General features: G+C 45.5%; 1 protein-coding gene and 1 pseudogene across 1 annotated transcript; one reads left to right on the top strand and one right to left on the bottom strand.

Moving 5' to 3' along the window:
- Positions 1–18,090: 18,090 nt before the first annotated feature.
- On the bottom strand, positions 18,091–59,952 carry LOC142664824 (uncharacterized). Its single transcript, XM_075844180.1, has 8 exons — positions 59,661–59,952; positions 48,359–48,513; positions 37,255–37,440; positions 37,049–37,172; positions 31,172–31,323; positions 30,422–30,601; positions 30,214–30,337; positions 18,091–20,660 (listed from the first exon to the last, which is right to left on the bottom strand). The coding sequence occupies exons 2-8, from the start codon at positions 48,479–48,481 to the stop codon at positions 18,187–18,189; spliced, it is 3,363 nt and encodes a 1,120-aa protein (XP_075700295.1). The 5' UTR covers positions 48,482–48,513; positions 59,661–59,952; the 3' UTR covers positions 18,091–18,186.
- On the top strand, positions 22,649–22,733 carry LOC142722400 (U2 spliceosomal RNA; annotated as a pseudogene).
- Positions 59,953–60,944: the final 992 nt, after the last annotated feature.

The following is a 60,944-nucleotide window of genomic DNA, read 5'->3' as shown; positions in this document are numbered from 1 at the left end:
TCAGTATTTCTTTGAAACGGAGTGGTTATATTTTGTGTCTTTTATGTTTTCTTCTTTCAAACAGTCTCTGCCGTTTATTTAAAAAAAAATTGTGATATATAACGAATTAATTAGCTATTTATGTCCGATGGACCTCATCTGAAATAAATTCGTTTTATTAAATTATTATCTCTGTGATTTCATTGAGACCTTCAGGTTTTAAGGTCTTAAGTTTATATATCCAGTAGATTTCTCTTTTACAGAGTGAGTCGAACCTCTCCACTCGGCCTTCGTTTATATGTTCAATGGGTATGATGTTAAAACATTTAAAATCATCATTGTGAAATAAAGTGCAGTGTTTAGAGATACTATGTAGAAGGAATTGTTTTCTACAATTAGAGCGATGCTTATTTAAACGACAATGTAAAGGTTGTGCGGTTCTTCCCACGTATTGGAGGCCACAAATACGGCTAAAAAATATACGATCTAGCCAGTACAAAAGGATTCGAAAAAACTGTACATTAAACAAAGACTTCAATAATCAAAGCCGCATTCTGCAAAAACGGTTTAAAGAAAAAAATTACCCACAGACACTCCTTTCAGATGCATATAAAAAGACAGTAATTTTAAGTCAAGAAGAATGCTTACCTTCTAACGAGACAACATTAAACGGAACTAAAGAGAAGGACACAATGGGTACAAAAAAGGCGAAGGAAAAACAAAAAAATTATTTTTCCTTCAATTTTATAACAAAATACAATGCAGCACATAAAAACATAAAAGATATTATGAATAGACACTGGCACATCCTACGCGTTGACCCCTTTTTAAAAAATAGTTTACCATCGAAACCGATAATAACATTTAAAAGAGCAAAGACTGTCAAAAATATCTTGGCACCTAGCCGGATAAATTTTTCTGGTAAACAAGAAATACCTCAACAAATTACCGTTAATTCATGTTTATATACAAAATGGAGCTCAAAATGTAGAAAAAAGAGATGCTTATGCTGCTCCAGCACACTCTCCAGCACACTCTCCAGCACACTCTCCAGCACACTCTCCAGCATACTCTCCAGCACACTCTCTCCAGCACACTCTCCAGCACACTCTCCAGCATATACTCTCCAGCACACTCTCCAGCACACTCTCCAACATACTCTCCAGCATACTCTCCAGCACACTCTCTCCAGCATACTCTCCAGCACACTCTCTCCAGCATACTCTCTCCAACATACTCTCTCCAGCATACTCTCTCCAGCATATACTCTCCAGCACACTCTCCAGCACACTCTCCAGCATACTCTCCAGCACACTCTCCAGCATACTCTCTCCAGCATATACTCTCCAGCACACTCTCCAGCACACTCTCCAGCATACTCTCCAGCACACTCTCCAGCATACTCTCTCCAGCATATACTCTCCAGCACTCTCTCCAGCACACTCTCCAGCATACTCTCCAGCACACTCTCCAGCATACTCTCCAGCACACTCTCCAGCACACTCTCCAGCACACTCTCCAGCACACTCTCTCCAGCACACTCTCTCCAGCACACTCTCTCCAGCATACTCTCTCCAGCATACTCTCTCCAGCATACTCTCTCCAGCATACTCTCTCCAGCACACTCTCTCCAGCACACTCTCTCCAGCATACTCTCTCCAGCACACTCTCCAGCACACTCTCCAGCACACTCTCCAGCACACTCTCCAGCACACTCTCCAGCATACTCTCTCCAGCATACTCTCCAGCACACTCTCTCCAGCATACTCTCTCCGGCATACTCTCTCCAGCACACTCTCCAGCACACTCTCCAGCATACTCACTACAGACATTTTTCAATCAAATCAAACGAAAAATGAATATCAAATTGAAACACATCTAAACTGTCAGTCAAATGATGTCATATATCTCATCAATTGTATTTGTGGTCTCCAATACGTGGGAAGAACCGCACAACCTTTACAAATAAGCATCGCTCTAACTGTAGAAAACAATTCCTTCTACATAGTATCTCTAAACACTGCACTTTATTTCACAATGATGATTTTAAATGTTTTAACATCATACCCATTGAACATATAAACGAAAGCCGAGTGGAGAGGTTCGACTCACTCTGTAAAAGAGAGATCTACTGGATCTATAAACAGAAGACCTTAAAACCTGAAGGTCTCAATGAAATCACAGAGATAATAATTTAATGAAACAAATTTATTTCAGATGGGGTCCATTAGACATAAATAGCTAATAAATTAGTTATATACCACAAAACTTTTTTTTAATAAACGGCAGAGACTGTTTGAAAGAAGAAAACATACACCTCTCATAACAAGAGACATAAAATATGACCACTCCGTTTCTAAGAAATACTGAAACAGTCTTGAAAGCAAGACTGAGATTAGAAAAGAATTAGTACATCTATTACCATCTGTCACGGAAAAAGCACATTTATAGTGAAAGCGCATATACATATATATATATATGCACATAATATACAAAAAACTATCAAATCACTTTTCTTAACCTAATACCTACGAATCTATATATTCAATTTAAGAACAAAATAAAATGAGCAAAGTGGAATGTAGACTCTAGTACAATCGAAGATATATTTTTATAGATCCTTCTACTAACACACACATTTTTATAGATACTATTTTTTAACCATAATAATAAAATTTTAATTACTATTTATTATATAATAATTGGAAGTCAAATAAATTTGTAAACACCATACAGACACATTTTTATCTAACATTTTTATCTAACTGTTTGTAACTATTTGTAAAATTATTTGTGTTGTTTCATATGTATGCTTATCAGATTTGACATGTATACCTGACCCGGTAGTTCTTACCTCAAACCGACCTTTAACTCGGTTATTTAACCGACACCCCACCCACCTGTTCATTTGTACTCTACCTGAGGAAGAAACCGGTCCGGTTTCGAAACAGTCCGCTGTTAAACAGTCTGCTGTTGTTTTATATACCTGCACCATTAAAACCTTTCAACCACTGACCTTGTCTCCATCCATGAGACATATGGATCGTATTCATCACGGATGACATTCCGACTGGCAGCGCTTGGCACATACCCGTTCTTTCTTCTTTTTATTCCTTCCAAAAGATGAAGGGAGACATATTAAACATTTTAGGTTTCATAACCCGTAATCTACGGGGGGGGGGGGCAAGGATGTTCCTTAAAGTTTGTGATCTTCCCTATGTCATTTTTGGTTAATCTGGTAAAATCCCTTTCAAATGGGGGGTCACCTTTTAAAATGTGCCAATGTTTCCTTAATGTGGTTGTATTCAATTTGCTACCGATGTTAAACGTGGTAATAAAATGATTGGGTCCCTCATTTTGGTCGGCAGTTGATAATAGACAGTCCTCCTGAGTAAGTCTTGTTGCTTTCTTGTTGCTTTCTTGCTAAGCTCTCAAACCGGGTCCTGGGTTGCAACCGAACTTCAATACCACTATACCGTCGAGGTATCTCGGATTCTGCTTCACTGTATGTTATGCTCCCAGCATAACCGCACCAGGTTAGCATCACTTGCACTCTGTTCACACCTGTATACACAGTTTCATGCACTATTGTGCGCTTTGTTGTTGTTTTTTCTGTCATTTTCCCTTCATCTTTTGGATCTTTCCGCTGTAGGCACCCAAGATGTCTATGCTGTGGGAACACTTCTCATAGAGTTACCACGAATACGTCCACAGGAATATTCGAATATTTCACAACCAAGACCTTCTGTGATTGAACGCTTACCCCAACAGAACAGATTCCATCGGATACAGCCAACAGGTTTTCCAGACTTAAACAGCGTGAAAACTTTTGGATATTCAAATTGTCCCGTCTCACTCAGTGGTCTGGCTTTCTGACAGCATGGATGCTATTTTTTGTCCCTCTTCGCCTTCCTCAGCATGGGCAGCTTGAGCCCGTTACCACGATGCCGGCTTGGGCGAAGTTCTTGTGACTATGTGCTGCCGACTCCCGGTTAGTATCTGGGTATGCATCGCTATGTAATTACACTGACCCAACATTCACCACGTCAGGGTCTCTTTCACCTCCCTGATCCGTTGCCGTGTCTGTTCTCCAGCCATTTGACACTATTCTTGCAACATATTGGTCATTTTTATCTACTACTTAGTTTTAAGCTACTGCCCTTGCCTTTTAACACTTCTCCATCATATTGTTTGGACATTTTGTTTGCAATAAAATGATAATTATCTTATGTATACAGGTTGACCCCTTATGACGTCAGAGCTATTCCTCGGACCTTACTTTGGCGTTTTTTGGGGGTTAATTTACACTACCGTTCAAAAGTTTAGGGTCACTTAGAAATTTCCTTATTTTTGAAAGAAAAGCACTGTTTTTTTCAATGAAGATAACATTAAATGAATCAGAAATACACTCTATACATTGTTAATGTGCTAAATGACTATTCTAGCTGCAAACGTCTGGTTTTTAATGCAATATCTACATAGGTGTATAGAGGCCCATTGCCAGCAACCATCACTCCAGTGTTCTAATGGTACATTGTGTTTGCTAACTGTGTTAGAAGGCTAATGGATGATTAGAAAACCCTTGTGCAATTATGTTAGCACCGCTGTAAACAGTTTTGCTGTTTAGAGGAGCTATAAAACTGACCTTCCTTTGAGATAGTTGAAAATCTGGAGCATTACATTTGTGGGTTCGATTAAACTCTCAAAATGGCTAGAAAAAGAGAGCTTTCATGTGAAACTCGACAGTCTATTCTTGTTCTTAGAAATGAAGGCTATTCCACGTGAGAAATTGCCAAGAAACTGAAGATTTCCTACAACGGTGTGTACTACTCCCTTCAAAGGACAGCACAAACAGCCTCTAACCAGAGCAGAAAGAGAAAAGGGAGGCCCCGCTGCACAACTGAGCAACAAGACAAGTACATTAGAGTCTCTAGTTTGAGAAATAGACGGCTCACAGGTCCTCAACCGGCAGATTCATTAAATAGTACACACAAAACGCCAGTGTCAACATCTACAGTGAAGAGGCGACTCCGGGATGCTGGCCTTCAGGGCAGAGTGGCAAAGAAAAATCCATATCTGAGACTGGCTAATAAAAGGAAAAGATTAATATGGGCAAAAGCACACAGACATTGGGCAGAGGAAGATTGAAAAAAGTGTTATGGACAGACGAATGGAAGTTTGAGGTGTTTGGATCACACAGAAGAACATTTGTGAGACGTAGAACAACTGAAAAGATGCTGGAAGAGTGCCTGACGCCATCTGTCAAGCATGGTGGAGGTAATGTAATGGTCTGGGGTTGCTTTAGTGCTGGTAAAGTGGGAGATTTATACAAGGTAAAAGGGATTTTGAATAAGGAAGGCTATCACTCCATTTTGCAACGCCATGCCATACCCTGTGGACAGCGCTTGATTGGAGCCAATTTCATCCTACAACAGGACAATGACCCAAAGCACCTCCAAATTATGCAAGAACTATTTAGGGAAGAAGCAGGTAGCTGGTATTCTATCTGTAATGGAGTGGCCAGCGCAGTCACCAGATCTCAACCCCATAGAGCTGTTGTGGGAGCAGCTTGACCGTAGGGTACGCAAGAAGTGCCCATCAAGCCAATCCAACTTGTGGGAGGGGCTTCTGGAAGCATGGGGTGAAATTTCTCCCGATTACCTCAGCAAATTAACAGCTAGAATGCCAAAGGTCTGCAATGCTGTAATTGCTGCAAATGGAGCATTCTTTGACTAAAGCAAAGTTTGAAGGAGAAAATTATTATTTCAAATAAAAATCATTATTTCCAACCTTGTCAATGTCTTGACTATATTTTCTAGTCATTTTGCAACTCATTTGATAAATATAAGTGTGAGTTTTCATGGAAAACACAAAATTGTCTGGGTGACTCCAAACTTTTGAACGGTAGTGTACATAACTGCTTTTGGAAGATGCTGGTTCAAGATTGAAACGCGTAGCCTTTAATAAATTATTCATGTGTCTTTGGCATCGTTATCTGGAACTTGATTATGTCGGCAGCGCCGCGTTAAAATTCCCTTTTCTTTTTTACCTTAATTGTGCTCCAGAACTGAACTGGTCCCTGAAAAAAACGGCCTTTTAAAATTTTCTTGAAAATGTGAGAAATTGCTGCTAAAGTTCTAAGACTTGTAGAAAAATAAAAGAAAGTTCAAAAAACGATACCGACAAAGTAGAGATATGGGAAACGTAAATTAGTAAATATTTTGTGTGGTATCGCTGTTTTACGAGCCGATACATTTCAATTTAGAAAAATGCTAATTCCAAAGTCATTACCACACAAAGTAACGTCAGATTTACAAAACAACTTCTGCGGCCACAAGAGGTTAAAGATGGAAAATTAGAATCAGGTTCTCCAGACTTGGTACAAATGATTAGATCATTATTAGGTTATATTCACACGCGGCAGATTTGTAGCAGACATTTCTGCAGCTGAAATTCTCTTCTATACATGTGAATGGGGATATTTATGGACTCTGGAAGTCCCATGAAGAGTAACAGACATTTCTGCAATAAAACTGCTGTGTGTGAATATTCCCTTAGAGAGGATCTAGGAGGAACGGGTCTTATTTACACCCCAGACATTTGGTTTTCTACTTATTGTGGAAATTGAAGTGAATGCAAGAAGGTTGCAATGCTGTGAATCACCAATATGATTCACAGTGAGCAAGTAGAAATGAATGGTAAATATGAACAAAGAGAACAAGAGATCTCCAGACTAAAGAGCTCAGTATATATATATATATATATATATATATATATATATATATATATATATATATATATATATATTGTGAGGGTTTAGCATCAGGAGAGGTTGGTACAGCGGTTTCTTTGTAGCCAGAGACAGGGACACCGTGCATTAAAAGTCATAACAGGGCTTTGCCTGTGTTTTTATTCTTGTCAAAGAAACAGCCTCTTGTACAACAAGGCAAAATACAAAATAAATCCTGCTCGTCTGAGCACGAACTAAACAAGATATTATCTAACTATACCGAGTGCCTTCCTACCAGGCACTGGACACAAAGTAGCACAGGTCTTTACTCACATAGCATACATGCTACTCCAGCCTTAGTAGTCTCCAGTCTGAGTCAGGGGTGAGACTCCCACACACTGTCTGCACCTTTTTATACACAGGCTACAGGTGCAGCTAATTGAGCAGCAGCCTTGTCCTACAAACAGAGATGGACTAGGGATTGGGGAACCCGCCCTGCTCTTCTCCAATCCAACTCCAGGCCCTTTTTTCCGGCTTTTCCTTAAGCCGAGATTGAAAAACTAGAGCTTTCTATTGCAAGAACTACTCATTCCCTGGAGCCTAGGATACATATGACAGGATTCTAGGGGAAATATACCTTCCCTCAATGACTTTAACTGTCACTGTCTCACATACCCACTTCCTCTTTTCGAGCCCGTGGGATCGGACACATTTAGCTACAAGGCAGTGTGTCCTAGACAAAGCGTCAGCATTGCCCTGCAGTTTTCCTGCTCTGTGTTCCACAGTATATTTGAAGTTCTGCAAAGTAAGAAACCACCGTGTAACTCTTGCATTTCTCTCTTTAGCTTGACACATCCACGTAAGAGGAGAGTGGTCTGTAACCAACCTAAACCGACGACCCAATAAATAATATCTCAGGGACTCAAGTGCCCACTTAATTGCCAAGCACTCCCGTTCAACTATGCTATAGTTTTTCTCAGCCGGGGTAAGTTTTCTGCTCAAATAGGTCACAGGATGTTCCTCACCACCCACCTCTTGTGACAGAACTGCTCCGAGCCCCACATTAGAAGCATCAGTTTGGACAACAAACTCCTTTTTGAAGTCAGGAGTGACTAAGACTGGTTGGTTACACAGGGCCAGTTTCAACTCTTGAAAGGCGCTTTCAGCCTTCGTGTCCCACTTGACCATGACAGACTTACTTCCCTTGGTAAGATCTGTCAGGGGCGCTGCTGTGCTGGCAAAGTTTGGAATGAACCTGCGGTAATAACCTACAATTCCTAGAAAAGCTCTGACCTGCTTTTTGGTTGAGGGCTGGGGCCAATTTTGGATAGCCTCAACTTTGTTGACCTGTGGCTTTATCACCCCTCTCCCAATTATGTACCCCAGATACCGTGCTTCCTCCAAGCCTAAGGAACATTTCTTTGGGTTTGCTGTTAACCCCGCGGCTCTGAGGGAGTTTAGTACTGCTTGTACTTTTGGTAAGTGGCTTTCCCAGTCATCACTAAAGATTATAATGTTGTCCAGATATGCCGAAGCATACCGACGATGGGGTTTGAGGACTATGTCCATTGAAAGGTCGCTGGAGCCCCATGTAGCCCAAATGGTAAACAAATATATTGAAACAGACCATCCGGGGTGATGAACGCAGTTTTCTCTTTGGCGCCCTCCGTGAGGGGTACTTGCCAATAGCCTTTGGTTAAATCAAGTGTTGAAAAATACCTTGAATGGCCCAGTCTCTCTATTAACTCGTCAACTCTTGGCATTGGGTATGCGTCAAACTTTGACATCTCATTTAACTTGCGGAAGTCGTTACAGAAACGCAATGACCCATCTGGTTTCGGAATCAATACAATGGGACTTGACCATTCACTTTTTGACTCTTCAATAATCCCAAGGTCTAGCATTTTCTTGACCTCCTCAGATATGGCTTGTCTACGAGCTTCAGGGACTCTGTAGGGTTTCAAGTGGACCCGAACCTGAGGCTCGGTCACAATGTCATGTTTTATTATACTGGTCTGTCCTGGCAGTTCTGAAAACACGTCTGTGTTTCTCTGCACAAACTCTTTTGTCTCCTGTTTCTGTGGCTTTGCGAGGGATTCTGACACATACACATCTGGGTTAGGACTATAGGGGGTCCTTACTGCCACGAGGGTTTCTCTTTCTTTCCATGGCTTAAAGGGAACCTGTCACCAGCATTTTAGCTATAAAGCTAGCAATACCTGGTGAAAGTGGGTGAAAAATCATTGTCATCCAAGCTATAAATATGTTCTAAGTAAGCTCTGTAGCTTTAGTATTCCGTTTTTCAGTGGTCCCATGCTGTATGCAAATGAGCAGAAAAGAGTCAAATCTTCATCTGAAAAGAGTCAGGTTTTCATTCCTCCAGCATCTCAGAGTGGACTCCACCTCCTTCTTTTTGATTGACAGCTCCTTAGCCAGTCAGGGCCGGACAGGTGGTGGCAGTGGGCGTGGTTAAGTTGCAACCCAGAGGGAAAAATAATTACCATAAAAGGCGGGAAAAGTTTAAACGACTATATTTACTGACAGAGGAGGACTTCAGGAAAGAAGAGAACAGGAACGAACTCTGGACAGCTGCGGCCATTGAGGGGTCAGGCGAGTTTAACATGTAAGATGTTGATGACAGGATCCTTTTAATTAAGTTTACATGGTATAACTGCACTGTCTTCCTTTTACCTGGTTGGTAAACTTTATAATTTACATCCCCCACCTTTTCAATTATCTCATACGGCCCTTGCCATCTAGCAAGAAATTTGCTTTCTACGGTTGGCACTAAGACCAACACTCGATCACCAGAGTTAAAATTTCTAACTTTAGCCGTTCGGTTATACACCCTGCTCTGAGCATCCTGAGCTTGCTCGAAGTGTTCTTTAACTATCGGCATGACTGCAGCGATTCGGTCTTGCATCAACGTGACATGCTCAATTACACCCCTATAAGGTGTGGACTCTTGCTCCCAGGTTTCCTTGGCTATGTCCAGGAGGCCACGGGGTTGTCTGCCGTATACAAGTTCGAAAGGAGAAAACCCTGTGGATGATTGAGGAACTTCACGTACAGCGAACATCAAATAGGGCAGAAGACAGTCCCAATCCTTCCCATCCTTACTAACCACCCTCCTCAACATGCCTTTTAATGTCTTATTGAATCTTTCGACAAGACCATCAGTTTGAGGGTGATATATAGAGGTACGCAGGTGTTTAATTTTCAGCAGTTTACATAATTCCTTGGTGATTTTGGACATAAAGGGAGTTCCCTGATCGGTAAGGATTTCCTTAGGTAAACCAGTACGGGAAAACATGTAAAACAACTGTCTTGCAATGGCTTTTGAAGAGGAATTTCGCAAAGGGACTGCCTCAGGGTAACGTGTGGCATAGTCCAACACCACTAGGATATATTGATGTCCTCTAGAGGATTTGACTAAAGGGCCGACCAGATCCATTTAATACCTTAGTATTTTCCCTGGCTTTTACCAATGTGGGATCGCTAAGTTGAGCGGTCCCAAAATTGTTACGTGATACATTTAACTCTGGTATCTCAGAAATTTCCTCCTGCTCATCTGTTTCACCAGCAAAAACAGACAGAGAAAATTTATCAGGCTCAGTGGTCACCCCTACTGCTGGCACCTCAGCATCTTCGTTAAAGGGTTCTGGGCTAATCACAGCGCACACATTAATACCATCATTAACATTTACAGTGGAGGTTACATCTTTCTTCCTCCACAAGTCCCAGAACACTGGGAAGTCTCTCCCCAGGATCACACAGTGCATCAGGGACTTGACCACACCCACTTCATGGCAAGCGGTTCCACAGGAAGTCTCTAGAGTGACCAAAGCGGTGGGGTATTCTTTAGTGTCCCCATGTATGCACAGGACCCCTATACTATGTCCGCTAAATGTTCCAGGGTCTATCAGGCTGGCATGCACCAGGGTAACCAGACTCCCAGAATCCAGCAAGGCACTCACAGTACACCCTTCCACTTTTACGACACACATTTGTTGCTCAGTCTCGTAAACAGTCTCAGCAGAACAAACAGGACGTGCAAACAAGGATATTCGCCTTGCTGCATCACAGTCCATTGGCTCAGTAGTCAGGGGACAATTGGCAGCAATATGCCCAGGTCCATAACACCGCCAGCACTGTATGCGGCCCCGGTCTCCAACTTGAGACCCTGGTCTGGCCTTCAGTGTCTCTCTGGGATTTCTTTCCTCCATCTGCTCCCCTTCTGAGCCACCTCCCTTAAAGACATTTCTCACCCCTCTAGTAGATGGAACAGTCTTACCGGGTGCTCCGCACGATTTGCTGTTCCTGGGGTTAGAACATCCAGGCGGTAGTTCTTGGAGTAGATCCTGAGTAGCTCTGTACCTTTCAATCAGGTTCACCAGCTGTTCCGCATCTGTAGGATCTCCTTGACCGACCCAAAGCTGAACCTTCGGTGGTAAGGAGCGGATGTATTTGTCAAGCACCACTCTCTCCACGATCTCTGTAGGGGTTGATTCCTCTGGCTGTAGCCATTTCCTTGCAAGATGGACAAGATCATACATTTGTGATCGCGCAGGTAGGTGTTCCACAAAAGTCCAGTTGTGCACCCGTCGAGCACGCACATTCATTTTAACACCCAGACGGGCAAGGATCTCACCCTTCAGCTTGGAGTAATCCTTGGCATCCTGCTCATTGAGATCAAAGTACGCCTTTTGCGGCTCTCCGGTTAGGAAAGGTGCCACCACTGCTGCCCACTGATCTGAAGGTAACTTCTCTCGTTCTGCCACTCGCTCAAACACCATGAGATAGGCCTCAACGTCGTCGGTGGATGTCATCTTCTACAGAGATGTCTGTACCGCTGCACGAGTGGTTTGGCGCAAACCATGAGGCCCCGCTGACCTCTCCACTGAGGCCTGAATTTGGTCTTGCAAATAGCGATTACTTTGCTGCTGTTCTTTTAAGGCCAGTCTGTGGGCTTCACCCAGCAGTATATTGGTTTCAGCCTGTGCACGCATGGCTTCCTCATGCACCATTCGCTGAGTCGCGCTGGCTTCTTGCAGAGCTGTGCTTATCTTCCCCTGGTTGATATTAGCCTGAATCAGCTGTTTAAGTATTTCATCCATTTTAAGAGTCTCTTTTAGCCCTGTTGCCGCCTTCACCCAAGACATACACTTCCAAGCACTCTCGGGGAGAAAAAATTGTGTTGTTGCCCCTAGCAACGATTTTCCACTTGGAGCAGCAAAAGGTCTTTTAAATAGGTGTATGTCTCTTTAAGACCGTGCCCGCATCTGCCACCATATGTGAGGGTTTAGCATCAGGAGAGGTTGGTACAGCGTTTTCTTTGTAGCCAGAGACAGGGACACCGTGCATTAAAAGTCATAACAGGGCTTTGCCTGTGTTTTTATTCTTGTCAAAGAAACAGCCTCTTGTACAACAAGGCAAAATACAAAATAAATCCTGCTCGTCTGAGCACTAACTAAACAAGATATTATCTAACTATACCGAGTGCCTTCCTACCAGGCACTGGACACAAAGTAACACAGGTCTTTACTCACATAGCATACAGGCTACTCCAGCCTTAGTAGTCTCCAGTCTGAGTCAGGGGTGAGACTCCCACACACTGTGTCTGCACCTTTTTATACACAGGCTACAGGTGCAGCTAATTGAGCAGCAGCCTTGTCCTACAAACAGAGATGGACTAGGGATTGGGGAACCCGCCCTGCTCTTCTCCAATCCAACTCCAGGCCCTTTTTCCGGCTTTTCCTTAAGCCGAGATCGGAAAACTAGAGCTTTCTATTGCAAGAACTACTCATTCCCTGGAGCCTAGGATACATATGACAGGATTCTAGGGGAAATATACCTTCCCTCAATGACTTTACCTGACACTGTCGCACAAATATATATATATATATATATATACACTACCGTTCAAAAGTTTAGGGTCACTTAGAAATTTCCTTATTTTTGCAAGAAAAGCACAGTTTTTTTTCAATGAAGAAAACATTAATCAGAAATCCACTCTATACATTGTTAATGTGCTAAATGACTATTCTAGCTGCAAACGTCTGGTTGTTAATGCAATATCTACATAGGTGTATAGAGGCCCATTTCCAGCAACCACCACTCCAGTGTTCTAATGGTACATTGTGTTTGCTAACTGTGTTAGAAGGCTAATGGATGAATAGAAAACACTTGAAAACCCTTGTGCAACTATGTTAGCACTGCTGTAAACAGTTTTGCTGTTTAGAGGATCTATAAAACTGACCTTCCTTTGAGCTAGTTGAGAATCTGGAGCATTACATTTGTGGGTTCGATTAAACTCTCAAAATGGCTAGAAAAAGAGAGCTTTCATGTGAAACTCGACAGTCTATTCTTGTTCTTAGAAATGAAGGCTATTCCATGCGAGAAATTGCCAAGAAACTGAAGATTTCCTACAACGGTGTGTACTACTCCCTTCAGAGGACAGCACACACAGGCTCTAACCAGAGTAGAAAGAGAAGTGGGAGGCCCCGCTGCACAACTGAGCAACAAGACAAGTACATTAGAGTCTCTAGTTTGAGAAATAGACGCCTCACAGGTCCTCAACTGGCAGCTTCATTAAATAGTACCCGCAAAACGCCAGTGTCAACGTCTACAGTGAAGAGGCGACTCCGGGATGCTGGCCTTCAGGGCAGAGTGGCAAAGAAAAAGCCATATCTGAGACTGGCTAATAAAAGGAAAAAATTAATATGGACAAAAGCACACAGACATTGGACAGAGGAAGATTGGAAAAAAGTGTTATGGACAGACGAATCGAAGTTTGAGGTGTTTGGATCACACAGAAGAACATTTGTGAGACGCAGAGCAACTGAAAAGATGCTGGAAGAGTGCCTGACGCCATCTGTCAAGCATGGTGGAGGTAATGTGATGGTCTGGGGTAGATTTGGTGCTGGTAAAGTGGGAGATTTGTACAAGATAAAAGGGATTTTGAATAAGGAAGGCTATCACTCCATTTTGCAATGCCATGCCATACCCTGTGGACAGCGCTTGATTGGAGCCAATTTCATCCTACAACAGGACAATGACCCAAAGCACCTCCAAATGATGCAAGAACTATTTAGGGAAGAAGCAGGCAGCTGGTATTCTATCTGTAATGGAGTGGCCAGCGCAGTCACCAGATCTCAACACCATAGAGCTGTTGTGGGAGCAGCTTGACCGTATGGTACGCAAGAAGTGCCCATCAAGCCAATCCAACTTGTGGGAGGGCCTTCTGGAAGCATGGGGTGAAATTTCTCCCGATTACCTCAGCAAATTAACAGCTAGAATGCCAAAGGTCTGCAATGCTGTAATTGCTACAAATGGAGCATTCTTTGACGAAAGCAAAGCTTGAAGGAGAAAATTATTATTTGAAATAAAAATCATTATTTCTAACCTTGTCAATGTCTTGACTATATTTTCTAGTCATTTTGCAACTCATTGGATAAATATATGTGTGAGTTTTCACGGAAAACACAAAATTGTCTGGGTGACCCCAAACTTTTGAACGGTAGTGTATATTACGGTGCCAACCAGGAAATTTAAATTTAGAGAAAACAAACTGCCTTTTCCCTGTGCTGGGAGGTTCTAGTGGACGGCATGGAGTGAATGGACTTAGCCTGCTGTTATCTCATGCTGAAGTCTTGAAAGGATACGAGAATCCTGCTGGCTCACGGAATAAACTTCACTTAAAGAGGCTCTGTCACCACATTATAAGTGCCCTGTCTCCTACATAAGGAGATGGGCGCTGTAATGTAGGTGTCAGTAATGCTTTTTATTTTAAAAAACGATCTATTTTCATAACGTTAGGAGCGATTTTGGTTTATGCTAATGAGCTTTCTTAATACCCAAGTGGGCGTATTTTTACTTTCGACCAAGTGGGCGTTGTACAGAGGAGTGTATGACGCTAACCTATCGGCATCATGCACTCCGCTCCATTTATTTACACTGCACTAGCGATATAGTTATATCACTATGTGCAGCTACATACACAAACCCTAACATTACTACAGTGTCCTGATAATGAATACACATGACCATCCAGCCTGGACGTCATGTGTACTCAGAATCCTGACACTTCTGAATCTTTTCTGTGAGATTCCAGCAACGGAAACGAAATCTCGCGAGATTACGGAGCCAAACGAGAAAGCTCATTAGCATAAACCAAAATCGCTCCTAACGTTGTGAAAATAGATCGTTTTTTTAAATAAAAAGCATTGCTGTCACCTACATTATAGCGCCGATCTCCTTATGTAGGAGATAGGGCACTTATAATGTGGTGACAGAGCCTCTTTAAGGAGACCCTCCATGGACTTCCTGATAAACATAACTTACTGATAAGTATACCTCCTGCAGATATTTCATGTCTCACGGGTTTACTATATGCACACTATAACCAGCAGCTTATTATTACTCACCGCTGTTTGACCTGCATGAGTGTTCAGGTCTGTGCATGATACGGAATCTGACATTACTTTAGTCAGCATTTTACCTCTAGTTTATGGTATTATACCTGATTGATCATTTTTGTGTGGCTCTATTTTGAAGTAATTTATTACTCTACACTATTTTGTTATATGGCTACCTTAAATGGGATTTCCTGTTAAATTCAATTAACCATGTCATGTATTACCCGGCCGGGTTTGTGATGTCCAATTGTGGTTATTTGTGCAAGATTGCATAATTTTAAATTCTTTTTATATAATAAAATAAAAATTTTGAAAACTAATTTTGTGACATATACTGAGCCGAGTGCCTCTTTTTTACCAGGATGTTCTTTTTCTTTCCTCTAGAAATTAATGGTAAGCCGTGCTCGTACGAGCACTGCCCCACCTTCAAAACAGCTGATCGGTGGAGTTCCCCGACCTATCAGCTAAATTTTAAAGGAACTAAAAAAAAAAAAAAAAAAAATCGGAATTAAAAATCCCCCTATGGAACTAAAAAAAAAAAAGTAAATGTTAAATGAAAAAAAAATTGTAAAAAGACAAAAAAAAAAAAGAAATACACATTGTCACGAACACCACTCCCGGCACACATGACTTGGATGCTACTGTAAAGGGGAACTCCACTTGTCCAGTCTCACTCTTACACCTATCGCAACAGGCTAGCATAGCATTCAACCGGTTATGCTTTTCCTCTTCGAGGTTGTGGGTGTTTAGAGCAGGAACGAACAAGCTTATTCATTTTAAGGTTTAATATATGAAATTACAGTGCTTATAAAATATTATACAATAAAAAACGACATATAAGCAAAACGGTTACAAGATAAAAGGGAATAAAGCAAAGAATGACAGACCTCTTACGTATTTGATAGGTTAGAGATCCTGCTGAGAACAGCTTGACGGTTGACAGAACTGCAACGTGGTCGCATCTCCTGTGGTCTAACGCCGTGTATTTCTTGGTATGCCATTATAAAAGGGTCCAAACAAGACCCCTCACCCCTCCTCCTGGTCAGGTGGAAGGAGGATGGCTAATTACATGCAAACCAGGGAAAGACCATTCTAATCAGTCATAACTCCTTATATGAATCTCGTAACGAGATACTATGTCCGACGAGTGCCCTGGCATATATTTACCAACCTTGGCATACCAAACATGACTATGAAATATTAATAATTATAACCAACATTCAGTTCTGGGGTTTCTCATGGCCCAGAATCCCTGCGCTTGAGACCCCAGAAGCGTGAGTTCCTGGATCATGTACACCTAGCTGGGTTATATACAAGATGAATTAGGACGGGGGGGGGGCTTTGAAGGATTCTATTTCTTTTATCATACAGACATTTCTGTAGACATGTGGGTACTGGAGTCGGGCTGTCTGGCTTCCAAAGTATTGACTATGTTAGCACCCAGGTGTGATGGGAGCCAAGTTGGGCCTTGTGTTGACATACAAGCTAATTTGATTATGTACATCCTGATTATCCCCCACAGTCAGGGAGATTTACCTGATGCATGGGCTTTAAAACAGAACTCATGACACCTCACACTTTTATAGCTGGCATGGGAGATTGATTCAGAACCTGAAAATTAAGAATATTACATCCCCCAAAGACGGGGTTATCACACACATTTTTTTTTACAAATAATAATCTTTACAAAATAGAAGTCGGAAAACATGAAATAACAGCCATATTTTGTATCGCCACGACCGTAACAACTTGTACAACAAATGTATAACATAGTTTATGATGATCGGCGGATGGTGTAAAAAAATAAACTGACTTTCTCTCTGGATTTTTGCAAAAATTTAAAATTTATGTAAATTAAACGATAATGTAAATGTACCAAAAAAAGCCACCTACATAAAGTACAACTGGTCCCGCAAAAAACAAAGTCTCCTACAGCAACATTGACCAAAAAAATAAAGAAGTTAGGAGCATCGGGATGCAAAGAGGAAAATATAAAAAAAATTGCTCTCGCAAGGCCAAAATTGGCCGTGTCCTTAAGGGGCTAATCCTGGACACAGTTCACCTCAAGTAAATTATAATCTGGGTGCTTGGCCGATCCAGACTAATTTCATCCAAAAAATAAACATTATTGGTGACTGTTTAAAGGGAGTCCGTCAGCAGGTGCAGCTCTCCCCGCCATACTGTGCATAGTAAAAAAAAAACAAAGCTGTCCATCAGCAGCAGGAGGACGGGGAAGCCACAGATCAGGAATACGTGCTGAAGGAGAATAACTGGGATTTTATGAAAACTACAGATTACTGCAAATTAAGTGACCCAGCGCTGGAATCAGGGTCTCCGGTACTACTTTGTTACCCTCGGATAGGGCAGCATTAACCTGGAGCCAGTTTCTCTCTAATGGCTGCAAATAATCTGATGTCTTAAAAATATTTTTTTGCTCTTATTCCATTTCCCACATTTCAAACAAGAATATGGTTTCGTCTCCATGTAAAATCTTTGATGAGTTTTAAAGGGGTGTTCCAGCTTCTGACAACTGATGACCTATCGACCGGATAGGTCAACAGTACATAATAAGTGGGGGCCGGCCCCCATACAGACCCTGCACAGATCAGCTGGTCCGGTGCCTCCATGCACTGGACGATCAAGCCGGAAGTAGATAGCTCCGGCCACAGAATAGTGGCCAAGCTGCAGTACTGTATTCCAGTGAAAAGGAACAGACCTGCAGTTCTGCAGCACGGCCGCTATGCTATGTATGGAGACAACTGCTTCGGGGCTCCGTACATAGCATTACACAACATCCGGTGCCCAAGGGCCACCGGTGCAGCATATCGGTGCGGGATCCGGGCTTCAGACCCCCACCAACTACATACTGATGACCTATCCGGTGGATGGGTCATCAGTTGTCAAAAGATGGGCAACCCCTTTAACATTAGATTTTATTGCAAAACATTTTCCACACATAGAATATTAAAATGCCTTCTCCCCTGTGTGACTTCTCTCATGCATAACAAGATAAGATTTTCTTGTAAAACATTTCCCACATTCTGAACATGAATATGGCTTCTACCTTGTGTGACTTCTCTGATGAGTCCTAAGTTTGGCGTTAGTAATAAAACATTTCCCACAGACTGGACATGAATATGGCTTCTCCCCTGTGTGACTTCTCTCATGTATAACAAGCTGTGGTTTAGTAATAAAACATTTCCCACATTCTGAGCAGGAATACGGCTTCTCCCCTGTGTGACTTCTCTCATGTGTAACAAGACCAGATTTTCTAGTAAAACATTTGTCACATTCTCTACATGAATATGGTTTCTCTCCTGTGTGAATTCTCTGATGTGGAACAAGACTACATTTTTTTGTAAAACATTTCCCACATAAGGAACATGAAAATGGTTTCTCTCCGGTGTGAATCTTCTCATGCTTGACAAGACTTGATTTATTTGTAAAACATTTCCCACATACTGAACATAAGTATGGCTTCTCCCCTGTGTGATTTCTCTGATGAGTCCTAAGTTGGACGTTAGTAACAAAACATTTCCCACATTCTGAACATGTATATGGTTTCTCCCCTGTGTGACTTCTCTCATGTATAATGAGACAAAATTTCAATGCAAAACCTTTCCCACATTCTGAACAGGAGTACGGCTTCTCTCCTGTGTGACTTCTCTTGTGTATAACAAGATTTGCGTTTGATGTAAAACATTTCCCACATACTGTACAGGAATACGGTTTCTCCCCTGTGTGACTTCTCTGATGTTTAACAAGATAAGATTTCAATGTAAACAATTTCCCACATTCTAAACATGGATATGGCTTATCTCCTGTGTGAGTTCTCTTGTGTGTAATAAGATCGGATTTATTTGTAAAACATTTCCCACATTCTGAACATAAATATGGCTTCTCACCTGTGTGACTTCTCTTATGTATAGCAAGTTCTGATTTATTTCTGAAACATTTTTTACATTCGGAACATGAATATGGTTTCTCCCCTGTGTGAATCTTCTCATGTGTAACAAGACCAGATTTTTGGGTAAAGCATTTCCCACAGACTGGACATGAATATGGTTTCTCCCCTGTGTGACTTCTCTGATGAGTCTTAAGGTTGGCGTTAGTAATAAAACCTTTCCCACATTCTGAACAGGAGTATGGCTTCTCCCCTGTGTGACTCCTCTCATGTATAACAAGATACGATTTCAATGTAAAACATTTCCCACATTCTGAACATGGATATGGCTTCTCTCCTGTGTGAGTTCTCTTGTGTTTAACAAGACTTGATTTATTTGTAAAGCATTTCTCACATTCTGAACACGAATATGGCTTCTCCCCTGTGTGACTTCTCTTATGTACAACAAGTTCTGATTTATTTGTGAAACATTTTTTACATTCCGAACATGAATATGGTTTCTCCCCTGTGTGAATCTTCTCATGTGGAACAAGACTAGATTTTTGGGTAAAGCATTTCCCACATTCTGAACATGAATATGGTTGCTCCCCTGTGTGATTTCTCTTGTGTATAACAAGATTTGCGTCTGATGTAAAACATTTCCCACATTCTGAACATGCATATGGCTTCTCCCCTGTGTGACTCCTCTCATGTATAAGAAGATAAGATTTCAATGTAAAATATTTCCCACATTCTGAACAGGAGTATGGCTTCTCTCCTGTGTGAATTCTCTTGTGTTTAATAAGATCCGATTTATTTCCAAAGTTTTTCCCACATTCTGAACATGAATATGGTTTCTCCCCTGTGTGACTTCTCTGATGAGTCCTAAGTTTGGCGCTCGTAATAAAACATTTCTCACATTCTGAACATGAATACGGCTTCACCCCTGTGTGTCTTCCCTGATGAGCCCTAAGTTTGGCGTTCGTAATAAAACATTTCCCACATTCTGAACATGGAAAGGGTTTCTCCCCTGTGTGACTTCTTTCATGTTTAACAAGATCTGATTTCATCATAAAACTTTTCCCACATTCCAAACATGAATATGGCTTCTCTCCTGTGTGACTTCGCTCATGTGTAAGACGATGTGACTTTTGGGTAAAACATTTCCCACATTCTGAACAGGAATACGGCTTCTCCCCTGTGTGACTTCTCTGATGTTTAACAAGATATGATTTCAATGTAAACAATTTCCCACATTCTGAACATGGATATGGCTTCTCTCCTGTGTGAGTTCTCTTGTGTGTAATAAAATCGGATTTATTTGTAAAACATTTCCCACATTCTGAACAGGAGTATGGCTTCTCCATTGTGTGAATTCTCTGTGTATAAAGACCTGAGCTTTTTGTAAACTGTTTTCTACATTCACTACCTTGAAACCTTTTACCCCTTTTCTGACCTCTACGTGTGGTAAAAATTTGTGTTTGGTCAGCAGAAGGTTCCTTATGATTAGTGGGATTATATGATAGATCTGTGCTGTGAAGTCCTGGATGTACATTAAGGGTGAGGATGTTTTCTCCTGAAGACTGCTGCATGAGATCTTCATCTTCTACTTTATAATTTAGCGATAACATGAAGTTCTTACTGGGCTTTCCTGTAAGGATTAAAAATGTTTTGGGCTTTTAAAAGTCGCAAACTAGACAAATTTAAATCATTCAAATTAGACTGAAAACACACAAGCCATTTTTAATGCAGTTGGAGGTGTAGTTTTTATGTAGTTTTTTTCAAAGCCAGAATTGGATCTAGCAGGAAGGAGAAGTCCTTCATTTATATTTTCCATTCCTTTTGAATCCACTCATGGCTTTGGCTATAAAAAGTGCACAAAGAACTGTATGAGTAATTCCAGCTTTCTATAACACTTTACACAGTAATAATGACAAAGTCCAGGATTCTGGTCTACACTCAGAGACCACATGTATTATATAAGCCTAGACTCGATAAAATTGTAAAATCTGAACAGCACGACCTTGTCTGGCAATCACGCTTGTCCCTTGTCCACACATTTGGCCCTCCACTACCCATTGGGCATCACTTTAATACAACAATTTCATATTGTTATGGACAATTTCATGATCACCGCAGTCTACCTTATACAAGACAATGTGCCATGTAACAAAGCTCACATCTCAAGTTAATCACATCCTTAATGCCACTTCAAAAGCTTCTGAAAGACCCCTAACCTCTTCCCATCCCATGACATAATAGTATGCCACGGGGAGTGGGTCGTTTCTGTGAACTGACTAACCGTTATGTCATGGTGATGGCACAGAGACAAGAGTTGTGCCAGGGCTATCACCAGTGGGTGCACGTTACAGCCAATATTCTGCTTTAGCAATCAGGACTAGAGAGAACTCAGATTCCGTACTTTTAACACCTTTGATGTCATGGTCAATAGCGACCATTGTACTTATCTCCTTCAGGATGCAGCCTGTTTTGGCCTTGTGGACACAGATGATTTTTTTAAAATCGGACTTTAATTTATGTGGTGATAACTTTGTAATGCTTTTACCTATCAAAGAGATTCGGAGATTGGTTTTCTTTTGATACATTGTACTTTGTGTTAATGGTAAAATTTGGTCAATCCATGCAGTGTTTATGTTGTGAAAAACACCAAAATGTAGAGAAAATTTGCAAAAACTTGCATTTTTCTAAATTGGAATGTATCTCATAGATACTAATACGACAAAAAAATAGTGGCTAATTAACATTCCGCATAGGTCTACTTTATGTCGGCATAGTTTTTTGAAACGTTACAAGGCTTAGAACTTTAGCAGCAAATTCAAGAAAATGTCCAAAACATGTTTTTTATGGACCAGTTCAGTTGTGAAGTGTCTTTGAGTGCCTTATATATTAGAAACTCCTCATAAGTCACCCTATTTTATAAACTGCACTATCCAAAGTATTCAAAACAGACTTTAGAAATTTTCTTAACCCTTTAGGCGTTTCACAGGAATTAAAGCCAAGTAGAAGTTAAATTTACAAATTATTCTTTTTTTCCCGAAATTCATTTGTAATTAATTTTTTTCTGTTACAGAATTTTTTCCTAGAGAAACGCAACTCTACTTATAGCCCAGATTCTGAAGTTTTTAGAAATATCCCACATGTAGCCCTAGTGTGGTAATGGACTGAAGCACCGGCCTCAGAATCCAAGAAGCACCTAGTGGATTTTGGGAACTGCGCCGGCAATGGACCACTGCTATTCGTCAATTGTCGCACATGTAGGACAATGGGCAGCGGCGGGACATTACAAGTACTGGGAACGGTTTTAGACGTAAACACAATGTGATCGGTGGATCTGTACAGATGCACCGATCACATCGATCCCGGCATTGGACCGCCATGATGGGTACATTTCCGGTGACAGGGGAGTGTCAGCTGTCGGGGACAGCTGAGTTCCCGGTTTCCGGACCCTGTCCGTTAGGAAATTGAGCACTGGGAGCGGTTCAGTAACTGTATGTCCTGGTGCGGGTGGTGACCTCTCCCAAGGATGTACAGTTACTGACCAGTGCTGGTAGTGGTTATGAAGTTTAACAGGAGGAGGATCCATCTGTCACCTCATCGGCGCCCTCGCGATGGGTTGTCATTGCTTCTCGGCCTTTTGGCTAAGATCAAGCGTTTTACCTGTTCTTATCAGTCCTTATAAGGGTCTAAACTCTGAGCACTACTAGGGGCTAGATTCACTTAGCTCAGCGTTAAAAGAGTGTTCCAGAGGAAGCCGGCAACGAACTGTGGAGAAGAACCATCGACGACAACTATCCAGAAGGAAGACGTCATCGGGGAAGAAGCTCGGAGAGATTGCTGCCGGGAAAGAAGGAAAACTGCAACAGAGACTTCGGAGAGTAATCGCCGCTGAAGGGGGATCTTCCAGGAAGCTGTGCCGCAGAGGAAGAAGAGCTTGACATGGACCTGCGGCAGAAGAAAACTCCATGGAAGAAACTTGGCCAGCAAGGAGATTTGCATAGACCCACCCCCTTCCGGAAAAGAGCTAGGGAAGACCCTCCCCCAAGAACAGCTGGAAGAAGCCGTGGCCTCAACCAGCAACCTTGCCACCCAGAAGAAGGCTGATGGGCCAGGCCAGCAGACCCAGGCCAAGACATCTCCTCCTGAAAACTCCTCAAGCCAACAGACCACCAGGAAGCCGAATCAGGCCACCCCAACCCTGGAGCCCTGGATGAAGGAAGTGGATGGGAGAAGTTTTGCCAGCAGATGCTCTTGGATTACGGCGTCGCTAACCCTGAAACCATGAGCATTCAAGCCTTCATGATGGAGATCTTCTTTGCAACCTTTGCATCTATCAACATTTGCAGAAGGTACTGGGAGATGGTGAAAGCGGCGAGACCAGTATCCCCTTTCTCTTGCTTTGTGGGCAACTGCACTGTCCAAAGAGAGGAAAGGCGGGTGACTGTTTCAATGCGGAACCGACACACCCCCGGCAAAGGCACCGCCACCCTCCTGAGGCGGTTCTGCACTGGTGAGGGAACCCGTCCACATCCTGAACAGACGGCTTTTGGACTGGCAAGTGGTCGGTGATCGTCCGACTGAACAAGGACTCAAGCTCGGAAGATGGCCTCTAGCACCTGCCCCAGTCATTCTCGTTGCGCAACTCCTAAGGCCTCATCTTCTACCCAGACATGCTGCAGGTATGCAGGAGATGCAGCAAGAACGATCACTCGATTAAGGACTGCAAGGGGGGTGCCTGCAAGAACTGCCGTGTAACAGGACACGAGACCAAAGACTGCCCTAAACAGACCATGTTTAACCTCTGCGGACAAGACCATTCCTAGGACTACCAGAAGAGGGAAAGATCCTGAGCATCTTTAGCATCGAAAGCTCCGGCTTGAGGGAACTCCGCCCCAGCCAAACCTCCAGCAGCATAGAAGACCGGGAAGAGGAAGGATGGTAAGACGACCGTTCCTTCCCCCCTCGCCCTGCCTGCCCTACCCTTCCCATCACCCACACTTAGGCTCTCACCTTCTCCTACCCACCTACCTCAGTGGTCCTGTCACCTGCCCCCCTCCCAACCCAGCCTCCTTTGTCCCCAGCTCCAACAGCATTAATATCTTCCCCTCCAGCTGCTGGATTCCTTTCCTTGGAGGATTTTCCCCCTCTTGTCTCTTCAAGTGCCCTCCAGAGGAAGAGAGATGTGAGGAACAGCCCAGCTGCTGACACCTCAAAGAGAAAGGTCGTGCAAATCTGTGAAGATCCCCTTGCACAGCAGGAGGAAATGGAGCAGATGGTGGAGGAGCTTGTGGCTGATCCGGAGGTCATCGACTTCACGACAGACATCCAAGTGACTGCAATCTTGGAACAGTTCATGGCAGAGAGCCTGCAGGATCTTCTGACCTGCCAGGCTCCAGCGAGGAGGACCCGCTCGACAGGAGTGGTAACTAAGGTGTATTGTTTGCACTAACCTTCTTTATTCTCCTTCATGGCTGCTAAACTTAACATCTTTAGCCTCAATGTGCAGAGTGTTAGATGTCAGATGGTGCTATCCTTTTTTTCCAAACAGTCGAGTGATGTTTTTATGCTGCAGGAATGTACTCTCCCCTCTTCCAGGTCATACAACCATCTGGCCAGGCAGTGGACACATGGCCCACGCTATTGGTCTGGTGGGGGAGACTAAGTCTGCAGGGGCTGCCATCCTGATTAGGGGAAGCATGTTCACAGTTGACTCTGTCCAGGAGCTCGTCTGCGGCCGCTTGTTGGTCATAGACTGTTCATGGGCAGGAGAGCTGATTAGGTTAATCAACTTGTACGCTCCCCCTATGAAGGCCGAGTGCCTGGAGCTATTCTGGACCCTGCGGACCCAGCTCGCCACTACTAGGGCAGTGGTAATGGCCGGGGACTTCAACTGCCCAATCGAAGAGCATGGAAAAAGTTCCGGCACGTCAAGCAAACTGTATGTCAGATCCAAACTGCTTATCGAGATGGTGACAGAAGCATCCTTGCAGGATGTTGTGGGCTCCATGGGGAACGGCACTGTAAACTATTCATGGAGCCGGCCCGATGGTTCACTTCGGTTTCAGAATGACTGTGTTCACCTCCCGGGCAGTTAAGCAGCATGGGCACTCTACGCTACTTCTTCTCTGACCACAGGGCCATGCTCTTCCAATGTGCCATCTTTCACGGTTTCCCCACTGGCCTTGGCTCTTGGAAGCTGAATTGCGCCCAGCTGGAAAGAGAGGAAGTACTAGCGGAACTTAGGAACGCCTATATTGTTTTTTCGGAATGACAAAGATTTAGTTAACCAAACCTGTGACTGGTGGGAATACGTTAAAAATGCTGTTTCTTTCAGGCAAAAAGTCGTCAACAAGCGTGTGAGAGGAAGAGAGACTTCAGGGAGATGCAGAATCAGTTTCGATCCCTGCAAGACCTCCTTCAATGTGGCTGGAATGTCAGGGAGGAGCTGGAGGAGGCCAAAAAGAACCTAAAAATGCACTTTGAGGAGGAATCCAAGCAAATTGTCTTTCGTTCCAAATGGAGAACTTGGAGAAGGGTGAGAAAAGTAACTCGTTCTTTTCCAGGAAACTCCATACCGGCCACACACCCCTGAAGGAACTCCGAGATGAGACCAGAAATCTGCATTCTGGGAAGAAGGTGGCGATGGGGTCGTCACAGACTACTACTACAGCTTCTACTCCCCGAAGCGGACAATAAATTCCTGTCAGGTATCATTAACCATCTTGATCTTGCAGGTACGGAGGCTATGGATGTCCCTCTGACGGTGGAGGAGCCGCTCTCTGCTGCTAAATCCTTCAGACCCGGCAGGACGCCGGGCAATGTCTGTCTCCCAGCAGAGCTCTATGTAGCGCTGGGAGACCTGATCTGTCTCGACCTGCTGGCGCTCCATGGGGAGATGGTGGAGGGCAGAATGCCCCCATCATTGAGGGGAGGCATGATCACGATCTTGTATAAGTGACAGGGGGAGAGAAGTGACCTGAAAAACTGGCGTCCCATCTCTCTCCTGAACATGAACTACAAGCTAACAGACTGAAGGTGGTCATCGGACGGATCATCGGATCGGACCAAACCTGCAGCATTCCTTGCCATAGGGTGGCCGACACTCTTGCCCTCTTGAGAGATACGGTGCATTACATGCATAGCCGCCGTACACACGTGGCCCTGGTCAGTCTTGATTAGGAGAAGGCTTTTGACCGGGTCTCTCACAAATTCATGGGCAGGGCTCTGCGTAGGCTGGGGCTTGGCAGGATGTTCTGTTTGTATGTTAAACTGATGTATTCTGATATTTATAGCACGGTGTTGGTGAACGGCTGGAAGACTGACATGTTTCCTGTCCTGTCGGGGGTTAGACAAGACTATCCTCTTTCACCTCTCCTATTTGTTTGTGTTATAGAGCTCTTCGCAGAGTCTATCTGGCAGAATGGAGAGATCAGAGGGATCACCACACCAGGTCGAGGACTCTTTGAGGCCAAGTGCTCGCTGTACATGGATGATGTGACAGTCACCTGCGCTGACCAGCGCTCGGGGACTGCACTCGTCCGGACCTGCGAGGAGTTCGGACAGGCTTCAGGGGCAAAGGTCAACTGTGGGAAGTCAGAAGATATGCTCTTTGGGAACTGGAACCGGTCTTCTGCCCCCTTCATATTTACCATCAAGCCGGACTTCATCAAAATTCTAGAAGTCTGTTTCGGGAAGGAAGGTGCAGCCTTAAAGTTCTGAGAAGAATGCTTGGCCAAAGTCAATCAGAGAATCGGACTGTGGAGGCTCAGACAACTCACTACTGAGGGAAAAGCACTGGTCCTGCGTAACGAAGTCTTGCCCGTGCTACAATACACTGCGCAGGCATGGCCCCCTCTATCCACTGTCTCGAGGGCAATTACCAGGACTGTTTTTCACTTCATCTGGGGCTCGAAAATGAACAAAGTAAAGTGGACTGTTATGTACAAGGAGCCCTGCAAAGGTGGGAAGGGTATACCCAACATCCCCACTCTGCTACAGATTGCCTTTGCTGTCCTTAGAATCCTACGAACACAGTCACATACAAACGGATCTGCGTGAAAGCCCATGTCCCGTTGTTTTCTCCTTCTCCTCTTGCCAGGTTTTGGCTGGGACAAGTGGGACAGCTCCTTCCCTTACAACTGGCACGCTCCCTGGTTCTATGGAGATGTTGTCCGGTTTGTGAGGGAGCATCAACTGGAGGGTCTTAACCCCTTAATGACCAGCCTATTTTAAACCTTAATGACCAAGCCATTTTTTACGTTTTTCCATCGTCGCATTCCAAGAGCTATAACTCTTTTATTTTTGCGTCGACATAGCTGTATAAGGTCTTGTTTTTTGCGGGACAAGTTGTATTTTTTAATAGCACCATTTTGAGGTACATATTATTTATGGATTAACTTTTATTAACTTTTTTTTGGGGGGGGAATAGAAAAAACCCTGAAATTTCGCCACGCTTTTTCGCGTCTTAAATCTACGCCATTTACCGTGTGATATAAATGACACAATAAGTTTATTGAGCGGGTTGTTACGATTGCAACGATACCAAATTTGTATAGATTTTGTATGTTTTACTACTTTTACACAGGAAAAACGCTTTTTTTTCAAAATTATTTGTTTTTTTGTCTCCATGTTTGAAGAGCTGTAACGTTTTTTTTTTTCTCGCCGATGCAGTTGTAAGAGGGCTTTTTTTTTGCGGGAAGACTTGTAGTTTTTATTGCTACCATTTTGGAGTAGATGCGACTTTTTGATCACTTTTTATAACATTTTTTTTAAGTCAGGATTCACAGAAAACAGCAATTTTTCCATAGTTTTTTATTAATTTTTTTACGGCGTTCACCGTGCGGGTTAAATAATGTAATACATTTATAGTGGGGGTCGTTACGGACGCGGCGATACCAAATATGCGTGACTTTTTAAATTTATTTTGGTTTTTTAATAGTAAAGCAGTTTGTAAGGGGAAAAGCTGGGTTTTTCATTTTTTTTCCATTTTTTTTTTTTAATTAACTTTATTTAACTTTTTTTTTACTAGTCCCACTAGGGGACTTCACTATGCGATTCTCCGATCGCTATTGTAATACACTGTAATACTTTTGTATTGCAGTGTATTACTGCCTGTCCATTTAAAACAGACAGGCATCTGCTAGGTCATGCCAGAGGCATGATCTAGCAGGCATTCATGACAGGCAGACCTGGGGGCCTTTATTAGGCCCCCGGCTGCCATAGAAGACACTGACACTCGGCGATCGTATCGCCGGGTGTCGGTGGGAGAGGGAGCTCCCTCCCCCTCTCCAAAACCACTCAGATGCGGTGCTCGCTATTGCGCACCGCATCTGAGGGGTTAAACATGTGAGATCGATACTAATATCGATCTCACACGGCAGAGCAGGGACGCCCCCAGTCCTCAGCTGCCTCTGGCAGCCGAGAGCAGGGAGATTTGATGGCTCCCTGCTCTGTTTACTCATCCTGAGGCAGTGCCGTAAAAAGGCATATGCATCAAAATAAAGCCAGCTAGTGGCCGCCGTTAAAAGGCGTATTGGCGGTCACTAACAGGTTAAGCCCGACTTGTGGAAACCTAAGACGATCCACAAGCAAATCAGAGCAAAGGACTTGCCAGAATCTGTTGCAGGGCTTCATGCCGACACGTCAGAGACTGTTTGGACTAACGTGTCACCTGGCAGGTTGACCAACGGGCACAAGGACATTTCATGGATAGCCATCCAGGGAGGATTGCCTCTTAGGCCATTCATGCATGCCCACAACCTGTGCAAGAGCCAGTAATGCCCCAGGTACCCCTTCACAGAGGAAACATCTTTGCACATTTCATGGCAGTGCCCCTTTGCACAGGTTCTGTTGAAAAGCTCGGAACACAAACTAGACTACTCAGTTCCCAGAAACAGACTGTCGTACCACTCTGTACTTTATGGACTATTTCCTGGGGTTAACACTGTTGGAGCAATCCAGGAGGCCTGGCGTCTTATGAACTGTTTAAATGACTCTATATGTTTTCAAGGAATCACCTAAACCTGCAAAGAGAGAGTCTGTCCGTCCAGGACTTCCACAGGCTGATCCACTGCCTTCTGAGCGACTACTCCACCTGGGACAGCACGGATGTCGATGAGTAAGATGACGGATACTCCCCGGCTAGAGCGATAGCAATACTCTGGCCAGGGATTCTGCTCCTAGAGGGAGCCCCTGACGTCACTGTCCATATATGGACACTAGGGACTTTGAGATGCCAAAATACCTAGCCAGAGCGTCGGAAATGCATCGTCCCGGGATTCTGCTCGTGGAGGTCAGGGGGCTTCTCTGGGAGTGGAATCCTTGGCCAGATTGTCGGCAATGCTCTGGCCGGGAAATCCACTCTAAAAGGGAGTCCCTAGAGGCGCTATTTACAGGGGTTGTGGTGTGTGGCACTGTATACATGGACACTTTATATGTGGGCACTGCGGTACTATGTACATGGGCACTGTGGTGTTTTCAGGGGGTTGGGAAAAAAGATCCTGACAAATGAAGTTTATCCATTTTATAAACGGCTGTCAAAAACGGATGGCAAACAGATGCCCAATGGTCATTATAAATGGTCAGATGGCTGGAAACCAGATGAGAATTCGGGGACACACTAATGCAAAACAGCCATGAAAATCTGACAGTTGATCAGTTTTTAACTGCCTTTTTTTTTTATCACGGTCATGTGAACATAACCTCACTAAGGCCATATGGGAAGAAACGTAGGAAGCAAGGACTAAGTCGCTGGGTGCCGTCATTGCACAGCGCGAAGTCACTCGTTACCGGAAGCATGTCGTCACGAGTCCGGAAAAGCGCCATAGGCAACCGGAACGGACGTTGCATGCGCTCCACATGGAACACATGCCGGAGGAGCTGTTGGAAGGAAGACATCCTCTCTCCAGCTAGCAACACGTTCCCGTAATGCCGGAGTCGGGGGGGGGGGAGGAGCAAAGCCAGGTAATAGGGAAGAACCAAAGCTAACACCTGATGTCTCACCTTACCAAAAGCGCAGGAGACCAAAGGCAGGATTAGTGATCCGGGAGACAGCAGAACCGGGCAGAGGAGGGGGGGGGGGTGCTATTTAACCTCCTGTCAGTTCATATCCCTATTAGAGGCGGAGCACCAACCTCCTGTGTTGCGGTCATGGAGCCTAAAGTGAGAAATTTACATACATCGTTTACCTCGTGATGTGAGAGGTCGGTAGTTTTCCATCATGACCTCCTTGTACAGATCTTTGTGTCCTTCTACATACTCCCACTCCTCCATGGAGAAATAGACAGCGACGTCCTGACACCTTATAGGCACCTGACACACACAATGATACAGTCATTACCCAGACTCCTCCAGTGCCAATACTGTATAATTTCCCAGCATTCCCAGTAGTGTCACCTCTCCAGTCAGCAGCTCAGTCATCTTGTGGAGAAGTTGTAGGTTCTCCTGCTTATTGTTCTTCTCATGTATCCGGGAGTGAGGAGGGGGCTCTATGATGGGGCTCCGGCTCCATCCTCCTAACTCATGACTGCTGGGGGCCACAGAGTCACCCCATGTCTTCTTCACTATTGTGTAATCCTGTGTATGGGGTGAGACACTTATATAACTTCATTTCTATAACAAAGGAAAATGGGACGTGATGCAAAACTTTATATATTACAGGAGGAAAGAAAAAAACACGAGGGCACAATCTGACATTAATGTGGGGGAAGATCACAAATGTAAACCTGCCCGATGTAATCCTAAATCTATCCTAAGAGAAAAATAAGAAGGAAATAATATAAATGTCAACTAGATGGACCATGTGTTCTCCTCCTGCCGTCATCTTCTATGTTTCTATATAGATGTCAGACTAGTGGTAGAAATCCCCATCTCCAGGACAGACTCAGGCCATGTGATTCTTCCTGGTTCCTGTGGTTCTTCTCCTCCTGGTCCTTCTCCTCCTGGTTACAACGTGACTACTTACCATTCTCATTACTCTACATTACTATCACCATGACACATAACTGACCATATTGCTGGCTGATCTTCACTTCTTCCCGTCACTTGGAGGGTCTCGTAGATGGTATACAGGATACTGGCTTCTTTCTCTTATGTGTGACTTGTTACATAATACAATAAAGAACATAGAAATATAGAAACGTTTACCTCTCCGCTCAGCAGGTAGATGATCTCCAGGGTGAAGTTTAATATTCTTGTGGTCATTACATTGCTGTCCTTGTCCATCGTTGTTGTATCATTCAGGAGGAATGTTCTGGATGAGAACATGGATCCACTGGAGGTTGTAGTACTGCAGGTGTCTTTATGAGAAGAGGAGAGAATCATACAAGGGTTCGAAGTCATGTGTGAAATACAGAACCTCACTTCTCACTGAGAGAAACTGGTTCTCCGAGCCTCCCCCACATGGAATAAAGGGGCATGACCAGCACCGACATGTATCATAAATGTCTGGTTGAAGAGTGGTACGGGTCCCAGAGGGGTGACCAGTACCTTTGTGGACGAGGGGTGACCCGTACCTATGTGGACGAGGGGGGACCAGTACCTATGTGGACGAGGGGGGACCCATACCTATGTGAATGAGGGGGCTGCTGGTGACCGGTCCAGGCAGAGAATAAATAAAGAGGTGGTCACACATGTACGACTCGTTCTATTCACTTCTATGGGTGTAAAAGAAACAGACGAGCGTGGCCCCCTCTACATTCTACATTCATTCTCTGCTAGGATTCAGCAACCACCTCACCAGGCAGGACGGGGCCCCCATCTTCTCTATATTAGATGTGGTTCCCATAGGAGGCATCTATCAGACATGTATGGAATATCCTGTTATGATATAAATGTGATGAAAATACCGCTCTACAACCGTGGTGGAACAAACAGAATGACACTTCCTAGTAATTTATTTTTCTGTGAACCTCCATCAGGGCACGGACAGAAAACAACATGGAAGCAGAAAATATAAGTCCTCTCCCCTTTACCTGATCTTGTAAGTGACAGAGGACATTGATTTCAATTATTATTTTTGGGCATTTTTTTCAATCAAATTAGGCCAAAAAAGCAAATGTGTGGGAAAACCTGCGTCATTGGTGATTTTCTATGTGCGAGGAGGAGGGGGAATAATTGTAATTCATTAGTATTGGAGTAGATCATGAAAGCGCACAATAAAAACTGTTAAAGGGATTCTGTCCCCAGAAATTGCCCTATAAAAGCAGCAGCGCAGTAAGACAGTGGAGCCTCACCTGAATATAGAAGTTTATTTGTAATATGTAAATGAGCAGTTTGGAGCAATGAGAGCGTCACCTCCTCATCTTACTGTTCTCCTGCTTTCATAGGGCAATTTCTGGTGACATAATCCCTTAATAAATATATATATAATTTATATTCATTCATTAAAAAAAAAAAACACAAAACCTTTTCCCGTTTTCCCCAGAAGCGATGTAAAAAAAACCCAACAAAATGAACATAAAACTGGTCCAAACTAAAGTCCTCAACATTGATATTGTAACGCCAAGAAGGAAACGTTTTGGAATTGTGGAAAGCACAGAAGATAGATAGATATGTAAATGACATGTTCATTATATGTAAATAAGAAAATGGAAACTTTTTCCAAACATCTTGATTTAACCAGTATGGCGTATGAGAGCCATGCACAGAAATCCCCGCACTTCCACCCCTTGGCATGCGATTAAGGTTATTAACCCCTTCACGCCTGCCATGCGGCTATATACGTTCCAACTGCTGATGCCCCGTGAAGTTGTCACATATATAAACGTTGGCAGCCTGGAATGGGGTTTAATGAGTGCAGTGTTGCTTCCTTGTGAGCAGAGCTGCAATCATGTTTGCTGGGGCTATAAGAGCCCCAGAATACACCCCCCACTGTAGATAGCGCCACCTAAGCTCCCTTTAGGAGCGTAATCCCCAGCTAGCACTCTAATCAAGGAGTCCCCTCCTAGAGATAGCCCCCGACGGCTCTCCATCCCAGCTGTAAATAGTGCCCCCCCTGTAGATAGCATCGAACCCCTCTTCCCTCTGTAGATAGCGCCACATAAGCTCCCATCAGGAACGGAATCCCCGGTGTCTGATCGCATTGTGCCAGGGATTCCACTTCTAGGGAGAGCCGTTGAAGTCACTGTCCATTTGGATACGGACATCAGGGGCTCTCTCTAGGAGTGGAATCCCTGGCACAGAGCGATGTGACACCGGGGATTCAGCTCCTAGGGAGCCGCTGACGTCACTGTCCATATATGGATAGTGACGCCAGGGGCGTCGCAATCCATATATGGACAGTGACATCAGAAGCTACTCCTGGAGCGGAATCCCCAGCCACAGCGTTGCCAACGCTCAGGCAGGGGATTCCGCTTTTAGAGTTAACCCATAGTGTCACGGTCTATATATGGACAGAGACCCCCGGGGCTCCCTCTAGGAGTGGAATCCATCTGGCTGGGGAGCTACAGTGGTGCTATTTACAGGAAGGGGAGGCATTTATAGGGGGTGTGCTGCTATCTAAGGGGGGAGTGGCACTATCTATAGGGGAAGTGGCGTTATCTGAAAGGGGAAGTGCTATCTGCAGAGGGTGGCGCTATCTGCTGGGAGGATGGTGCTATCTGCTGGGGGTGGCACTATCTACAGGGGGTGTGGTGCTACCTATAGGGGTGCTATATACAGGGGGTGTGGTACTACATACTTGGGCACTATGGCATTATATGGGCACTACCTACAGGGGACACTGTGGCGCTATCGACATGGGAACTGTGTGTGGCACTATGTGGGCACTATCTACAGTGGGAACTGTGGCACTATTTACAGTGGGCACTATCTATTCAGGCACTGGCACTATCTACAGTGGGCAATGTAGTTATCTACAGCAGTATTGCGTCACTATCTACATGGTTACTGTGGCGTTTTCAGGTGGCTGGGACAAAAAAAAACCCCTAACGAATTAAATTCAGCCATCCGCCGGATAACAAATGGCGGTGAAAAATGGTCAGACGGCCGGGAAATGGATTCAAATTTTGAGACACATTGATGCAAAACACAGTCATGAAAAACTGACAGTTGATCAGTTACCGGACCTTTTTTTCATGTTGTGTGAATATAGTCTTATAGTCCTCTTATCCGCTCACAGCGATACAGGGTGACGGAACGAGAAGACTAATTGTTACAGAGCTGTACAGTGTATATAGATATACCTAGTGGGGAAAAAGAAGCGTCCGCCTCCTATTGAAATGAATGGGAAGCCGAATTGTGAACATACCCGAAGAGATCTACACAGGTTTCATCTGTAGGGAAGGAATCAATTTCCATTTCTCCATTTTAATTGTCATAGGGGCAGTCGATATTTATAATGTCTCGGGGCCTACAGGAGGACAGTGTGGACCCATTATATCAACAAGAGATTTGACGTTGGACTAATTCAGGGAGCAGAGTCTAAGGGACATCTAGTACGGACATGTGGACTTATTGGTGTGGTAAAGATGGCGGCTTTATCGTCATGGGCAATGCACAGTCTGGCCGGGAAAGTCATTGAGTAGGTATTCTGCAGTAACATCACGTTTCTAAATGTTTACTTATTATGCTTTAATCTTCTGCAGAGCAATCACAGAAAATGGACATAGCGGACATCTGATGTCATCTCACTCATGTTTTGCCGCTTGTTAAACTATGTCTTGGTTTCTGCTGCTAAGTGAACGGGACAGTAGAAGGTCAGATGTGCATCCGAAGTTGGTGGATAGGCCGGGACCCTATGGGCCCTTTCAAAAACATAGACCGCAGACAAGGCCGAATCAGGGAGCATGTCCCTAATCCGGTGTGCAATGAAGGTACAGGGTTCTCTATCTTCCCTCCGCTCTAGTAGGCCAAAGATGTAGATAATATTGCCAAGCCGATTTTCTAGGTCATCAGGCTTTTGGGGCCACATATCGGCAGTTTTTTCCAAGAGGTAATCTTTCCAGGAACTGGCGCGGCTACGTCTTCTATATCCGATATTCTTATTCAAGCAAACTCATTAAAGAAGCACCTCCAAAAAATTCGTTTTCTCTGGCCCATTGGAGAGACACATTATGTAAATTGTGGTGAAGGTAATTTTCTTACCTGTGGAGGGAGACCAAGTGGCCACAGTATAAGATTGATTTTAGATCTATACTGCAAGCTCTCCAACTCCTATAACCAGCTGTACTCTGTACTGTTTGATGGGAGATGTTTTTCTCAATCCAAATTGACATTTTGTGTCTCTACTGAACTAATTGAACTGTTAGATATTTTAGAGAGTATGTAAAAAGCCCTAGAACACTGCATTCAAGTACTAGGTTGCGTAAATAGGCTGGCTTTTTAACATACTTTATGTAGAAGGTTTAAATAACTGAAGTCAGCTGTGGAGAGTCGGGTTTTAGAATTAGAAATATAGTAAGTTTGTTTTTTTAGCATTTTGTCTTGCGGAGACTCGTAGTGCTACAAGAATGGGTCTGAGAGGAGGGAGTTTGTGAAAAACAAGAGGCAGCTGATTACAGTATGTGAGAGTGTCAGAAGGAGTGTGATATTCTATAAAGACAACGCTAACTGTGTATTATCTCCACACTGCTGTTTTTAGTGCCGCCCTCTTTAACACACTATACTAAGAGAAGCTCTCCCTTGTGACTCAAGGACAAAGATATTGATATGGTCCTCAACCATGATCTGATCATCACGGTCCCACACGTGGATAAAGGAATATTACAACAAGCTCAGACCAATTTTTTGGGCATAAAAGATAGACTACAAATGTGGACTGAAGAAATGTAGCGCAAGGAATGTGGTGTCTTCACCATTGGCGGCACTAGACTAAACTCACTGAGTATGAACTCCTTACATTTTCACATGTTATTATCTAACATTGTAGTGTCTTGATCCCAGTTATATAACCTCCCTCTACTGTATAATGTTCTCCATACTGCTTCCAGTAAATGCTCTCTCTCACCCCAGTGCTGGGAGTCACAGCTACACTGCTCATCACTGCTGTATAATGTCCTCCATGCTGCTTCCAGTAAGTGCTCTCCCACCCCAGTGCTGGGAGTCATAGCTACACTGCTCATCACTGCTGGATAACGTCTTCCATGCTGCTTCCAGTAAGTGTTCTCTCTCCCACCAGTGCTGGGAGTCACAGCTACACTGCTCATCACTGCTGTATTATGTCCTCCATGCTGCTTCCAAATATTGTTCTCTCACCCCAGTGCTGGGAGTGACAGCTACACTGCTCATCAGCGATGTAGAATGTCCTCCATGCGGCTTCCAGTAAGTGCTTTCTCTCTCTCACCCCAGTGCTGGGAGTCACAGCTAGACTGCTCATCACTACTGTATAATGTCCTCCATGCTGCTTCCATTGAGAGTTCTCTTTCACCCAGGCCTGGGAGTCACAGCTACACTGCTGTATAATGTCCTTCATGCTGCTTCCAGTAAGTGCTTTCTCTCTCTCACCCCAGTGCTGGAGTTACAGCTACACTGCTCATTACTGCTGTATTATGTCCTCCATGCTGCTTCCATTGAGAGTTCTTTCACCCAGTCCTGGGAGTCACAGCTACACTGCTCAGTACTGCTGTATAATGTCCTCCATGCTGCTTCCAGTAAGTGTTCTCTCTCACTCCAGTGCTGGGAGTCACAGCTACACTGCTCATTACTTCTGTATAATGTACTACATGCTGATACTTCTCCTACCAAAGTTTTATTATCTTCACCCGGTGCTAGAGTCACAGCTACACTATATCCTCCGTGCTGCTTCTGAGGGTGTGCTACTAACAGAAGTGCAGGATCTCCCCTTCCCTGTATGCACTGTGTAAGGGAGACATAACAGCTAGTGAGCGCCCCCTCTAGAGTTCAGGGACAAACGACAATTAGAAATAGAGATAGCAGCGGGGAAATCGGATAAATGAAATTCAGAAGTCATATAATAGCCAGAAATAGTGTTATTACTCATGTATACACATAGTAGATTATTCTGTAAAGTCACCTCAAATTACAGGTATTATTTAATTGGTTAAAATATATATAAAGTTTTACCTTGTGATGTGCGTGGCCGGTGGTCCTCCATCAAGACCTCCTTGTACAGATCCTTCTGTCCTTCTACATACTCCCACTCCTCCATGGAGAAATAGACAGCGACGTCCTGACACCTTATAGGAACCTGACACACACAATGATCATCATTACCCAGACTCCTCCAGTGCTGATACTGTATAATTTCCCAGCATTCCCAGCAGTGTCACCTCTCCAGTCAGCAGCTCAGTCATCTTGTGGAGAAGTTCTAGGATCTTCTGCTTAATGTTTTTCTCATGTATCCAGGAGTGAGGAGGGGGCTCTATGATGGGGGTCCGGCTCCTGCTCCGCCCTCCTGACTCATGACTGCTGGGGGCCACACAGTCACCCCATGTCTTCTTCACGATTGTGTAATCCTGTGTAAGGAGAGAAACTTAAGGAACTAAATTTGTATAACAAAGGAAAATGGAACACGATGGAAAACTTTATATATGTTACAGGAGGAAAGAAACGACAACACGAGGGCACAATCTGACATTAATGTGGGGGAAGATCAGAAATGTAAACCTGCCCGGTGTAATCCTAGATCTATCTTAAGAGATACACTACCGTTCAAAAGTTTGGGGTCACGTAGACAATTTTGTGTTTTCCATGAAAACTCACACTTCTATTTATCAAATGAGTTGCAAAATGACTAGAAAATATAGTCCAGACATTGACAAGGTTAGAAATAATGATTTTTATTTGAAATAATTTTCTCCTTCAGACTTTGCTTTCGTCGCTCCATTTGCAGCAATTCCAGCATTGCAGACCTTTGGCATTCTAGCTGTTAATTTGCTGAGGTAATCGGGAGAAATTTCACCCCATGCTTCCAGAAGGCCCTCCCACAAGTTGGATCGGCTTGATGGGCACTTCTTGCGTACCATACGGTCAAGCTGCTCCCACAACTGCTCTATGGGGTTGAGATCTGGTGACTGTGCTGGCCACTCCATTACAGATAGAATACCAGCTACCTGCTTCTTCCCTAAACAGTTCTTGCATAATTTGGAGGTGCTTTGGGTCATTGTCCTGTTGTAGGATGAAATTGGCTCCAATCAAGCGCTGTCCACAGGGTATGGCATGGCGTTGCAAAATGGAGTGATAGCCTTCCTTATTCAAAATCCCTTTTACCTTGTATAAATCTCCCACTTTACCAGCACTAAAATACCCCAGACCATTACATTACCTCCACCATGCTTGACAGATGGCGTCAGGCACTCTTCCAGCATCTTTTCAGTTGTTCTACGTCTCACAAATGTTCTTCTGTGTGATCCAAACACCTCAAACTTCGATTCGTCTGTCCATAACACTTTTTTCCAATCTTCCTCTGTCCAATGTCTGAGCTTTTGCCCATATTAATCTTTTCCTTTTATTAGCCAGTCTCAGATATGGCTTTTTCTTTGCCTCTCTGCCCTGAAGGCCAGCATCCCGGAGTCGCCTCTTCACTGTAGACGTTGACACTGGCGTTTTGCGGGTACTATTTAATGAAGCTGCCAGTTGAGGACCTGTGAGGCGTCTATTTCTCAAACTAGAGACTCTAATGTACTTGTCTTGTTGCTCAGTTGTGCAGCGGGGCCTCCCACTTCTCTTTCTACTCTGGTTAGAGCCTGTGTGTGCCGTCCTCTGAAGGGAGTAGTACACACCGTTATAGGAAATCTTCAGTTTCTTGGCAATTTCTGGCATGGAATAGCCTTCATTTCTAAGAACAAGAATAGACTGTCGAGTTTCACATGAAAGCTCTCTTTTTCTAGCCATTTGGAGAGTTTAATCGAACCCACAAATGTAATGCTCCAGATTCTCAACTAGCAAAAAGGAAGGTCAGTTTTATAGCTCCTCTAAACAGCAAAAATGTTTACAGCGGTGCTAACATAATTGCACAAGGGTTTTCTAATCATCCATTAGCCTTCTAACACAGTTAGCAAACACAATGTACCATTAGAACACTAGAGTAATGGTTGCTGGAAATGGACCTCTATGCACCTATGTAGATATTGCATTAAAGAGGCTCTGTCACCAGATTCTCAAATCCCTATCTCCTATTGCATGTAGATAACAGTAACGTTTTGTTTTTTTAAAAACGTTTATTTTTGGCCAAGTTATGAGCTGTTTTATATATATATATATATATATATATATATATATATATATATATATATATATATATATATATATATATATGAAATTAGGTTTGAAATGGACAACTGGGCGTGTATTGTGTTTTTAACTGGGCGTGTTTACGTGTATGATGCTGACCAATCACTGACCAGTCAGCATCATACACATCTCCATTGATTTACACAGCAGCGATGTGCAGCCACATAAACAGAGATTAATGTTAATCAAGTGTCCTGATAATGAATACATATGAAATCCAGCCTGGACGTCATGTGTACTCAGAATCCTGACACTTCTGACTCTTTTCTGTGAGATTTCTAGCAAGGGAAACGATATCTCGCGAGATTACGAAGGTAAACGAGATTCTGTTTCTCTTGCTGCAAATCTCACAGAAAAGAGTCAGAAGTGTCAGGATTCTGAATACACATGACGTCCTGGCTGGATTTCATATGTATTCATTATCAGGACACTTGATTAACGTTAATTTCTGTTTATGTGGCTGCACATCGCTGCTGTGTAAATCAATGGAGATGTGTATGATGCTAACTGGTCACCGATTGGTCAGCGTCATACACGTAAACACGCCCAGTTAAAAACACAATACACGCCCAGTTGAACATAAAGAGAAAAAAAAATGCCCAGTTGTCCATTTAAAACCTCATTTGCATAAATATAAAATCGGTCATAACTTGGCCAAAAATGTTTAAAAAAAACAAAACGTTACTGTTCTCTACATTGCAGCGCCGATCACATGCAATAGGAGATAGGGATTTGAGAATCTGGTGACAGAGCATCTTTAACCCCTTAACGCACCAGGACGCACCGATACGTCCTGCATTGAAGTGCTTTAAGGCACAGGGACGTTCCGGCGCGTCCTGGCTAAAAACTGCCACCCTGTCAAAGGACAAGGTGACAGAACTGTGCCGTCACCTGTTTATGACAGTTGACCGGCACAGTAAGACGGCAGGGGACCATTCACAGCGGTCCCCTGCCGTCGATCGCTGTGATTGGTCAGTCAAAGCAGACTGACCAATCACAGCTTTATGACGTGTGTATGTGATGAGAAGCTGAGCCAGCGTTATCACCGCCGGGAAATCACAGTCCGACGCCCCTCTGCAACGGCCAGGACCGGAGCTAGGCTCCGATCCAGCCGATTAACCCCTTCAATGCATCGATCAACGTGATCGATGCATCGAAGTGGCTTGTAGCCTGTCGGCAACCACTATGGTTGCCACGGGCGCGGGTGTCAGCTGTTTGTCACAGCTGACATCGTGCCCTAACGGCCAGGACCGGAGCAAGGCTCCGATCCGGCCGATTAACCCCTTAGATGCAGCTATCGCTGCATCTAAGTGATTAGATCGTACCCTATGGTTGCTAATAACAACCATCGGCACCCTCGAGTGTTCAGATGGTTGCTATGGCAACCATAGCCTAACAATCGCTTCCTAGTACGGAAGCCTATTAGGCCCCGCCGGGAGGCGAAGCCTAATAGGCTTGCTGTCAGTGAATAGCTGACAGCTCTAATACACTGCACTATGTAGGTAGTGCAGTGTATTAGAATAGCGATCAGGGCTTCATGCCTTCAAGTTCCCTAGTGGGACAAAAAAAAAAAAGTTAAAACAAGTTAATAAAAATGTTGTAAAAAAGTAAAAAAAAATAAGTTTCATGTTAAAAAACACTATAACAGCCTTTTTTCCTATAATAAGTCTTTTATTATAGGAAAAACAAAAAAACATGAAAAAAAAAAGTACACATATGTGGTATCCCCGCGTCCGTAACGACCCAAACTATAAAAATATCACGCTATTTTACCCGTACGGTGAACACCGTAAAAAATTTTAATAAAAAACTATTCCAGAATCGCTGTTTGTTAGTCACTACCCCTTGCAAAACAGAATAAAAAAAAGGGATCTAAAAGTTGCATGTACCCCAAAATTATACCATTAAAAAACGCAGCCCGTCCCGCAAAAAACAAGCCCTCCCGCAGCTTTTTTGACGGAAAAATAAAAAAGTTATGGCTCTCAGAAAATGGTGACACCAAAAATAAATTATTTGAAACAAAAGTGATTTTATCGTGCAGACGCTGCAAAACATAAGAAACACTATATACATCTGGTATCGCCGTAATCGTACCGACCCGCAGAATAGCGTAAAATTGTCATTCATAGCGCATGGCGAACGCCGTAAAAAAATAAATAATAAAAAACATCAGAATTGCAGGTTTTTGGTCACCTTGCTTGCCAAAAAAATGAAATACAAAGTGATCAAAAAATCGCATGTACCCCAAAACTGTGCCAATGAAATCTACAGATTGTCCCGCAACAAATAAGCCCTCACACGGCTCCGGTGGAGAAAAAATAAAGACGTTTTGGCTCTCAGAATATGGCGATGCAAAATGTGCAAAGTGTCCAAAAGCGGATAATATCGGGCGCCATATATCAGTGCGACACCGGCCCCACATCTGTGGATAATTATTTATTTACCCCATTATTATACTCTCTTATTATACCCCTGATGTTCTCCGCACAGCTTACATACGCCCCCACATCATAACTGAAATACCAGCAAAACCCCAAACAAATCAACTAGCGAGCAAAATCCACGCTCCAAAAGCCAAATGGCGCGCCCTGCAGCGCGCCCAAGCAGCAGTGTACGTCCACATATATGGCATCGCCATACCCGGGAGAACCCGCTTAACAGTTTGAGGTATTTGTCTTCAGTGGCACGAACTGGGCACAAAATATTGTGCACTAAAATGGCACATACCTGTGGAAATTTGCAATTTTCACGTTGCACCATCCACTGAGCATTCATTTCTAATAGAAAAAAAAAACCTGTGTGGTCAAAATGCCTTGAGGGGTGCAGTTTCCAAAATGGGGGTCACTACTTGGGGGTTTGTTTTACTATTTGACCTCAGAGCCCTGCCGTTGTGGGCTAATGCTGCAAAAATCACCAAAATAGGTCTCACATGCGCCTGTCACACCTAAGCTCTGTCATATGTCCAGGCAAATGATAGATGCCTTGAGGGGTGTAGTTTACAAAATGGGGTCACTTCTCATGGTTTTACACTCTACTCTGGTACCTAAGAATGCTCTGCAAATGCGACATGGCACCCCTACACCAGTCCAGCAAAATCGGTGCTCTAAAAGCCACATGGCACTCCTTCCATTTTGAGCTCTGCCATGTGCCCAAACAGCAGTTTAGGGCCACACATGGGGTATTGCCGTACTCGGGAGAAATTGGGTAATAAATTATGTGTTGTTTTTTCTCCTATTACCCCTTGTGGGAAAAAAAATTGGGTGCAAAACTACATATTTGTGGGAAAAAAAATAATTTTTCATTTTTACTGCCTCATTCTAATACAATCTATGAAACACCTGTGGGATCAAAATGCTCAGTACACCCCTAGATGATTACCCTGAGGGGTAAAGTTTCCAAAATGGAGTCACTTCTCAGGGGTTTCTACTGTACGGGTACCTCAGGGGCTCTGCAAATGCGACATGGCGCCCAAAAAACAATCAACCAAAATCTACATGCCAAGTAGCACTCCTACCATTCTGAGCCCTGCGGTGTATCCAAGCAGCAGTTTATAACCACATATGGGGTATTGCCGTACTCGGCAGAAATTGCTTTACAATTGTTGGGGCGCTTTTTCTCCTTTATTCCTTGTGAAAATGAAAACAATTCAACATTTTAGTGGAAAGAATGTAGATTTTATTTTCACTGCATAATCCCAATAATTCAGCAAAAAAACTGTGGGGTCAAAATTCTCACTATACCGCTAGATAAATTCCACGAGGGGTATAGTTTCCCAAATGGGGTCACTTTTGCCGGGTTTGCACTATTTTGGCCCCTCAGTGGCTTTGCAAATGTAACATGGGGCCGCAAACCATTCCAGCAAAACTTGAGCTCCAAAAGTCAAATGGCGCTCCGTCCTTTCTAACTTCCGCCATGTGTCCAAACAGCAGTTTATTACCACATATGGGGTTTTGCTGTGCTCAGAAGAGTTTGCTTTACAAATATTGGGGTGTTTTTTCTCCTTTATCTGTTGTAAAAATTAAAAAATCTAAGCTAAAACTACATTTTATTAGAAAAAATTTAGATTTTCAATTTTACGGCATAAATTCCCATGAATTCAGCAAAAACCGTGTAGGGTCAAAATGCACACTATACCCCTAGAAAAATTCCTTGAGTGGTGTAGTTTCCAAAATGGGGTCACTTTGGGGAGTTTCCACTGTTATGGTCCCTCCAGGGCTTTGCAAACACGACATGGCACCGAAAACCAATGCAGCAAAATCTGCGCTCCAAAATCCAAATGGCCCTCGTTCCCTTCTGAGCCCTGCCGTGGGTTCAAACAGCAGTTTATTACCACATATGGGGTATTGCCGTAATCGGGAGACATTGCTTTACAAATGTTGGGGTGCTTTTTCTCCTTTATTCCTTGTAAAATCTAAAACATCGTATGTTTTTTCAGAAAAAAAGTAGATTTTCATTTTCACAGACCAGTTCCAATAAATTTAGCAAAAAAACTGTGGGCTAATAATGCTAACTATACCTCTTAAAAAATTCCTTGAGGGGTGTAGTTTCCAAAATGGGGTCACTTTTCGGGGGTTTCCACTGTTTTGGCACCTCAACACCTCTTCAAACCTGACATGGTGCCTAAAATATATTCTAATAAAATAGAGGCCCCAAAATCCACCAGATGCTCCTTTGCTTCTGAGGCCGGTGCTTCAGTCCATTACCACACTAGGGCCACATGTGGGATATTTCTAAAAATTGCAGAATCTGGGCAATAAATATTGAGTTGCATTTCTCTGGTAAAACCTTCTGTGTTACAGAAAAAACTGTATTACAAATGAATTTCGTAAAAAAAATTGAAATTTGTAAATTTCACCTCTACTTTGCTTTATTTCCTGTGAAACGCCTAAAGGGTTAAAATAATTTCTGAATGTGGTTTTGAATACTTTGAGGGGTGCAGTTTTTAAAATGGGGTGTTTTATAGGGGGTTTCTAATATATAAGGCCCTCAAAGCCACTTCAGAACTGAACTGGTCACTGAAAAAATAGCCTTTTGAAATTTTCTTGAAAATGCGAGAAACTGCAGCTAAAGTTCTAAACCTTGTAACGGCCTAGAAAAATAAAAGCACGTTCAAAAAACGATGCAAACATAAAGTAGACATATGGGAAATGTGAACTAGTAACTATTGTGTGTGGTATTACTATCTGTTTTACAAGCGGATACATTACAATTTAGAAAAATGCAGATTTTTGCAAATTTTCTCTACATTTTGGTGTTTTTTACAAATAAATATTGAATTTAACGACAAAATTTTTTCAGTATCATAAAGTACAACATGTCACAAGAAAACATTCTCAGAATCGCTTGGATAGGCAAAAGCATTCTGGAGTTATTACCACATAAAGTGACACGTCAGATTTGCAAAAATAGGCTGGGTCCTTAAGGCCAAAACAGGTTCAGTCCTTAAGGGGTTAAAAACCAGACGTTTGCAGCTAGAATAGTCATTTACCACATTAACAATGTATAGAGTGGATTTCTGATTAATTTAATATTATCTTCATTAAAAAAAACTGGGCTTTTCTTTCAAAAATAAGGGACATTTCTAAGTGACCCTAAACTTTTGAACGGTAGTGTGTAAGAAGGAAATAATATAAATGTCAACTAGATGGACCATGTGTTCTCCTCCTGCCGTCATCTTCTATGTTTCTATATAGAGGTCAGACTAGTGGTAGAAATCCTCATCTCCAGGACAGACTCCAGCCATGTGATTCTCCTCCTGCCGTCATCTTCTATGTTTCTATATAGATGTCAGACTAGTGGTAGAAATCCTCATCTCCAGGACAGACTCCGGCCATGTGATTCTCCTCCTGCCGTCATCTTCTATGTTTCTATATAGATGTCAGACTAGTGGTAGAAATCCTCATCTCCAGGACAGACTCCGGCCATGTGATTCTCCTCCTGGCGTCATCTTCTATGTTTCTATATAGATGTCAGACTAGTGGTAGAAATCCTGATCTCCAGGACAGACTCCGGCCATGTGATTCTCCTCCTGCCGTCATCTTCTATGTTTCTATATAGATGTCAGACTAGTGGTAGAAATCCTCATCTCCAGGACAGACTCCGGCCATGTGATTCTCCTCCTGCCGTCATCTTCTATGTTTCTATATAGATGTCAGACTAGTGGTAGAAATCCTCATCTCCAGGACAGACTCCGGCCATGTGATTCTCCTCCTGGCGTCATCTTCTATGTTTCTATATAGATGTCAGACTAGTGGTAGAAATCCTGATCTCCAGGACAGACTCCGGCCATGTGATTCTCCTCCTGCCGTCATCTTCTATGTTTCTATATAGAGGTCAGACTAGTGGTAGAAATCCTCATCTCCAGGACAGACTCCAGCCATGTGATTCTCCTCCTGCCGTCATCTTCTATGTTTCTATATAGATGTCAGACTAGTGGTAGAAATCCTCGTCTCCAGGACAGACTCCGGCCATGTGATTCTCCTCCTGCCGTCATCTTCTATGTTTCTATATAGAGGTCAGACTAGTGGTAGAAATCCTCATCTCCAGGACAGACTCCGGCCATGTGATTCTCCTCCTGCCGTCATCTTCTATGTTTCTATATAGAGGTCAGACTAGTGGTAGAAATCCTCGTCTCCAGGACAGACTCCGGCCATGTGATTCTCCTCCTGCCGTCATCTTCTATGTTTCTATATAGAGGTCAGACTAGTGGTAGAAATCCTCATCTTCAGGACAGACTCCGGCCATGTGATTCTCCTCCTGCCGTCATCTTCTATGTTTCTATATAGAGGTCAGACTAGTGGTAGAAATCCTCGTCTCCAGGACAGACTCCGGCCATGTGATTCTCCTCCTGCCGTCATCTTCTATGTTTCTATATAGATGTCAGACTAGTGGTAGAAATCCTCGTCTCCAGGACAGACTCCGGCCATGTGATTATCCTCCTGCCGTCATCTTCTATGTTTCTATATAGAGGTCAGACTAGTGGCAGAAATCCTCATCTCCAGGACAGACTCCGGCCATGTGATTCTCCTGCCGCCATCTTCTATGTTTCTATATAGAGGTCAGACTAGTGGTAGAAATCCTCATCCCCAGGACAGACTCTGGCCATGTGATTCTCCTCCCGCCGTCATCTTCTATGTATCTATATAGATGTCAGACTAGTGGTAGAAATCCTCATCTCCAGGACAGACTCCGGCCATGTGATTCTCCTCCTGCCGTCATCTTCTATGTTTCTATATAGATGTCAGACTAGTGGTAGAAATCCTCATCTCCAGGACAGACTCCGGCCATGTGATTCTCCTGGTTCCTGCCGTCATCTTCTATGTTTCTATATAGAGGTCAGACTAGTGGTAGAAATCCTCGTCTCCAGGACAGACTCCGGCCATGTGATTCTCCTCCTGCCGTCATCTTCTATACAGATGTCAGACTAGTGGCAGAAATCCTCATCTCCAAGACAGACTCCGGCCATGTGATTCTCCTGCCGCCATCTTCTATGTTTCTATATAGAGGTCAGACTAGTGGTAGAAATCCTCATCCCCAGGACAGACTCTGGCCATGTGATTCTCCTCCCGCCGTCATCTTCTATGTTTCTATATAGATGTCAGACTAGTGGAAGAAATCCTCGTCTCCAGGACAGACTCCGGCCATGTGATTCTCCTCCTGCGTCATCTTCTATGTTTCTATATAGAGGTCAGACTAGTGGTAGAAATCCTCATCTCCAGGACAGACTCCAGCAATGTGATTCTCCTCCTGCCGCCATCTTCTATGTTTCTATATAGAGGTCAGACTAGTGGTAGAAATCCTCATCTCCAGGACAGACTCCGGCCATGTGATTCTCCTGCCGTCATCTTCTATGTTTCTATATAGATGTCAGACTAGTGGTAGAAATCCTCATCTCCAGGACAGACTCCAGGTCCATGTGATTCTCCTCCTGCCGTCATCTTCTATGTTTCTATATAGATGTCAGACTGGTGGTAGAAATCCTCGTCTCCAGGACAGACTCCGGCCATGTGATTCTCCTGCCGTCATCTTCTATGTTTCTATATAGAGGTCAGACTAGTGGTAGAAATCCTCGTCTCCAGGACAGACTCCGGCCATGTGATTCTCCTGGTTCCTGCCGTCATCTTCTATGTTTCTATATAGAGGTCAGACTAGTGGTAGAAATCCTCATCTCCAGGACAGACTCCGGCCATGTGATTCTCCTCCTGCCGTCATCTTCTATGTTTCTATATAGAGGTCAGACTAGTGGTAGAAATCCTCATCTCCAGGACAGACTCCGGCCATGTGATTCTCCTCCTGCCGTCATCTTCTATGTTTCTATATAGAGGTCAGACTAGTGGTAGAAATCCTCATCTCCAGGACAGACTCCGGCCATGTGATTCTCCTCCTGCCGTCATCTTCTATGTTTCTATATAGAGGTCAGACTAGAGGTAGAAATCCTCATCTCCAGGACAGACTCCAGCAATGTGATTCTCCTCCTGGTTCCTCTGGTCCTTCTCCTCCTGGTCCCTGTGGTGGTCCTCCTCCTCCTGGTCCCTGTGGTGGTCCTCCTGGTCCCTGTGGTGGTCCTCCTGGTCCCTGTGGTGGTCCTCCTGGTCCCTGTGGTGGTCCTCCTCCTGGTCCCTGTGGTGGTCCTCCTCCTGGTCCCTGTGGTGGTCCTCCTCCTGGTCCCTGTGGTGGTCCTCCTCCTGGTCCCTGTGGTGGTCCTCCTCCTGGTCCCTGTGGTGGTCCTCCTCCTGGTCCCTGTGGTGGTCCTCCTCCTGGTCCCTGTGGTCCTCCTCCTCCTGGTCCCTGTGGTCCTCCTCCTGGTCCCTGTGGTCCTCCTCCTGGTCCCTGTGGTCCTCCTCCTGGTCCCTGTGGTCCTCCTCCTGGTCCCTGTGGTCCTCCTCCTCCTCCTGGTCCCTGTGGTCCTCCTCCTGGTCCCTGTGGTCCTTCTCCTCCTGGTTACAATGTGACTCCTTACTATTCTCATTACTCTACATTACTATTACCATGACACATAACGGACCATATTGCTGGCTGATCTTCACTTCTTCCCGTCACTTGGAAGGTCTCGTAGATGGTATACAGGACACCGGCTTCTTCCTCTTATGTGTGACTTGTTACATAATACAATAAAGAACATAGAAATATAGAAACGTTTACCTCTCCGCTCAGCAGGTAGATGATCTCCAGGGTGAAGTTTAATATTCTTGTGGTCATCTCATTGCTGTCCTTGTCCATCGTTGGTGGGTCATTCAGGAGAAGGAACGTTCTGGATGAGAACATGGATCCACTGGAGGTTGTAGTACTGCAGGCGACTTTATGAGAAGAGGAAAGAATTATACAGGGGACGACGTCATGTGGGAAATACAGAACCTCACTTATTGAGAGGAACCGGTTCTCCGAGCCTCCACCATATGGAATAAAGGGGCATGATCGGGACCGACAGTTATCTACAGGATATATCATAAATGTCTGATTGATGAGAGGCCCGGGTAATAGAGGGGTGAATGTACCTATGTGGACAGGGGGGAACCCGTAGCTACGTGGACGAGGGGGGGACCCGTACCTAGGTGGACGAGGGGGGGACCCGTACCTACGTGGACGAGGGGGGACCCGTACCTACGTGGACGAGGGGGGACCCGTACCTACGTGGACGAGGGGGGACCCGTACCTACGTGGACGAGGGGGGACCCGTACCTACGTGGACGAGGGGGGGCTGCTGGTGACTGATCCAGGCAGAGAATGAATAAATAGGTGGTCACACATGTCCGACTATTCACTTCTACGCGGCCCACTCTACATTCATTCTTCTCCTAGACATAGCGACCACCTCACCAGGTAGGTCAGGGGACCCCTCTTCTCTACATAGAGGGGACCCATAGGAGGGACCCGCATCTACCAGACATTTATGGAATATACTGTTAAAGGGACACTCCAGCCTAAACAAAACTCTCCCATGTGCTTTATTCTGGTTTTCCATGTGTCCCTCACCTGTTATTTATCTCTATATATATATAAGACTGGGGCGGTTGCTTAGCAGCAGTGTGGATCGGGCTCGGTGACGCGCGCTCTCTCTACTTGAGTGTATGGAGATCTATGTGTCACCCATCAGCAGTTCCTGGACGACACACGTTCTGTACGGGGGGGGGGGGGGGGACGACGACTTCTATGTCCATTCCGAAAAAAAGTCCCTGCAACATCGAAAACAGCGACAAATACGAAAAAGACCCACTAGTGAGCAATGATGTTTGTGCTTCTCCTGGCGATGTGTTTCATCCCAGGATTTCTGTATCGACCATACAACACGAGTCATGTCCCCGGCAGCCTCTCTCCTCACACATAACACGTCACCGGCAGCCTCTCTCCTCACATATAATACGTGTCATGTCACCGGCAGCCTCTCTCCTCACATATAACATGTCACCGGCAGCCTCTCTCCTCACATATAACACGTCACCGGCAGCCTCTCTCCTCACATATAACACGTCACCGGCAGCCTCTCTCCTCACATATAACACGTCACCGGCAGCCTCTCTCCTCACATATAACATGTCCCCGGCAGCCTCTCTCCTCACATATAACACGTCACCGGCAACCTCTCTCCTCACATATAACAATCACCGGCAGCCTCTCTCCTCACATATAATACGTGTCATGTCACCGGCAGCCTCTCTGCTCACATATAACACGTCACCGGCAACCTCTCTCCTCACATATAACACGTCACAGGCAGCCTCTCTCCTCACATATAATACGTGTCATGTCACCGGCAGCCTCTCTCCTCACATATAATACGTGTCATGTCACCGGCAGCCTCTCTCCTCACATATAACACGTCACCGGCGGCCTCTCTCCTCACATATAACATGTCACCGGCAGCCTCTCTCCTCACATATAACATGTCACCGGCAGCCTCTCTCCTCACATATAACATGTCACCGGCAGCCTCTCTCCTCACATATAACATGTCACCGGCAGCCTCTCTCCTCACATATAACACGTCACCGGCAGCCTCTCTCCTCACATATAACATAACACCGGCAGCCTCTCTCCTCACATATAACACAACACCGGCAGCCTCTCTCCTCACATATAACACGTCACCGGCAGCCTCTCTCCTCACATATAACATGTCACCGGCAGCCTCTCTCCTCACATATAACACGTGTCACGTCACCGGCAGCCTCTCTCCTCACATATAACACGTCACCGGCAGCCTCTCTCCTCACATATAACATGTCCCCGGCAGCCTCTCTCCTCACACATAACACGTCACCGGCAGCCTCTCTCCTCACATATAATACGTGTCATGTCACCGGCAGCCTCTCTCCTCACATATAACATGTCACCGGCAGCCTCTCTCCTCACATATAACACGTCACCGGCAGCCTCTCTCCTCACATATAACATGTCACCGGCAGCCTCTCTCCTCACATATAACACGTCACCGGCAACCTCTCTCCTCACATATAACACGTCACCGGCAGCCTCTCTCCTCACATATAATACGTGTCATGTCACCGGCAGCCTCTCTCCTCACATATAACATGTCCCCGGCAGCCTCTCTCCTCACATATAACACGTCACCGGCAACCTCTCTCCTCACATATAACACGTCACCGGCAGCCTCTCTCCTCACATATAATACGTGTCATGTCACCGGCAGCCTCTCTCCTCACATATAACATGTCACCGGCAGCCTCTCTCCTCACATATAACACGTCACCGGCAGCCTCTCTCCTCACATATAACACGTCACCGGCGGCCTCTCTCCTCACATATAACATGTCACCGGCAGCCTCTCTCCTCACATATAACATGTCACCGGCAGCCTCTCTCCTCACATATAACACGTCACCGGCAGCCTCTCTCCTCACATATAACACGTCACCGGCAGCCTCTCTCCTCACATATAACATAACACCGGCAGCCTCTCTCCTCACATATAACATAACACCGGCAGCCTCTCTCCTCACATATAACACGTGTCACGTCACCGGCAGCCTCTCTCCTCACATATAACACGTCACCGGCAGCCTCTCTCCTCACATATAACACGTCACCGGCAGCCTCTCTCCTCACAAATAACACGTCACCGGCAGCCTCTCTCCTCACATATAACGTGTCACCGGCAGCCTCTCTCCTCACATATAACACGTCACCGGCAGCCTCTCTCCTCACATATAACACGTCACCGGCAGCCTCTCTCCTCACATATAACACGTCACCGGCAGCCTCTCTCCTCACATATAACACGTCACCGGCAGCCTCTCTCCTCACATATAACACGTCACCGGCAGCCTCTCTCCTCACATATAACACGTCACCGGCAGCCTCTCTCCTCACATATAACACGTCACCGGCAGCCTCTCTCCTCACATATAACACGTCACCGGCAGCCTCTCTCCTCACATATAACACGTCACCGGCAGCCTCTCTCCTCACATATAACATGTCACCGGCAGCCTCTCTCCTCACATATAACATGTGACCGGCAGCCTCTCTCCTCACATATAACATGTCACCGGCAGCCTCTCTCCTCACATATAACATGTCACCGGCAGCCTCTCTCCTCACATATAACATGTCACCGGCAGCCTCTCTCCTCACATATAACACGTCACCGGCAGCCTCTCTCCTCACATAAAACACGTCACCGGCAGCCTCTCTCCTCACATATAACACGTCACCGGCAGCCTCTCTCCTCACATATAACACGTGTCATGTCACCGGCAGCCTCTCTCCTCACATATAACACGTCACCGGCAGCCTCTCTCCTCACATATAACACGTCACCGGCAGCCTCTCTCCTCACATATAACACGTCACCGGCAGCCTCTCTCCTCACATATAACACGTCACCGGCAGCCTCTCTCCTCACATATAACACGTCACCGGCAGCCTCTCTCCTCACATATAACACGTCACCGGCAGCCTCTCTCCTCACATATAACACGTCACCGGCAGCCTCTCTCCTCACATATAACACGTGTCATGTCACCGGCAGCCTCTCTCCTCACATATAACATGTCACCGGCAGCCTCTCTCCTCACATATAACACGTCACCGGCAGCCTCTCTCCTCACATATAACACGTCACCGGCAGCCTCTCTCCTCAAATATAACGCGTGTCATGTCACCGGCAGCCTCTCTCCTCACATATAACACGTCACCGGCAGCCTCTCTCCTCACATATAACACGTCACCGGCAGCCTCTCTCCTCACATATAACACGTCACCGGCAGCCTCTCTCCTCACATATAACACGTCACCGGCAGCCTCTCTCCTCACATATAACACGTCACCGGCAGCCTCTCTCCTCACATATAACACGTCACCGGCAGCCTCTCTCCTCACATATAACACGTCACCGGCAGCCTCTCTCCTCACATATAACACGTCACCGGCAGCCTCTCTCCTCACATATAACACGTCACCGGCAGCCTCTCTCCTCACATATAACACGTGTCATGTCACCGGCAGCCTCTCTCCTCACATATAACATGTCACCGGCAGCCTCTCTCCTCACATATAACACGTCACCGGCAGCCTCTCTCCTCACATATAACACGTCACCGGCAGCCTCTCTCCTCAAATATAACGCGTGTCATGTCACCGGCAGCCTCTCTCCTCACATATAACACGTCACCGGCAGCCTCTCTCCTCACATATAACATGTCACCGGCAGCCTCTCTCCTCACATATAACACGTCACCGGCAGCTTCTCTCCTCACATATAACACGTCACCGGCAGCCTCTCTCCTCACATATAACACGTCACCGGCAGCCTCTCTCCTCACATATAACATGTCACAGGCAGCCTCTCCTCACATATAACATGTCACCGGCAGCCTCTCTCCTCACATATAACATGTCACCGGCAGCCTCTCTCCTCACATATAACATGTCACCGGCAGCCTCTCTCCTCACATATAACATGTCACCGGCAGCCTCTCTCCTCACATATAACACGTCACCGGCAGCCTCTCTCCTCACATATAACACGTCACCGGCAGCCTCTCTCCTCACATATAACACGTCACCGGCAGCCTCTCTCCTCACATATAACACGTCACCGACAGCCTCTCTCCTCACATATAACATGTCACCGGCAGCCTCTCTCCTCACATATAACACGTCACCGGCAGCCTCTCTCCTCACATATAACACGTCACCGGCAGCCTCTCTCCTCACATATAACACGTCACCGGCAGCCTCTCTCCTCACATATAACACGTCACCGGCAGCCTCTCTCCTCACATATAACACGTCACCGGCAGCCTCTCTCCTCACATATAACACGTGTCATGTCACCGGCAGCCTCTCTCCTCACATATAACACGTCACCGGCAGCCTCTCTCCTCACATATAACACGTCACCGGCAGCCTCTCTCCTCACATATAACACGTCACCGGCAGCCTCTCTCCTCACATATAACACGTCACCGGCAGCCTCTCTCCTCACATATAACACGTCACCGGCAGCCTCTCTCCTCACATATAACACGTCACCGGCAGCCTCTCTCCTCACATATAACACGTCACCGGCAGCCTCTCTCCTCACATATAACACGTCACCGGCAGCCTCTCTCCTCACATATAACACGTGTCACCGGCAGCTTCTCTCCTCACATATAACATGTCACCGGCATCCTCTCTCCTCACATATAACACGTCACCGGCATCCTCTCTCCTCACATATAACACGTCACCGGCAGCCTCTCTCCTCACATATAACACGTCACCGGCAGCCTCTCTCCTCACATATAACATGTCACCGGCAGCCTCTCTCCTCACATATAACATGTGACCGGCAGCCTCTCTCCTCACATATAACATGTCACCGGCAGCCTCTCTCCTCACATATAACATGTCACCGGCAGCCTCTCTCCTCACATATAACACGTCACCGGCAGCCTCTCTCCTCACATATAACACGTCACCGGCAGCCTCTCTCCTCACATAAAACACGTCACCGGCAGCCTCTCTCCTCACATATAACACGTCACCGGCAGCCTCTCTCCTCACATATAACACGTGTCATGTCACCGGCAGCCTCTCTCCTCACATATAACACGTCACCGGCAGCCTCTCTCCTCACATATAACACGTCACCGGCAGCCTCTCTCCTCACATATAACACGTGTCACCGGCAGCTTCTCTCCTCACATATAACATGTCACCGGCATCCTCTCTCCTCACATATAACACGTCACCGGCAGCCTCTCTCCTCACATATAACACGTCACCGGCAGCCTCTCTCCTCACATATAACATGTCACCGGCAGCCTCTCTCCTCACATATAACATGTCACCGGCAGCCTCTCTCCTCACATATAACATGTGACCGGCAGCCTCTCTCCTCACATATAACACGTCACCGGCAGCCTCTCTCCTCACATAAAACACGTCACCGGCAGCCTCTCTCCTCACATATAACACGTCACCGGCAGCCTCTCTCCTCACATATAACACGTGTCATGTCACCGGCAGCCTCTCTCCTCACATATAACACGTCACCGGCAGCCTCTCTCCTCACATATAACACGTCACCGGCAGCCTCTCTCCTCACATATAACACGTCACCGGCAGCCTCTCTCCTCACATATAACACGTCACCGGCAGCCTCTCTCCTCACATATAACACGTCACCGGCAGCCTCTCTCCTCACATATAACACGTCACCGGCAGCCTCTCTCCTCACATATAACACGTCACCGGCAGCCTCTCTCCTCACATATAACACGTCACCGACAGCCTCTCTCCTCACATATAACATGTCACCGGCAGCCTCTCTCCTCACATATAACACGTCACCGGCAGCCTCTCTCCTCACATATAACATGTCACCGGCAGCCTCTCTCCTCACATATAACACGTCACCGGCAGCCTCTCTCCTCACATATAACGCGTCACCCGCAGCCTCTCTCCTCACATATAACACGGTCACCGGCAGCCTCTCTCCTCACATATAACATGTCACCGGCAGCCTCTCTCCTCACATATAACCGGCAGCCTCTCTCCTCACATATAATACGTGTCATGTCACCGGCAGCCTCTCTCCTCACATATAACACGTCACCGGCAGCGTCTCTCCTCACATATAACATGTCACCGGCAGCCTCTCTCCTCACATATAACATGTCACCGGCAGCCTCTCTCCTCACATATAACACGGTCACCGGCAGCCTCTCTCCTCACATATAACACGGTCACCGGCAGCCTCTCTCCTCACATATAACATGTCACCGGCAGCCTCTCTCCTCACATATAACACGTGTCACGTCACCGGCAGCCTCTCTCCTCACATATAACATGTCACCGGCAGCCTCTCTCCTCACATGTCACCGGCAGCCTCTCTCCTCACATATAACACGTCACCGGCAGCCTCTCTCCTCACATATAACACGTCACCGGCAGCCTCTCTCCTCACATATAACACGTCACCGGCAGCCTCTCTCCTCACATATAACACGTCACCGGCAGCCTCTCTCCTCACATATAACACGTCACCGGCAGCCTCTCTCCTCACATATAACACGTGTCATGTCACCGGCAGCCTCTCTCCTCACATATAACACGTCACCGGCAGCCTCTCCTCACATATAACACATCACCGGCAGCCTCTCTCCTCACATATAACATGTCACCGGCAGCCTCTCTCCTCACATATAACACGTCACCGGCAGCCTCTCTCCTCACATATAACACGTCACCGGCAGCCTCTCTCCTCACATATAACATGTCACCGGCAGCCTCTCTCCTCACATATAACATGTCACCGGCAGCCTCTCTCCTCACATATAACACGTCACCGGCAGCCACTCTCCTCACATATAACATGTCACCGGCAGCCTCTCTCCTCACATATAACACGTCACCGGCAGCCTCTCTCCTCACATATAACACGTCACCGGCAGCCTCTCTCCTCACATATAACATGTCACCGGCAGCCTCTCTCCTCACATATAACACGTCACCGGCAGCCTCTCTCCTCACATATAACACGTGTCATGTCACCGGCAGCCTCTCTCCTCACATATAACACGTCACCGGCAGCCTCTCCTCACATATAACACATCACCGGCAGCCTCTCACCTCACATATAACATGTCACCGGCAGCCTCTCTCCTCACATATAACACGTCACCGGCAGCCTCTCTCCTCACATATAACACGTGTCATGTCACCGGCAGCCTCTCTCCTCACATATAACACGTCACCGGCAGCCTCTCTCCTCACATATAACACGTCACCGGCAGCCTCTCTCCTCACATATAACACGTCACCGGCAGCCTCTCTCCTCACATATAACACGTCACCGGCAGCCTCTCTCCTCACATATAACACGTCACCGGCAGCCTCTCTCCTCACATATAACACGTGTCATGTCACCGGCAGCCTCTCTCCTCACATATAACACGTCACCGGCAGCCTCTCCTCACATATAACACATCACCGGCAGCCTCTCTCCTCACATATAACATGTCACCGGCAGCCTCTCTCCTCACATATAACACGTCACCGGCAGCCTCTCTCCTCACATATAACACGTGTCATGTCACCGGCAGCCTCTCTCCTCACATATAACACGTCACCGGCAGCCTCTCCTCACATATAACACGTCACCGGCAGCCTCTCTCCTCACATATAACACGTCACCGGCAGCCTCTCTCCTCACATATAACATGTCACCGGCAGCCTCTCTCCTCACATATAACACGTGTCATGTCACCGGCAGCCTCTCTCCTCACATATAACACGTCACCGGCAGCCTCTCTCCTCACATATAACACGTCACCGGCAGCCTCTCCTCACATATAACATGTCACCGGCAGCCTCTCTCCTCACATATAACACGTCAGCGGCAGCCTCTCTCCTCACATATAACACGTCACCGGCAGCCTCTCTCCTCACATATAACACGTCACCGGCAGCCTCTCTCCTCACATATAACACGTCACCGGCAGCCTCTCTCCTCACATATAACACGTCACCGGCAGCCTCTCTCCTCACATATAACACGTCACCGGCAGCCTCTCTCCTCACATATAACACGTCACCGGCAGCCTCTCTCCTCACATATAACATGTCACCGGCAGCCTCTCTCCTCACATATAACACGTCACCGGCAGCCTCTCTCCTCACATAAAACACGTCACCGGCAGCCTCTCTCCTCACATATAACACGTCACCGGCAGCCTCTCTCCTCACATATAACACGTGTCATGTCACCGGCAGCCTCTCTCCTCACATATAACACGTCACCGGCAGCCTCTCTCCTCACATATAACACGTCACCGGCAGCCTCTCTCCTCACATATAACACGTCACCGGCAGCCTCTCTCCTCACATATAACACGTCACCGGCAGCCTCTCTCCTCACATATAACACGTCACCGGCAGCCTCTCTCCTCACATATAACACGTCACCGGCAGCCTCTCTCCTCACATATAACACGTCACCGGCAGCCTCTCTCCTCACATATAACACGTGTCACCGGCAGCTTCTCTCCTCACATATAACACGTCACCGGCAGCCTCTCTCCTCACATATAACACGTCACCGGCAGCCTCTCTCCTCACATATAACATGTCACCGGCAGCCTCTCTCCTCACATATAACACGTCACCGGCAGCCTCTCTCCTCACATATAACATGTCACCGGCAGCCTCTCTCCTCACATATAACACGTCACCGGCAGCCTCTCTCCTCACATATAACACGTCACCGGCAGCCTCTCTCCTCACATATAACATGTCACCGGCAGCCTCTCTCCTCACATATAACACGTCACCGGCAGCCTCTCTCCTCACATATAACACGTCACCGGCAGCCTCTCTCCTCACATATAACATGTCACCGGCAGCCTCTCTCCTCACATATAACACGTCACCGGCAGCCTCTCTCCTCACATATAACACGTCACCGGCAGCCTCTCTCCTCACATATAACACGTGTCACGTCACCGGCAGCCTCTGCTCACATATATCACGTCACCGGCAGCCTCTCTCCTCACACGTAACACGTCACCGGCAGCCTCTCTCCTCACATATAACATGTCACCGGCAGCCTCTCTCCTCACATATAACATGTCACCGGCAGCCTCTCTCCTCACATATAACACGTGTCATGTCACCGGCAGCCTCTCTCCTCACACGTAACACGTCACCGGCAGCCTCTCTCCTCACATATAACATGTCACCGGCAGCCTCTCTCCTCACATATAACACGTCACCGGCAGCCTCTCTCCTCACATATAACACGTCACCGGCAGCCTCTCTCCTCACATATAACATGTCACCGGCAGCCTCTCTCCTCACATATAACATGTCACCGGCAGCCTCTCTCCTCACATATAACATGTCACCGGCAGCCTCTCTCCTCACATATAACATGTCACCGGCGGCCTCTCTCCTCACATATAACATGTCACCGGCGGCCTCTCTCCTCACATATAACATGTCACCGGCAGCCTCTCTCCTCACATATAACATGTCACCGGCGGCCTCTCTCCTCACATATAACACGTCACCGGCAGCCTCTCTCCTCACATATAACATGTCACCGGCAGCCTCTCTCCTCACATATAACATGTCACCGGCAGCCTCTCTCCTCACATATAACACGTCACCGGCAGCCTCTCTCCTCACATATAACATGTCACCGGCAGCCTCTCTCCTCACATATAACACGTCACCGGCAGCCTCTCTCCTCACATATAACACGTCACCGGCAGCCTCTCTCCTCACATATAACACGTGTCACGTCACCGGCAGCCTCTCTCCTCACATATAACACGTCACCGGCAGCCTCTCTCCTCACATATAACACGTGTCACGTCACCGGCAGCCTCTCTCCTCACATATAACGCGTCACCGGCAGCCTCTCTCCTCACATATAACATGTCACCGGCAGCCTCTCTCCTCACATATAACATGTCACCGGCAGCCTCTCTCCTCACATATAACACGTCACCGGCAGCCTCTCTCCTCACATATAACACGTCACCGGCAGCCTCTCTCCTCACATATAACACGTCACCGGCAGCCTCTCTCCTCACATATAACACGTCACCGGCAGCCTCTCTCCTCACATATAACATGTCACCGGCGGCCTCTCTCCTCACATGTAACACGTGTCACCGGCAGCCTCTCTCCTCACATATAACATGTCACCGGCAGCCTCTCTCCTCACATATAACACGTCACCGGCAGCCTCTCTCCTCACATATAACACGTCACCGGCAGCCTCTCTCCTCACATATAACACGTGTCATGTCACCGGCAGCCTCTCTCCTCACATATAACACGTCACCGGCAGCCTCTCTCCTCACATATAACATGTCACCGGCAGCCTCTCTCCTCACATATAACATGTCACCGGCAGCCTCTCTCCTCACATATAACACGTCACCGGCAGCCTCTCTCCTCACATATAACGCGTGTGACGTCATCTTACCTTACACTGCAGTCACACGCCGCGTCTTCTTCTACTAATAATGTAAGACAGGGGAGAATGCAGCTTAGTAGCAGGTAATATATATATATCCTCTGTATACACCGCTGTGAATCATGGGAAATCTACTACTGACTGATAACAGAGAGAACACAACAGCAGTGACTACCAGTCCTCCACCGACCAGGACCTGCTACGTATCTGTAATAGGACTCTGTCTGAAGGACCTGTGATGACGTCACAATCATGTGATAGAAATCACGTGACATGAGGGAGCGGAGCTCAGCTGTACAGACGAGTAGACAATGGGGGAGGCGGAGAATGCAGTAATGCAGCGGAGAAGTAGACAAAGGAGCTGTGATGACGTCACTATCATGTGAGCTGTAAAGTAGAATTGTCGGATGAAAGACCTGACAAAATAATCACGTGATATGAGGGGGCGGAGTTTAGCATAGGGGAGTTAGTACCGGACCTGTAAAGATGATCACGTGAGGGGCGGGGCTTTTCAACTGTGTAAAGACGAAATGACCTATATAATGGGCGGGGCTATGCCAGGGGCGGGGTTACGGATGGATTCTATAGGTTGTCAGCAATTGTGTAAGAGGCGGAGCCAGAGGAATGCTGGGAGTTGTAGTTCTCTCATCTTATCTCCTCCTGTAATGTCCTCTGATATCACATAATAACAGTCTGGACATGCTGGGAGTTGTAGTTCTCTCCTCTTATATCTCCTCCTGTAATGTCCTCCGATATCACATAATAACAGACTGGACATGCTGGGAGTTGTAGTTCTCTCCTCTTATATCTCCTCCTGTAATGTCCTCTGATATCACATAATAACAAACTGGACATGCTGGGAGTTGTAGTTCTCTCCTCCTATACCTCCTCCTGTAATGTCCTCTGATATCACATAATAACAGTCTGGACATGCTGGGAGTTGTTGTTCTCTCCTCTTATATCTCCTCCCTGTAATGTCCTCTGATATCCCATAATAACAGTCTGGACATGCTGGGAGTTGTAGTTCTCTCCTCTTATATCTCCTCCTGTAATGTCCTCTGATATCACATAATAACAGTCTGGACATGCTGGGAGTTGTAGTTCTCTCCTCTTATATCTCCTCCTGTAATGTCCTCTGATATCACATAATAACAGTCTGGACATGCTGGGAGTTGTAGTTCTCTCCTCTTATACCTCCTCCTATAATGTCCTCTTATATCACATAATAACAGCCTGGACATGCTGGGAGTTGTAGTTCTCTCTTATATCTCCTCCTCTAATGTCCTCTGATAT

Source organism: Rhinoderma darwinii, chromosome 1 (assembly GCF_050947455.1).
Source record: "Rhinoderma darwinii isolate aRhiDar2 chromosome 1, aRhiDar2.hap1, whole genome shotgun sequence".
Classification (NCBI taxonomy): Eukaryota; Metazoa; Chordata; class Amphibia; order Anura; family Rhinodermatidae; genus Rhinoderma; species Rhinoderma darwinii.
The sequence above is the reverse complement of the archived record's forward strand: the minus strand, read 5'-3'. Positions and strand labels throughout refer to the sequence as shown.

Coding starts and splice junctions, on each gene's coding strand:
- LOC142664824 (XM_075844180.1), bottom strand. CDS start 48,481: ATGTTCTCATCCAGAACGTTCCTTCTCCTGAATGACCCACCAACGATG. Junction 31,324..37,048: donor CCGGCCACGCACATCACAAG/GTAAAACTTTAT, acceptor CTTCTCATAAAG/ACACCTGCAGTACTACAACC. Junction 30,338..30,421: donor CTGAGCTGCTGACTGGAGAG/GTGACACTACTG, acceptor TGTGTGTGTCAG/GTGCCTATAAGGTGTCAGGA.